General features: G+C 36.3%; 9 protein-coding genes and 1 pseudogene across 9 annotated transcripts; 3 read left to right on the top strand and 7 right to left on the bottom strand.

Annotated features, from left to right (window-relative positions):
• Positions 1-1,704: 1,704 nt before the first annotated feature.
• On the bottom strand, positions 1,705-3,314 carry LOC133332037 (cytochrome P450 6a9-like). Its single transcript, XM_061540418.1, has 2 exons — positions 2,189-3,314; positions 1,705-2,132 (listed from the first exon to the last, which is right to left on the bottom strand). Exons 1-2 carry the CDS (start codon positions 3,312-3,314, stop codon positions 1,705-1,707), a joined length of 1,554 nt encoding a protein of 517 aa, XP_061396402.1.
• Positions 3,315-7,172: 3,858 nt separating this feature from the next.
• Positions 7,173-8,756, bottom strand: LOC133332039 (probable cytochrome P450 6a13). Its single transcript, XM_061540421.1, has 2 exons — positions 7,643-8,756; positions 7,173-7,588 (listed from the first exon to the last, which is right to left on the bottom strand). The coding sequence occupies exons 1-2, from the start codon at positions 8,754-8,756 to the stop codon at positions 7,173-7,175; spliced, it is 1,530 nt and encodes a 509-aa protein (XP_061396405.1).
• Positions 8,757-11,315: 2,559 nt separating this feature from the next.
• Positions 11,316-15,992, bottom strand: LOC133332034 (probable cytochrome P450 6a14; annotated as a pseudogene).
• A 1,443-nt stretch (positions 15,993-17,435) lies between these two features.
• LOC133332036 (probable cytochrome P450 6a14) lies at positions 17,436-19,019 on the top strand. Its single transcript, XM_061540417.1, has 2 exons — positions 17,436-18,543; positions 18,604-19,019. Exons 1-2 carry the CDS (start codon positions 17,436-17,438, stop codon positions 19,017-19,019), a joined length of 1,524 nt encoding a protein of 507 aa, XP_061396401.1.
• Positions 19,020-19,805: 786 nt separating this feature from the next.
• Positions 19,806-21,385, bottom strand: LOC133332041 (probable cytochrome P450 6a14). Its single transcript, XM_061540423.1, has 2 exons — positions 20,287-21,385; positions 19,806-20,221 (listed from the first exon to the last, which is right to left on the bottom strand). The coding sequence occupies exons 1-2, from the start codon at positions 21,383-21,385 to the stop codon at positions 19,806-19,808; spliced, it is 1,515 nt and encodes a 504-aa protein (XP_061396407.1).
• Positions 21,386-22,859: 1,474 nt separating this feature from the next.
• LOC133332033 (probable cytochrome P450 6a14) lies at positions 22,860-24,429 on the bottom strand. The gene is made up of 2 exons (XM_061540416.1): positions 23,355-24,429; positions 22,860-23,299 (listed from the first exon to the last, which is right to left on the bottom strand). Exons 1-2 carry the CDS (start codon positions 24,427-24,429, stop codon positions 22,860-22,862), a joined length of 1,515 nt encoding a protein of 504 aa, XP_061396400.1.
• A 1,123-nt stretch (positions 24,430-25,552) lies between these two features.
• Positions 25,553-27,102, top strand: LOC133332042 (cytochrome P450 6a8-like). Its single transcript, XM_061540424.1, has 2 exons — positions 25,553-26,618; positions 26,681-27,102. The coding sequence occupies exons 1-2, from the start codon at positions 25,553-25,555 to the stop codon at positions 27,100-27,102; spliced, it is 1,488 nt and encodes a 495-aa protein (XP_061396408.1).
• A 2,613-nt stretch (positions 27,103-29,715) lies between these two features.
• Positions 29,716-31,268, bottom strand: LOC133332040 (cytochrome P450 6a8-like). Its single transcript, XM_061540422.1, has 2 exons — positions 30,200-31,268; positions 29,716-30,131 (listed from the first exon to the last, which is right to left on the bottom strand). The coding sequence occupies exons 1-2, from the start codon at positions 31,266-31,268 to the stop codon at positions 29,716-29,718; spliced, it is 1,485 nt and encodes a 494-aa protein (XP_061396406.1).
• Positions 31,269-40,723: 9,455 nt separating this feature from the next.
• LOC133332038 (probable cytochrome P450 317a1) lies at positions 40,724-43,865 on the top strand. The gene is made up of 2 exons (XM_061540419.1): positions 40,724-41,885; positions 43,395-43,865. The coding sequence occupies exons 1-2, from the start codon at positions 40,724-40,726 to the stop codon at positions 43,835-43,837; spliced, it is 1,605 nt and encodes a 534-aa protein (XP_061396403.1). The 3' UTR covers positions 43,838-43,865.
• Positions 43,866-48,584: 4,719 nt separating this feature from the next.
• On the bottom strand, positions 48,585-61,062 carry LOC133332043 (KN motif and ankyrin repeat domain-containing protein 2; the record flags this gene model as incomplete). The annotated part of the gene is made up of 10 exons (XM_061540425.1): positions 48,585-48,767; positions 49,039-49,239; positions 49,305-49,517; positions 50,341-50,587; positions 50,649-50,842; positions 50,891-51,266; positions 52,413-53,887; positions 54,203-54,723; positions 59,534-59,763; positions 60,466-61,062. Coding segments are annotated over 10 exons (4,237 nt in total), but the record flags the coding sequence as incomplete, so codon positions are not given.
• Positions 61,063-61,861: the final 799 nt, after the last annotated feature.

Here is a 61,861-nt window from a genome sequence, read left to right as displayed (position 1 = left end):
TCTATGGTCTTAAAAAATATTCTTTAAAAAATCCACGCCTTGTATGGTTTTGAATAGTCTTTAATAGAATCCCAAGCCTTCTCAAGACTTGCAAAATTTTTTTTTAACAGCCATGACTTGTGTTTGAGCATAAAAATATATATTTTTTTAAATCCCGAAACATATTTGGAAAACAATTAAATTTTTTAATACACAACTTTCAAAAAAATATTCTTTAAAAAATCCACGCCTATGGTAGGCCTTGAAAAAATATTCTTTAAAAAATCCACGCCTATGGTAGGCCTTGAAAAAATTTTCTTTAAAAAATCCACGCCTATGGTAGGCCTTGAAAAAATATTCTTTAAAAAATCCACGCCTATGGTAGGCCTTGAAAAAATATTCTTTAAAAAATCCACGCCTATGGTAGGCCTTGAAAAAATATTCTTTAAAAAATCCACGCCTATAGTAGGCCGCCTATAAATCCCGAAACATATTTGGAAAACAATTAAATTTTTTAATACACAACTTTCAAAAAAATATTCTTTAAAAAATCCACGCCTATGGTAGGCCTTGAAAAAATATTCTTTAAAAAATCCACGCCTATGGTAGGCCTTGAAAAAATATTCTTTAAAAAATCCACGCCTATGGTAGGCCTTGAAAAAATATTCTTTAAAAAATCCACGCCTATGGTAGGCCTTGAAAAAATATTCTTTAAAAAATCCACGCCTATGGTAGGCCTTGAAAAAATATTCTTTAAAAAATCCACGCCTATGGTAGGCCTTGAAAAAATATTCTTTAAAAAATCCACGCCTATGGTAGGCCTTGAAAAAATATTCTTTAAAAAATCCACGCCTATGGTAGGCCTTGAAAAAATATTCTTTAAAAAATCCACGCCTATGGTAGGCCTTGAAAAAATATTCTTTAAAAAATCCACGCCTATGGTAGGCCTTGAAAAAATATTCTTTAAAAAATCCACGCCTATGGTAGGCCTTGAAAAAATATTCTTTAAAAAATCCACGCCTATGGTAGGCCTTGAAAAATATTCTTTCAAAAATCCACGCCTATGGTAGGCCTTGAAAAAATATTCTTTAAAAAATCCGCGCCTATGGTAGGCCTTGACAAAATATTCTTTAAAAAATCCACGCCTATGGTAGGCCTTGACAAAATATTCTTTAAAAAATCCACGCCTATGGTAGGCCTTGAAAAAATATTCTTTAAAAAATCCACGCCTATGGTAGGCCTTGACAAAATATTCTTTAAAAAATCCACGCCTATGGTAGGCCTTGAAAAAATATTCTTTAAAAAATCCACGCCTATGGTAGGCCTTGAAAAAATATTCTTTAAAAAATCCACGCCTATGGTAGGCCTTGAAAAAATATTCTTTAAAAAATCCACGCCTATGGTAGGCCTTGAAAAAATATTCTTTAAAAAATCCACGCCTATGGTAGGCCTTGAAAAAATATTCTTTAAAAAATCCACGCCTATGGTAGGCCTTGAAAAAAAAACTTGAAAAATAAGATCTTTAAAAAATCCACGCCCTGTGTTAGTTTTTGAAAAATATTTTCAATTTTTTTTTTTTGATTCACAAAAAATTCAAAATCTTTCAAATATGATCTCATGGCACACAAATTTATTTTACATTGAACAGATGTACATTTCGACATACAAAAAAATTAATAAATAAATAAATTAATTAACAACACCAAAAATATGTATCCAATTTTTTCAAATTCTCTCCACCCTCAAGTAGATGCCATGTGCCGCACCCAAGAAATAAGTTTCCTTATTGAATACAATTGGTATTTGAGTTTGTGGACAAGTGGAGAATTTGAAATTTTTCACAAGGGTTGCCAGCACCAAAGCAGTTTGCATTTCACCAAATCGTTTGCCAATGCAGTTACGTGGTCCCTCTCCAAATGGCATATAGACTACAGATTCTCGGCCCTTACAGTTACTGGGTGAAAAATTCTCCGGATTAAAGTCATCCGGTTGGGGGAAAAATTCTTCATCACGTTGTATGGCCAATACGGGGATCAGGACATTCATTCCTTTTTTAATGAGATATTTTTCATCGTGTCCGGGCACAGGATCTTCCAAATCTTCCAAACATTTGCGATTCAAAACAGGAACGGGTATGTACAGACGTAGGGTTTCTAGAAAGACAAACTTTTTTAAATTTGAATTTTTTAGAACTGTAGTTTCTACCCACCCTGTATAACCTGCTGCAGATACGACATTTCCTTGATGCTCTCATATGTGAAATCCTTTTCATATTTCTCCCACACCTCCATAATTTCCTGCCGTAATCGATTTTGTATCTCCTGATGTCTGGCCAGTTCGTAGAGGGCAAATCCTACTGTGGTCGAAAAGGTCTCATAACCCGCCAAGAAAAATAAAACAATTTGGGCGGCAATTTCCTCCAGGGTCAGGGATTTCGATTCTTCTCCATCTTCGGTTTTAATTTGATTCCCCTCCCGTAACTCCATCAGCATAGCCAAAAAGTCTTCCCTTTCCGTGGGATTTTCTTCGCGCGTCTTGATGGTCGTCTTAACCAAATCCATAAAGAATTCACTTATTTCATCGGGTATAATTTTCATGTGGAACTTTTTCACCAAATCGGGGAAATTAAATGCCAAGGCATTGCCCAGCTGGCCATTGCGCGGTTCACTAAGCAATCGCTTGCCCATTATGTGGAATTTGGCCTCGGGATTCGAAAGGCTGTTACAGTCAATGCCAAAGGCACAGCAGCCAATGACATCGGTACCAAATCGGGCCAATAGGTCTTTAAGTTCCAAAACATTTCTCCACTCCTCCTTGCCACTTTCCTGGGACTCCTTCAACTTCTTCTCCATTGTGTCCACCAAACGTCCCGTCAAATCCTTTACCATGGGAAACATTTTGGCAATTTTACCCGAACTGAAAGTGGGTGTCAGCTTCTGCCTCAACGATTTCCATTTCAGCCCATCCAAGAAAAACAAATGTCCCGTCAACGGGTCATCTTCTTCATTGTGAAAGAAACCACGATCCATAAATTTCGCAAAATCCTTGGTGAGAATATTTTTGATTAATTCCAAATCCAAAACAAACACCGCCGGATGGGAGAACCAAAAGAATCCGGCAAACGGACCGGAGCCTTTGAATTTTTTATAATAATTCATCCATATTTCGGGGAAGGAATATTTCGTTCGCATCCCTCTGAAATTGCCCAAAAGCAAGTGTGGGGGTTCACATGCCACCTGCCGCGAATGCCAATAGTTAAGGCGTCGTCTCATCAACAACAACAAATAGCTGATGAGGGTGACGAGAACGCCGACTAGAATGCCGAACACCAGCATCTTATCGCGTTTTTGAGGCGAATGGTACGCCGAAGATATCGCAAAGAGTTTTCGTTAGATACTGAGGAGTATTGTTTGTTTTTGGATAGAAACAAAAAAAATCAATTGCAGAAAAGTGAAAGCTTTTTTAGAGAGAGAGGGAGAGGAGAGAGAAATGTTGTTGGGATAGTAAATGTTAAATAATAATTGGGCAGAGGGTGTTCAATAATCTATACTAGGGGTGTACAAAGAGAAAATGCTCGGAGAGTAAATGAGAAACGCCATATGAAATGGCTTACTAAAAGAGAACGTAAAGAACGAGCTTGCTGAGGCATGTAAACAAGGGCACCAGTTCATATGCTTGCCCAGCACTAATCTCAAAACGTTCGGGACAGAATTTCTCAGGTTCGGGATAAATTTCCGGATCATGTTATATGTAGACGAGGGTCCCCTTCTTTATAACATAACCCGGTTTATCATGGAGAGCAAAGGACAGGGTCGTTGAGGATCTTTGACATTGCCCACCAGGAATTGTGGCTCTTCACAGGGTATGCCGAGGCGCCGCCAATACAGCATGCGGGATTTGTGCACAGGCCGATTACGGCATATATAGCAAATGTCACCTCCATAATTCCGATCCGTACTAAGCTTCAATTAAAACTGAACCATAACTATCTGCTTCAACTAACCTATTAAATACTCTAGCAAAAACAACAACAAAAATATTGCCAAAAGCTCTGAGCTTTTGTTTGTTTTTTTTTTACCAAAATATCATGACAATTGAAAAAAGCGAACAGGCAACAACAACAAAATTAATTTGGGGGTTCCGAATATTCTACTTGTCGATAACATCTGGTCATCAGTTTGTGAGTAATTCATGCAGTGACTTGCTGTGTAACTCCGGGGCATTTGTGCTATGGAATTACACGTGAATCTTATCAAAATATTTATTTTGTGGTCTAGGGGTCTTGTTATCTTACTGCAAGACTAGTCACGCTTTAGTCTGCGTCTGGACACTCAAAACCAAAAGTCACAGTTTATTATGTGAGCCAAATTTCGACACAGAGGCAATTATTAATAATTTAAAAAATCCATGCCTAGTTCTAGGCCTTGAAAAAATAACATAAAAACCGCCAAGCCTATGGGCAGGGCTTGAAAAACTAATTTAAACCAGTAAGGAATGTAGTAAAGTCGGACGGGGCCGACTATATGATACCCTTCACCACTTTGAGTATATTCAACAGATGAATCCTAACAGACGTCGCATTTTTAAAGGACCAGTAAAATTAAATTGTAACCATAAACACGTCATTCTGCAACCGATACTAAATTGTTCAGTTGGTCAGATATAGAAGCTATATCTAAATCTGAACCGATTTCAGGAAACTTAACACACATCTAGACCTAATTCATTACGCTGTGACAAATCTAGTGCAAACCGAAAGATATTAAGGGACTTTGGTGAACCATTTACATTAAATCGGACGAAAATTAATATGGGAGCTATATCTAAATCCGAACCGATTTTCTGGAAACTTAACATACATCATTCTAGACCCAATTCAGTACGCTGTGCCAAATTTCGTGCAAATCGAAAGATTTATAGGGACCTTGGTACACCATTTACATTAAATCAGACGAAGCTATATATGGGAGCTATATCTAAATCCGAACCGATTTTCTGGAAACTTAACATACATCATTCTAGACCCAATTCAGTACGCTTTGCCAAATTTCGTGCAAATCGAAAGATTTATAGGGACCTTGGTACACCATTTACATGAAATCGGACGAAACTATATATGGGAGCTATATCTAAATCTGAACCAATTTTCCCGAAACTTAACACACATAATTCTAAACCTAATTCATTACGTTGTACCAAATTTCATGCAAATCGAATGATATATAGGGACTTTGGTGCACCATTTACGTTAAATCGGACGAAACTATATATGGGAGCTATATCTAAATCTGAACCGATTTTCTCGAAAATTGATACACATTATTCTGGAGCTAATTCAGTACTCTATGCCAAATTTCGTGCAAAATCTAAAGATATATAGGGACTTTTGTGCCCCATTTACCTTAAATAGGACGAAAATATATATGGGAGCTATATCTAAATCTGGACCGATTTTCAGGAAACTTAACACACATCATTCTAGACCTAATTCATTACGCTGTGCCAAATTTCGTGCAAATCGAAGGATATATATGGACTTTGTTGCACCATTTATATGAAATCGGACGAAACTATATATGGGAGCTAGATCTAAATCAGGACCGATTTTCACGAAACTTGGCAGACATCTTTCTAGGCTCAATTCAGTACCTTATGCCAAATTTCGTGCAAATCGAAAGATATATGGGGACTTTGATACACCATTTTCATTAAATCGGACGAAAATATATATGGGAGCTATATCTAAATCTGGACCGATTTTCCGGAAACTTAACACACATCATTCTAGACCTAATTCATTACGCTGTGCCAAATTTCGTGCAAATAGAAGGATATATAGGGACTTTGTTGCACCATTTATATGAAATCGGACGAAACTATATATGGGAGCTAGATCTAAATCAGGACCGATTTTCACGAAACTTGGCAGACATCATTCTAGGCTCTACTCAGTACGTTATGCCAAATTTCGTGCAAATCGAAAGATATATAGGGACTTTGGTGCACCATTTACATGAAATCGCACGAAACTATATATGGGAGCCATATCTAAATCTGGACCGATTTTCACGAAACTTGGCAGACATCTTTCTAGACCTAAATGATTAGGCTGTACCAAATTTCGTGCAAATCGAAAGATATATAGGGACCGTTTACATGAAATCGGTTAAATATATATATGGGAGCTATATCTAAATCTGAACCGATTTTTCCCAATTTCAATAGGGTTCGTCCTTGGACCGAATAAGTGACTTGTGCCAAATTTCATCCAAATCGGATCATAAATGCGACCTGTACTTTGTTTACAATTTAACATGGACAGACGGACAGACGGACAGACGGACGGACGGACATGCATAAATCGACTCAGAAAGTGATTCTATGCATATTCTCAAAAGGAACCATGTGTCTATCTCGTTTCCTTTTGCCTGTTACAAACATATGCACAAAGACATAATACCCTGTACCACAGTGTGGTGAAGGGTATAAACACACGCCTAGTTCTAGGTCTGGAAAAATAATTTTTGAAAAATCCACGACAAGTTCCAGGCCTTGAAGAAGTAATTTTAGGACTTGGAAAAAATATTTCAAAAAATCCACGCCTTGAAAAAAATATTTTTTAATATTTTCACACCAAAAAGATGTTTGGGAAAAATATTTTTCAAAAAACTCTTCGCCTAAAATTAGGCTTTCACAAATATTTGTAAAATCCATTTCCGATCATTTTCTTCTAAAAAAGTAAAAAGAGGCAACCCTGAATAGCTGTGATAATTGTGTTCATATGTATCTGTTAATTATCAATTACAAAACGATAAACAAATATTTTTTTCTTTGTTATTGAAAAATAATCTCTATCGAAGAGATATCAATACTTAAAATATATAAAGAAAACAACAACAAAAATATGCCACAAATTTTAATAGATAAAGGCAAAATGTACTGCATAAGCCCCACACGGTCGAGCCCTGATTGATATTGGGGATTGGGGACATTTTTAGAAAAAAAAAATCGAGTGAACCATGCCAATAATTATGCATTTTGGAAAAAAAATTATATAAGTTCCAAATTTGGTTAATTTAATTTTTTTTCTAATTTTTTTTTATTAACAAAAAATTAAAAATTTTAAAATTTTTATTTTTTATATCTTTACCTCCATTTTGAATCTTCAATTTGTCCCTTTTGCTTTAGTCCCATCACACTTTGGTCACCTTCAAATAGACCCCACCCTCGGAACCCAACAGAAAACTCAGTTTAGTATAACGCATTGGAATCTGAGTTTGGGGACAGCGATCAAAACGAAATTTCCTCAGAAGACAGATGAGACCAATTTGGGCTTGCATTTTACCAAAACGCATACCAATACAGTTACGAGGGCCATCACCAAATGGCAAATACGAGAAAGGATGGCGTTTCTCTACCTCTTCGGGCAAGAAACGATCTGGTTGGAATTTTTCCGGTTCTGGGAAATAGTCGCCATCACGATGTATCGAATCCAAAGGTATGATGACACGTAAACCCTTTTCCAAAACGATATCTGTGTTCGGCACCTGATAGTCCTTGACACACAAACGCACCAAGTGAGGGGTTACCGAATATTTTCGTAGAGTTTCTAAACGAAAAAAATTAATTTAAAAATATTTGTTTTTTTTTCTAAAATTCTCACCTGAAATAACCATATCCAAATATTTCATTTCCTTCAGTACCTCATAACTCAGTTCATTATTATTCTTCTCCAAAACCTCCCCGATTTCCTGACGCAATTTCTCTTGGACCTCCGGATTCAAAGCCAATTCATAGAGGCAAAATGAAATTGTGGTGGAGGAAGTATCAAATCCCGCCAAAAAAAATACCATTGCCTGGGCAGCCAATTGTTCCAAGGTCAGGCCTCCGCTCATATCATCCTCATCCACCTGCTTGCCTTCAGCAATTAAATTATCCCTTTGCTGTTTCATCTCAATTAACATATCCATGAAATCATTACGCTTAATGTTATTTTTCAAACGATATTCGACCGTTTCCTTTACGGCCTTCATAAAGAAATCCGCCACATCATCACTAAAGGTTTTCATTCTCAGTTTTCGTGCCAATTTAGGATTGGTGAACATAAATCCCTGCACCGGACCCGAATGGCGCGGCCTCTCAAATATCGATCTACCCATTTTACGAAATTCTGCCTGGGGATCTATTAAACTATTGCACTCAATACCAAAAGCACACGTTCCAATTACGTCGGTGGTATAGCGGGCACACAAATCCTTGGCCTCTATTATGCCACATCCCGCCTCCTCATTTATGAACTTCAAACAGGCTGGTTCCAATTTCTCACCCACCTGGACCACAGTGGGAAACATAAATTTCATTTTACCCGTCGTAAATACCGGTGAAACTTTATGTCTCAATGCCCTCCATTTGTCACCATCCAAAAATAGAAGATTTCCCGTCAAAGGATCATCACGCACATTATGAAATAAACCGCGATCACTAAAACTTTGAAATTGTTTAATCATAATATCTTTGATAATATCCAAATCCATGACAAAGGCAGCTCGTGTGGTGAAGGTATAAAATCCAGCAACAGGTGTGGTGTTTTTAAATTTCTTATAAATCCTTTCGTTAATATCCTTCCAGTGATATTTACGACCCAATCCCTGCATGTTGCCAATAAAAGGCCATGGTTTCTCGTGGGGGACATTGCGTTTCTCCCAATATGAATAATGTTCTTTTAGCCAGACGAATAAGGCTATCACGGAGAGCACCAATAAGGATAAAAATATCATAATTGATCACGTTCGAACCGCTGGACCTCTAATGTCTTCGAATAAACTGAAACTGAATGAAAATACCATTAATTTTGAAACACTTCAATTCAATGACTAATGGGAAAGAGAGCAGGTACTCTCTTTCCACTCGGACTCTTCTTCATTTTCAACCAAGTTGTTTGTTTATTTTCAACCAAGTTGTTTGTTTACATTTTTTCATATAACCCCCACATTCCCCACACAACAACAACAAATCAACTCAATTTTAAATTGAAAGCTCCCAAAAAATACACTCTCGTTTACCGGTTTTTACGAGGGCTCTCAGAACAAGCAGTACAACGCCAACAATATAACCAAGAGGAATATACAAAGCTCACACACTCACTCTCTTCCTCATACACACTTTGCGTTGGAGCCTCATTCATAGAGGCAAATCAATGCAAACAATATCCCCCATTTATTTTGACTAGCCAAACGAACGCAGTTATGCTCCCAGTTCATTTGGTTCTCTCTCATTACCATTCTCACACAATTTATATTCTGTCCCCCACTCGTGAGGCTCACCAAACAAGCAAAACAAACAAACATTCCCCATTAATGTAAACAAGACACAGACTCTCCCGCCCTTTTTTAAAGGGGAGACAAAGAAATGCATGCCGGTTTTTACGGGGGCGCTCAGAACAAGCAAAGCTCACACACTCACTCTCTTCCTCATACACACTTTGTGTTAGAGCCTCACTCATAGAGGCAAATCAATGCAAACAATATCCCCCATTTCTTTCGGCTTGCCAAACGAACGCAGTTATGCTCTCAGTTCATTTAGTTCTCTCTCATTACCATTCTCACACAATTTATATTCTGTCCCCCCACACATAAGGCTTACCAAACAAGCAAAACAATGTAAAAAAAACATTCGCGATTAATGTAAACAAGACACCGACTGTCCCACTCTTTTTAAAAGGGGAGACAAACAAATGCATGCATTTTCGTCCATTCGTTTGCGGTAGTTACACGAATTAGTTAATGCTCAGCCGAGCAGTCATTTCGTATGCCATTTGTGTGTTTGAAGCTCACACACATAAAGACAAACACCGGCAAACGCAATGCCATTCAATGCTAACAATAACAACTACGAAACGAAATATATTCTCTCTCATTATCATTCTCTCACACTTCGTGTTATGGCTCCCACACTGGGGGCTCTACAAACAAGTAATACACATTGATATAAACAAGACACTGCTGGGTCTCCCTCACTTTCGTATGGCATTTCTGTGTTGGAGGGCTCACACACATAGAGACAAACAAATGCTAAATACAATGCCGGTCATTCGTTTGTGCGGTAGCCATATGCAAACACCAACAACAATGAAACAAACAATATTCTTTGCCTAATCTTGCTCAAAACAATTCGTGTGTTGTGGCTCCCACATACTCATAGAGGTAAACAAATAACTAATGCTCTCCCCAATGCTATGGGTAGGCCAAATGAAAACGGTTAAGCTCCAATCTCACAAAACAAGTGTAGGAGTTCTCTTTGAAATAATTCTTATTAGAATCTAGATTGTAATGGTTAGTTAAAATCGTATTTAAAATAGCATTTAATTAGAGAAATTTAGTCGTGGATTTTTTAAAAACATTTTTGAAGGCCTACATTTAGGCGGGCCCTTATGGCCCTTAACCAGGAGTGATTTTTTAAAATTATTTTTCAATTTATTTTTTTGTTAAGTGGAACGATAGTCGGGGATTTTTTTAATTTTTTTTTTTCAAAGTGGAACAATTTTAGGTGTGGATTTTTTAAAAGAAACTTTCCAAGGACAAGGTTTAGGCCTGGATTTTTTTAAAAGAAAATTTCCAAGGCCTAGGTTTAGGCGTGGATTTTTTAAAATAAATTTTCCAATGCCTAGTTTTAGGCCTTGACAAGGCCTGGATTTTATAAAAGTATTTGGCCCTTAACAAGGCGTAGATTTTATAAAAGTATATTTCAAGGTCCTTAACCAGGCGTGGATTTTATACAAGTATCTTTCAGACCCTTAACAGGGCGTAAATTTTATAAAAGTATCTTCCAAGGCCCTTAACAGGGCGTAAATTTTATAAAAGTATTTTTCAAGGCCCTTAACAAGGCGTAGATTTTATAAAAGCATTTTTCATGGCCCCTAACAAGGCGTAGTATTTTTCAAGGCCCTTAACAAGGCGTGAATTTTATAAAAGTATTTTTCAAGGCCCTTAACCAGGCGTGGATTTTATAAAAAGTATTTTTCAAGGCCCTTATCAGGCGTGGATTTTATGAAAGTATCTTTCAAGGCCCTTATCCAGGCGTGGATTTTATAAAAGTATTTTTCAAGGCCATTAACCAGGCGTGGATTTTATAAAAGTATTTTTCAAGGCCCTTAACAAGGCGTAGATTTTATAAAAGTATTTTTCAAGGCCCTTAACAAGGCGTAGATTTTATAAAAGTATTTTTCACATCCTACAATCAGGCGGTGATTTTTTAAATTAGTTTTTAAAGGCCTTTTACCAGGCTTGAATTTTTTTTTTTTTTTTTTGTATTTTAAAAAATATTTTTAATTTTTTATTTTACAATTTTTCAACATTGAGAACAACATCATCATCCGGTGTAATCAGGGGCAATATAACATTAATTGGCAATGGACTGGGCGTCTGTTTAGCCAAAGTAAAACGATAATCCTTCAAGAGCGTTATTAGCAAAACACAAATTTGCATTTTACCAAACCTCATGCCAATGCAGTTCCTTGGACCATCACCAAATGGCAGCCAAGCCATGGAATGGCGTGTTTGCATTTCCTCCGGATCAAAACGTTCAGGGCAGAATTTCTCAGGTTCGGGATAAATATCCGGATCATGGTGTATGGCATCTACGGGTATATAGACAATGGTATCCTTGCGTATTACATAGCCGGGTATATCAGTGGGATAATCCACTTCGGCTTTACGTTGTAACTGGGGTAGTATGGAATATTTTCGTAGGGTTTCTAAATAAGAACAGAAAATAAAAATACATATTTTTTTTTGTCAGATCCTTTATATCTTCATACCCATTATAACTTGTTCCAAATACTTCATTTCCTGGGTACCTACATAGGTAACTTTACCCCCTGGACCGTTTGATTCTTTGCCAATTCATAGAGAGCAAATGCCAGGGTAGTTGAGGATGTCTCAAAGCCAGCCACGAAAAATAGAAAAGCATTTGCCGTAATTTCCCGCATATTCAAACGTTCCGATTCATTTTGGGAATTTTTCATATCAATCATCATATTCATAAAATCATTACGTTTCACGCTGTTCTTCTGACGATATTCCACCGTTTCACGGACAATACGAAAATAAAATTCGTTTGTTTCATCTAAAATTTCATACATGCGCAAGCGTTTGGCTAGGCTGGGGAAAACTTGTATAAAGGCATGCACCAATTGATGATGACGTGATTTGGTAAAAACTTGTTTATTCATAATCCGAAATTCCGCCTCGGGGTCTTTAAGGCTATTGCAATCCACGCCAAAGGCACACGTCCCAATAACATCGGTGATATAACGAGCCGTCAATTCCTTCACATCCACATCCCCGGATGTTCTCAGCATATCGTCCAATACCTCATGGCAGTCCCTGGCTACCTTGACCACCAAGGGGAACATTTGTTTCATTTTGCCCGATGTAAAGGTGGGTGAGAGCCGTGTTCGTAAACTCTTCCACGCGGAACCTTCCAAATTGAACATATGGCCAGCCAGTGGATCATCTTGGGGATTGTGATATACTCCACGATTTTCAAAATATTGAAAATCTTTAATTAAAATATTTTTCACCAAATCCAAATCCAAAATCAAGGCCACTGGCCGTACCAGCATATAGAAACCACAAAATGCACCGGTGCCTTTAAATTTGGCATACACCTCACGTAAGGGTTCATAGAAATGTCTTTTCACGCCCACATCTTTCATATTGCCCATCAGCAGCTGAGGTTCTTCACACGGTATTCCGAGACGTCGCCAATAAACCATTTGAGATTTCAGCCAGCCATACGCCAAGGTACACAAGCCTATTATGGCATAAATACTAATTGTAACTTCCAGTTCTCCCATTCTTCCGGATGCAAATGCGCTCTACAAACGTTCAATTAAAACTGAATTCAAAATATTTTTCTCATTTTAATCCAAAAACAATAACTCAAAACCTGAGACAAAAAGCTCAAAGCTTTTTTTCAAATTATTTACAAATGCACCAGAACGGAACAACGTTGACTTAAACCCTGATAAAAAAATCGTGACGACTAGAAAAGTAAACAAGTAAATGTTGGAGTTCAAAAAAAGAAATATTTCAGATAACAAATTGTCTTCGCTTTAGGTATTGAAAGAATATAAAAAACACGCCTATGGTTCCATCGTGAACCATGGGCGTTCACGATGGAAGCTGTTTACAGCTTGAAAAAATTATTTTAAAATTTATTTCACCCTCTTGACCGTCTAGAGATCAACTAATATTTTTAATATTCAATACAGCCCTTCTAATTACTTGTCCAGATTCCCTTCACCATGAGTTGTGTTGTGATGTTCGGCTTATAATTGTGTCCTACAGATCGACTCGAAAAAAACATAAAAAATTAAGTTTTCGGACCACTTAATCCCAAAATTGTTATCTGATCATTGCCGAAAATTATAGGCGTTGTCCTTGACCATACCTGGAACCTCATGGAAAATTTCAAAGCGATCAGCGCTATATTTCCGCCCTGTAGTGTGGTTATGGGTTACTAAATAATATACAAATATGTAAGCACCTGTAAATATTTAAGTTTAACTCCCACATCCAAGTACATACGACAATAGAATTGGCATCTATTTAAAGGTCAACCACTCCTCTTAGATATATCAACTTCTCAGGTCTATGTCCTGCAGGGGCAAATATATACGCCATAGAATACAATTTTTGTAATTTTTCGCACAAAAGTCAGGGTCCATTTGACCAGACATGCTTATTATTTGGCCCGATCCCGACGGACACACATGTCTAGATCGACTCAGCTAGTCGAGATATGACGATCGGTATACTTAAAGGTGGGGCTGCACAACGCTATAATATCCTGACAACATAGTTGTGTAGGGTATAAAAATCTACGACCATTGTTCCACCTTGAAAAAATAATTATAAAAAATATACGCCTATGGCTAGGGCTTGAAAAAAATTTTTAAAAAAATCCTATTCTAGTTATAGGCCTTGAAAACATTTTTTTAAAAATTCTACGCCTTAAACCAGACTTTGAAAAATATTTTTGAAATCCATTTCCGACCATCTTCTTCTTAATAAGTAAAAGTAGGCAACCCCATATATAGGGGTAATAAACAAATATTTTTTGTTATGGAAAAATAATCTCTACGAAATAGAAAACAACACTTAAAATATAAAAAGCAACAACAAAAACATAAACAATTTTTAAAAGATAGAGGCAAAAATGTACTGCATAAGCCCCACACGACCAAGATCTGATTGATATTTTGCGGACTTTTTTACGAACAAAAAGAATTCGAGTGAATCATGTCAAAAATTATGCATTTGGAAAAAAATTATATAATTTCCAGATTTGGTTAATTAATTTATTTTCTAAATTTATATTTTTTTATTACATCCTCCATTTTTAATTCTCTGATTTTTTTTTTTTTTTTTTTTTTTTTTAATCCCACCATATTACTGCCACGCTCAAATATACACCACCTTCGGAACCCAATGGTATCTGAGTCTGGGGGCAGCGATCAAAACGAAATTTCCTCAGAAGACAGATGAGACCAATTTGAGCTAGCATTTTACCAAAACGCATGCCAATACAATTACGGGGGCCATCACCAAATGGCAAATATGAGAAAGGATGACGCTTCTCAACCTCTTCGGGCAAGAAACGATCTGGATTGAATTTTTCCGGTTCCGGGAAATAATCACCATCACGATGTATCGAATCCAAAGGAATGATTACACGTAAACCCTTTTCTAAAACGATATCTGTGTTCGGCACCTGATAATCCTTTACACACAAACGCACCAAGCAAGGGGTTACCGAATATTTTCGTAGAGTTTCTAAAAGTAAAAATAAAATTAATTTAGAAATAATTTTTCTTTTATGTATCGAAAATTCTCACCTGAAATAACCATATCCAAATATTTCATTTCCTTTAGTACCTCATAAGTTAACTCATTATTATTCTTCTCCAAAACCTCTCGAATTTCCTGACGCAATTTCTCTTGGACCTCTGGATTCAAGGCCAATTCATAGAGGCAAAATGAAATAGTGGTGGAGGAAGTATCAAATCCTGCCAAAAAGAATACCATAGCCTGGGCAGCCAATTGTTCCAAGGTCAGGCCACCACTCATATCATCCTCATCCACCTGTTTTCCTTCGGCAATTAAATTATCCCGCTGATGTTTTATTTCAATTAACATATCCATAAAATCGTTAAATTTTATGTTAAGCTTCAAACGATATTCAACCGTTTCTTTTACGGCCTTCATAAAGAATTCCGCCACATCATCACTAAAGGTTTTCATTCTCAGTTTTCGTGCCAATTCAGGATTGGTGAACATAAATCCTTGTACGGGGTCCGAATGTCGCGGCCTTTCAAATATCGATCTACCCATTTGATGAAATTCCGCTTGGGAATCTATTAAACTATTGCACTCAATACCAAAGGCACAAGTCCCAATGACATCGGCGATATAACGGGCACACAAATCCTTGGCCTCTATTACGTCACATGCCGTTTGGTCATTTTTGAACTCAAAAATGGCTGGCTCCAATTTTTCACCCACCTGCACCACAGTGGGAAACATAAATTTCATTTTACCCGTTGTAAATACCGGTGAAAGTTTATGTCTCAATGCCCTCCATTTTTCACCATCCAAAAATAATAGATTTCCAGTCAAAGGATCATCACGCACATTGTGAAATAAACCACGATCACTAAAACTTTGAAATTGTTTAATCATAATATCTTTGATGATATCCAAATCCATGACAAAGGCAGCTGGTGTGGTGAAGGTATAAAATCCTGCAACAGGTGTGGTGTTTTTGAATTTCTTATAAATCCTCTCGTTAATATCCTTCCAGTGGTATTTGCGACCCAGCCCCTGCATATTACCAATAAATGGCCATGGTTTTTCGTGTGGAACGTTGCGTTTCTCCCAATACGAATACTGTTCTTTTAGCCAGACAGATAAGGCTATCACGGAAAGCACCAGCAAGGATAAAAATATCATACTTGATCACTTGCGAACCGTCGGAGTTCTAATGTCTTCGAATAAACTGAAACTGAATGAAAATACCATTATTTTGAAACGCTTCAATTCAATGACTAATGGGAAAGAGAACAAGTACTCTCTTTCCACTCGGACTCTTCTTCATTTTCAACCAAGTTGTTTGTTTACATTTTTTCATATAAACCCCACATTCCCCACACAACAACAACAAATCACCTAAATTTTCAATTGAAAGCTCCAAATAAATACACTCTCATTCACCGGTTTTTACGAGGGCTCTCAGAACAAGCAGTACAACACCAACAATATAACCCAGAGGAGTATACAAAGCACACACACTCACTCTCTTCCTCACGTATTCTTGCTCATACACACTTTGTGTTGGAGCCTCACTCATAGAGGCAAATCAATGCAAACAGTATCCCCCATTTCATTCGGCTAGCCAAACGAACGCAGTTATGCTCCCATTTCAATAAGTTCTTTCTCTCATTACCTTTCTCTCACTATTTATATTCTGTCCCCCACTCGTGAGGCTCCCCAACAAACAAAACAATGTTAACAAACATTCCCCACTGATGTAAACAAGACACTGACTCTCCCACTCTTTTTAAAAGGGGAGACAAACAAATGCATGCATTCTCGTTCATTCGTTTGCGGTAGTTACACGAATAAGTTAATGAATGCTCAACCGAGCAGTCATTTCGTATGCCATTTGTGTGTTGGAGGCTCACACACATAAAGACAAACACCGGCAAACGCAATGCCATTCAATGCTAACAATAACAACTATGACAAAATACTCTCTCTCTCTCTCATTATCATTCTCACACACTTCGTGTTATGGCTCCCACACTTGGGGCTCTCCAAACAAGTAATACCGATTGATATAAACAAGACACTGCTGGCTCTCCCTCACTTTCGTATGGCATTTGTGTGTTGGAGGCGCACACACATAGAGACAAACAAATGCTAAATACAATGCCGGTCATTCGTTTGTGCGGTAGCCATAGTTCTCCATGCAAACACCAACAACAATGAAACAAACAATATTCTTTGCCTAATCTTGTTCATACAATTCGTGTATTCGTGTGGGTCCCACTAATACTCTCTCCACTGGTATGGGCAAGTCACAAGATTACGGTAACGCTCCAATCTCACAAAACAAGTTCAGTAGCTCTCTTTTTATTGTTGCTGGTATAATTCTTATTAGAATCTAGTTTATAGGTTTAAATAGCCCAAATATAGGCGTAGATTTAAAAAAAATTAAAACCCTCAAATAGAATTTGTAGTTATCTTCTCATTAATTTTGAATGATATAAATATGAGAGTCATCATGTTTATACTTGCTTTAATAATAGTCTATTGTTGGAAATTGACGAGTGTGTTTAGTTCAATTTAAGCTGTCAAGTGTTGTGCGAGTGCTTGGTGCAAAATTTCGGCGAGATGATTTCGCTAGTCGAAACTCTACTGCTTGCCTCCGTTGGCCTACTGATCGGATATTTGTATAATCTCTATACGTATTGGAAGCGGCGTGGGGTGGTGTATGAGACCCCTTGGCCTTTGTTTGGCAATTTTTTGGGTATTGGCAGTAAATATCACATTCGAGATGTAAATCAACGTTTGTATAGGAAATTCAAGGGTCAAGCCCCCTTTGTGGGTACCTATATGTTTGTGAGGCGGGCATCGTTAATTATCGATTTGGATTTAATTAAAAATATTCTCATCAAAGATTTTTCGAATTTTCATGATCGTGGAGTGTTCAATAATGTCGAAGATGATCCCTTGACGGGGCATTTGGTGGCCTTGGAGGGTGAACAATGGCGGGCCATGAGAACGAAGCTGACACCGGTGTTTACCTCAGCTCGCATGAAATATATGTTCTCCACCGTGGTAAAGGTGGGCGGAAATTTATCCGCGGTCATGCAAGAAATGTTAAAGGGGAGCTCGGATCAGATATTGGAAATCAAAGATGTCTGTGCCCGTTTCACCACTGATGTCATTGGTACCTGTGCCTTTGGCATTGAATGCAATAGCCTGAAAAATCCTGATGCCGAATTTCGTCAAAAAGGCAGAGCAATTTTCTCTAAGCCACGCCATAGTCCCCTGGTGCAAATTTTCACCATTACCAATAGTAATTTGGCCAAGAAGCTGCACATGAAGCTCTTTCCCGATGATATTTCCGAATTTTTCATGAGTGTCATAAGGCAAACGGTGGAATATCGGGTGCGGAATAATGTCAAATGTAATGACTTTATGGATTTGTTAATTGAAATGAAGGCGAAGGATGAAGAAATGGCCCGGGAAACGAAGGGCATCGATTTGTCACATGGCCTGACGTTGGAACAAATGGCTGCTCAGACATTTGTTTTCTTTTTGGCCGGCTTCGAGACCTCATCGACCACAATGTCATTTGCCCTCTATGAATTGGCCAGGAATCCCGAAGTTCAGGAGGAACTGAGACGAGAAATTATGGAAAGTTTGAAGAAGACTGAGGGAGAACTGACCTATGAGTCGCTGCATGAAATGCAATATTTGGAGCAGGTTGTGGCAGGTAAGTCAACAATGAAATAAATGGTTTATATTAAAAAAATGAAATTTTAATTCCTCTCAGAAACCCTTCGCATCTATCCGGTCCTTCCGAACCTGATACGTTTAACTAAAAACGACTATCAAGTACCAAATACCCAACATGTTTTGGAAAAGGGCATTATGACCGTTATACCCGTGCATGCCATCCACCATGATCCTGAGTATTATCCTGATCCTGAAGAATTTCGACCATCTCGCTTTACACCCGACGAATGTTTGAAACGTCATCCCTCCGCCTATTTGCCATTTGGTGATGGTCCTCGCAACTGTATTGGCCTACGTTTTGGTAAAATGCAGACCAAAGTGGGTTTGGTGTCACTCTTGAGAAATTATCGTTTTGAATGTTCTCCCCTGACGGAAATCCCCTTGGAATTGGATAAGAAGAATTTTTTGGCATCACCCAAAAATGGATTATATTTGAAAGTTGTACCACTGTAATGTGAAGTGAAATAATTGGGATAATAAATAATATTTTGAAAAATTTATAAAAAAAATCTTGAGGCCCTAAGGTCGATATTTTTTGTCTCGAGAAAAAATTCTCGAGACCCTAAGGTCGATATTTTTTTTATAGAAAATATTCTCTATATCGCAGACTCGATAATTTTTCTACAGAAAAAACTCTCCAGACCCCAGTTTCGATATTTTTTTAAGAACAAATTATCGAGACTCTAGAAAAATTTCTCGAGACCCTAGGGTCGATAATTTTTCTATAGAAACATTTCTCGAGATACTAGGGTCGATAATTTTTCTATAGAAAAATTTCTCGAGATTCTAGGGTCGATAATTTTTGCTATAGAAAAATTTCTCGAGACCCTAGGGTCGATAATTTTTCTATAGAAAAATTTCTCGAGACCCTAGGGTCGATAATTTTTCTATAGAAAAATTTCTCGAGACCTTAGGGTCGATAATTTTTCTATAGAAAAATTTCTCGAGACCCAAGGGTCGATAATTTTTCTATAGAAAAAATTCTCGAGACCCTTGGGTCGATAATTTTTTTATGGAAAAAATTCTCGACCCTTTTTTCTATAGAACAAATTATCAAGACCCCAGGTCGATATTTTTCTTTAGAAACATTTTTCAAGACCCTAGAGGCGTAGTTTTCTGTATAAGAAATTGTTTTGACACCAGGGTCGAGGTTTGTTAAATAGATATTTTATTTATTGTATTTTTTAAAATAAGTTTCGAAAATATAATGCACACAGCCTCCTCTCTCCCTCCCTCCCTCTACAATGCTGAAACCTTCAGATATACCCCATTTTTGGGTGCCGTCGACATATGATGATTATTAAACTGCAAAGGCTGTTCCGTGAGGGGACAGAATTCGAAACGATAACTTCTCAAGAGGGAGACCAATCCAATTTTAATTTGCATTTTACCAAAACGCTGACCAATACAGTTACGGGGACCATCTCCGAACGGTAAATAAGCCATGGGATGACGTTTCTCACATTCTTCGGCGGTAAAACGATCGGGATTAAATTCGGCTGGCCGTTCATAATACTGAGGATCGTGATGTATCGAATGTATGGGTATTATGGTCATAATATCTTTTCTGATAACATACTGGGTATGAGGTACTTGATAATCATTTTGGCAGACTCGGGCCACCGTGGGTGAGGGGGGATAATAGCGAAGAGTCTCTGAAATGAAAAAATGAGATTATGAGATTTTTTTGTTCGTTTACTTTTATATAATTTCCACTTACCTGCCACCACATGATCCAAATATGTCATGTTATGTATCGTTTCATAACTTAGCTCCCCCTTGTTGTCCCTCAAAGAATCCGCAATTTCCTTCCGCAGTTTATCTTGAATTTCCTGATTTCTGGCCAATTCGTAAAGGGCAAAAGTCATCGAAACCGAAGAATTTTCAAACCCAGCAAAAAAGAATACAAATGCCTGGGCAGCCATTTGCTCCAGGGTCAGGCCATGTGACAAATCAATACCCTTCGAGGCCTTGGCCAATTCCTCATCTTTGGCTTTCATTTCAATCAACAAATCCATAAAGTCATTACATTTGATATTATTTCGGACACGATATTCCACTGTTTGGCGTACCAGACCCATGAAAAATTCCGTGATGTCATCGTGCAGTAACTTCAAATGGAATTTATTTGCCAATTTACTATTGGTCAGGGCGAAGAGGTGCAGCAATGGGCCATTACGTGGCCTTGAAAATATTTCAACACCTTTTCGGCGGAATTCCGAATTGGGATCTTTTAAACTGTTGCATTCCACACCAAAGGCACAGTTGGCAATGACATCGGTGGTGAACCTCGCACACAAATCTCTTACCTCCAAAATTCCATCCCTCTTCTCCTTTAAAATTTCAGCCAAAGTTTCATTGAAATTCTCTCCAACCTTCAACACGGTGGGGAACATATATTTAATCCGTGCCGAGGTAAACACAGGTGTCAGCTTCGTTCTCATGGCCCGCCATTGTTCACCCTCCAAGGCCGCCAAATGACCCGTCAATGGATCATCTTCAACATTACTGATACCACCGCGATCGGCGAAATTCGAAAAATCCTTTACCATGATGTTTTTGATTAAATTCAAATCCGTAATCAAGGCTGCCCGGCGTACGAACATGTACAGGCCCACAAATGGCGCCCGACCTTTAAATCTCCTATAGAGACGTTGATTTATATCGCGGACATGATATTTAGAACCAATTCCTTTAAAATTGCCCAGAAATGGTAGGGGTGTTTCATGTGGCACCCCTTGCCTCTCCCAATAGGTATGGTGGTTGAGTAAATAGCCAACCACCAAACAGATGCCGAATAATATAAATAAAGCGAACATTCCGCGGTTGACGTGTGTGTTACCGTGCCAAGAGTCCGGAAAATACTGGTGGTTGTGTGCGCAGAGAGAATTTATTCAACTGACTAAATTGTTGTTTATTTTTTTTTCTTGAAAATAAATGAGAGAAAAATAACGTGGAAGAGAAGAAGAGAGAAATATTTGCCGGTTGTGTTCGGCTAGAAAATGGTCGGAAAATAAATGTAATATTACAATAAAACTCGAACATCGGGTCGATATTTTATCTATAGAAAAAATTCTCGAGGACCTCGGTCGATATTTTATCTATAGAAAAAATCTCAGGACCCTAGGGTCGATATTTTTTCTATAGAAAAAAATTCTCTAGACCCTAGGGTCGATATTTTTTCTATAGAAAAAATTCTCTAGACCCCGATGTCGATATTTTTTCTATAGAAAAAATTCTCTAGACCCCGATGTCGATATTTTTTCTATAGAAAAAATTCTCTAGACCCTGTGGTCGATATTTTTTCTATAGAAAAAATTCTCTAGACCCTGGGGTTGATATTTTTTCTATAGAAAAAATTCTCTAGACCCTGGGGTCGATATTTTTTCTATAGAAAAAATTCTCTAGACCCTGGGTCGATATTTTTTCTATAGAAAAAATTCTCTAGACCCTGGGGTCGATATTTTTTCTATAGAAAAAAACTCAGGACCCTAGGGTAGATATTTTTTCTATAAAAAAATTTCTCTGGACCCTGGGATCGATATTTTTTTATAGAAAAAATTCTCTAGACCCTGGGGTCAATATTTTTTCTATAGAAAAAATTCTCTAGACCCTGGGGTCGATATTTTTTCTATATAGAAAAAATTCTCTAGACCCTGGGGTCGATATTTTTTCTATATAGAAAAAATTCTCTAGACCCTGGGGTCGATATTTTTTCTATATAGAAAAAATTCTCTAGACCCTGGGGTCGATATTTTTTCTATATAGAAAAAATTCTCTAGACCCTGGGGTCGATATTTTTTCTATATAAAAAATAATCTATAATCTATATAAAACATTCTCGATATTTTTTCTACAGAAAAAAAATTCAAGACTCTTTTTCTTCTATAGAGAAAATATCAGGACCCTAGGGTAGATATTTGTTTTAATTCTCGATATTTTTTCTAAAGAAAAAATTCTCTAGACCCTAGGCTCGATATTTTTCCTATAGAAAAAATCTCAGGACCCTAGGGTAGATATTTTTCCTATATAAAAAATTCTCGACATATTTTATACAGAAAAAAATTTCAGGGTTCTATTTTCAGGACCCTAGGCAGATATAATTTTTTAAAAATTCTCGATATTTTTCTACAGAAAAAAATCTCAAGACCCTGGGGTCGATATTTTTCCTATAGAAAAAATTCTCAAGACATCAGAGTCGATGTTTTTTTCTGTATGAACACTTCTGGGGACCCTAGGGTCCCAAATTGTTTACCTCAAAACCTATGTGTAATAAAACGCTTTTATATTATATCAGTGAATTCTCCACACCCTTCTCTTTATTCCAACAACTTTTAAATATATTCCATTTTTCGAAGTTACGAAAAATCCCCTCTTATCCAATTCCATTGGAACTTGCGTTAGGGGGCAACACTCAAAACGATATTTGCTCAATAGAAATATTAAACCTATTTTCGTTTGCATTTTACCAAAACGCATACCAATGCAACTTCGTGGACCCTCACCAAATGGTAAATATGCTGAGGGGTGACGTCTCTCAGATGCCTCCGCGCCAAAGCGATTTGGATTGAACTCCTCGGGATTTTCATAATAATCGGAATCATGGTGAATGGCATGGATAGGTATGATTATTTGAATATCCTTTTCAATGGTGTGCCCTGTGTGGGGGACGTGGTAATCGTGTGTGGCAACACGTATTAGGCCAGCGAGGACGGGATATAGGCGCAAAGTTTCTGTTGGGATGGAAAATATTTATTAATAAAAAAATCCGGATTTTGGTATTCTCACCTGAAATCGTCTGCTCTAAGTAGGTCATTTTTTGTATATCTTCATAGCGGAGTTCCGTATCGTCCTCCCCTAAAATTCCCAAAATTTCTTCTCTTAGATGTTCCTGAATTTCTGGATTCCTTGCCAATTCGTATAAAGTAAACGCCATTGTGGTCGATGAGGTTTCAAACCCGGCCAAAAAGAAATCGAACGTAAAGGCAGCCATCTGCTCAAAACTTATCCCCTCTCCCTCTCTGGCCTTCATTTCAATCATGAGATCTATAAAATCATTGGATTTTATATTATTTTCCAAACGATATTCCACAGTTTGGCGTATAACGCTCATGAAAAATTCCGTCAGGTCATCGGGAAATAATTTCATTCTTAGACGTTGGCAAATATTCGGATTCATTACCATGAACAATAGCAGCAAGGGGTGATGCCGCGGTTTGGTAAAAATCTCAATGCCTTTTTGACGAAATTCCGTCTTGGGGTCCTTTAGGCTACTGCACTCAATGCCGAAGGCACAATTGGCAATGACATCGGTGGTAAAACGTGAACACAGGTCCTTGATTTCTAACACTGGATCCTTACGTTTCTCCTCCAAGACCTCATCGATGGTTTGCAATAAAATTTTACCCACTTTAACAACTGTCGGAAACATATATTTCATACGTGCCGTGGTAAAGACCGGTGTTAGCATAGCTCTCATTTTACGCCACTGCTCTCCTTTTAAGTTGCTCAAATGCCCCGTCAGAGGATCATCTTCGACGTTATGAAAACCACCACGATTTTGAAAATATTGAAAATCTTTAACCAACACCTTTTTTATTAAATCCAAATCTAATAGTAATGCCGACCTCTGCATAAACATATAACATCCCGCAAAAGGTGCCTGGCCTTTAAATTCATTATATAAACGTTGATAGATGTCCCGCAAGTGATGTGTGGTTCCCAGGCCTTTGAAATTTCCAATCAAAGGCAATGGAGTTTCTTGTAGAATTCCACGTCGTAGCCAGTAGCTGTAGTGGCGATATAAATATACCAAAGAAAATATCGTGCAGCCGATTACTAGTGTTCCCAGCAGACCGAACATTGTAACGGAGAATTTTACAAAAGACCTCCTTCACCTTGAAAAGCTTTAGTTGAACTAAATCAGTTAAACTCAATGTCTGCTATAGAAAGCTTTCTCTTCTCTCTAAGTTATGTCATTTGAAAGGGAGAGAAAGAGCATTCCAGTCTGATCACTCAGAGAATTTCATGGAGAGAAAATGCGTGTTGTGTTGGACCCTAAAAAATATTTTTAAAAAATCGACGCCTTGTTTGAGACCCTAAAAAATATTTTTAAAAAATCCACGCCTTGTTTGAGACCCTAAAAAATATTTTTAAAAAATCCACGCCTTGTTTGAGACCCTAAAAAATATTTTTAAAAAATCCACGCCTTGTTTGAGACCCTAAAAAATAATTTTTAAAAAATCCACGCCTTGTTTGAGACCCTAAAAAATATTTTTAAAAAATCCACGCCTTGTTTGAGACCCTAAAAAATATTTTTAAAAAATCCACGCCTTGTTTGAGACCCTAAAAAATATTTTTAAAAAATCCACGCCTTGTTTGAGACCCTAAAAAATATTTTTAAAAAATCCACGCCTTGTTTGAGACCCTAAAAAATATTGTTTGAGACCCTAAAAAATATTTTTAAAAAATCCACGCCTTGTTTGAGACCCTAAAAAATATTTTTAAAAAATCCACGCCTTGTTTGAGACCCTAAAAAATATTTTTAAAAAATCCACGCCTTGTTTGAGACCCTAAAAAATATTTTTAAAAAATCCACGCCTTGTTTGAGACCCTAAAAAATATTTTTAAAAAATCCACGCCTTGTTTGAGACCCTAAAAAATATTTTTAAAAAATCCACGCCTTGTTTGAGACCCTAAAAAATATTTTTTAAAAAATCCACGCCTTGTTTGAGACCCTAAAAAATATTTTTTAAAAAATCCACGTCTTGTTTAGGGATCCTAGGGTCATGAGAATTTTTTCTATAGTCCCTTATAGAACACAGACCTCTGGGGTGGTGAGAATATTTTCTAATGCAGAAAGCTCTCTCTTAAGACCTCTGCAATTCATTACCCCCATAAAATCGTTTAGATAATAATTGTGCAGGAGAATTTTGCCAATGCTATTGAAAAGTGATTAGTCCCATTCAATCGTTCGGATAACAACAATGGTCTCTCTAACGTTGCAGATTTTTATATTATTACTAATTATATTAATAATTTGGTTACGCTTCCAATTGAGTTATTGGCAAAGGCGTAAGGCACCCACGGTCCCCACTACAGGTCTATATAAACTCACAAATCGTGAACATATTGCCTATTCGTATCAAAGGGCCTATCAACGGATGCGACGAGAAAATAAAGGATATGCTGGAATTTATACCCTAATAGTCCCCACCCTCCTTATTGCCGATTTGGATATGTTGAAATTGATATTGGTCACAGAATTTGAAAGATTTCCTGATCGTGGATTTTTTGTGAATTATAAATCGGATCCTTTATCGAAAAATATGGCAAGGTTACATGGAGAGTTGTGGCGCAAGATTCGGACGAAGATAACACCAACCTTTACTGCGGCAAGAATGCGTCAAATGTTCGATAATGTGGAGATGATTGGTAGGCATTTCATCCGGGTCATGGAGAAGGAAATTGGGAGGCATAATCAGGAGTTGGATGTTCGCGACCTGTGTGCCCGTTTCACAACCGATGTTATTGGGAATGTGGCCTTTGGCCTGGACTGTAATAGCCTGGAAGATCCCCACACGGAATTTCGAACTATGGGGGATAAGACATTTTCTGATGTCAACCCTCTTTGGGATATGCTGGCATCACATTTCCCCAAATTATTTACCTGGTTGGATTACAAAGTCTCTACACCGGAATTGATTTCATTTTATTCGAGAATTGTTCGGAATACAGTGGCATATCGTGAACTGAATGGGGTGCGTCGTAATGATTTTTTACAATTGTTAATTGATTTGAAAAATCAACCCCACCAAGAGGGCGAATATCAATTGGGGATGGATGATTTAATAGCCCAGTCATTTGCATTCTTTTCGGCGGGTTTTGAAACCTCTTCGAGTACGATGGCATATGCTCTCTTCGAATTGGCCAAAAATCCTCAAGTGCAGGAGAAGGCAAGACAAAATGTCGTGGAAGTTTTGGAGAGATATCAAGGGGAATTGAGCTATGATAGCCTCAATGAGATGAGCTATATTCGGCAGGTCGTACAAGGTAAACACTTTTTTTATTTCAAATTTATTTTCCTTCTCATATTCATCCCATCCTTCTTCCAGAAACCTTACGCAAACATCCTCCCGTACCCTCTACCAAACGTGTCTGTCGCCATCCCTATACTTTTCCCGATAAACAGAGTTTAAGTGTGGAACCCGATGTTCAAATAATTATACCCATCTATGCCATACATCATGATCCGGAATATTATTCACAACCGGAATGCTTTCGTCCCGAACATTTCTCCTCCGAAGAACGGAATCAACGGCATCCCATGGCATATTTACCATTTGGAGCTGGACCAAGGATCTGTATTGCTGAGCGCTTCGGTATGATGCAGACAATGATGGGTCTGGCCTTACTTTTAAAGAATTTCAAGTTCTTGCCTTGTACCAGAACTGCCGAACGTTTGAATTTCGATCCCATGAATGTTTTTGTATTCAGCAGCAAAGCTGGTATTTATTTGAGAGTGGTGAAAATATAAAATGAAAATAATTCATTTGACAAAAAAAAATAATCTTCGGTCAGGCCTAATTTTTTTTATTTAAAAAAAAAGAGAAATTCAATAGATAAGATTATAGACCAATTTTTTTACTTCGAGGAGAGCGATTAACACAATAATAGGTTATTTGTTTTGGAACATGCATTGATAAGGTATATCTTCTAATCTTCCACTTGTATTACTTTTAGAAAAAAAAAATCCCACGAAAATTATTATACCCTACACAACTATGTTGTCGGGGTATTTTAGCTTTGTGCCTCTAAGTATACCGATCGACATATCTCGACTTGCTGAGTCGATCTGGACATGTGTATCCGCCCGTCCGTCCATTATAATTTGTAAACACGATACAGGTCACAGTTATGGACCAATTTTGCATGTAGGATGGGTTCAGCCCAATGAAGACCCCGTTTGGTTTTTGGTAAAGATCGGTTAATATTTAGGGGATGAAATGGACCAAATACTTAATTTTTGTCGGTTTTCTGGTCGCTCTATAGGCCACAATTATGGCCCATGATTTTTTTTACATGATGCACGGGATCGGGCTAAAGAATAAACATGTCTGTTTTTATAAAGATCAGTCAATATTTAGCGGGTCAAATTGACCCTGACTTTTGTGTGAAAAATGTTAAAATTTGTATTCTATGGCATATACATTTACCTCTGAGGGACATAGACCCGCGAAAATGATAGTATATCCAAGAGGAGTGGTTGGACTTTAAATTGATACCAATTATACGGTCATATGTACTCCGATGTGGGAGTTACACTTAAATATTTACAGGTGCTTAGGTTCTGAGATATTATTTTGTAACCCATTACCACACTATAGGGCGGAAATATAGCGCTGATAGCTGTGAAATTTCCCATGAGGTTCTAGTTATGGTCAAGGTAATAATTTTGGGACGAAGTGCACCGAAAACTTTTGTGTATTTTTCGAATCGATCTATAGGCCACAGTTTTAAGCCGAACATCAACCCACGGTGAAGGCAATCTGGACAAGTATCTAGAAGAGCTGTACTGAATATTAGAAATATTCGGAATATATTTCAGTGTATGGAAGAGGTGCAAGAGGGTGCAAATGTCACGAAATATTGTCCTGGCTCGGAATAAAAATCCGCAGAAAGTTATAGTGCCGTGGTAGTTGTGTAGGGTATCGTATGGTCGGCCACATCAGACAATACTGCTTCCCTCACTAGTTTAAAAATATTTTTTTCAGGTCCATCTTTAGACGTTCGGGGTTCTACAATAGGCGTAGATTTTTTAAAACTATATTTTCAGGGTCTACCTTTAGGCGTCCGGGGTTCTACAATAGGCGAGGATTTTTTAAAAATATATTTTCGGGGTCTATCTATAGGCGTTCAGGGTTCTGCAATAGGCGTGGATTTTTTAAAAATATTTTTTCATGGTCTAGCCCTAGGCGTGGATTTTTAAAAAATATTTTTTCATGGTCTAGCCCTAGGCGAGGATTTTTTAAAAATATTTTTTCAGGGTCTAGCCCTAGGCGTGGATTTTTTAAAAATATTTTTCATGGTCTAGCCCTAGACGTGGATTTTTTAAAAATATTCTTTCATGGTCTAGCCCTAGGCGTGGATTTTTTAAAAATATTTTTTCATGGTCTAGCCCTAGGCGTGGATTTTTTAAAATTATCTTTTCATGGTCTAGCCCTAGGCGTGGATTTTTTAAAAATATTCTTTCATGGTCTAGCCCTAGGCGTGGATTTTTTCATGGTCTAGCCCTAGGCGTGGATTTTTTAAAAATATTTTTTCATGGTCTAGCCCTAGGCGTGGATATTTTAAAAATATTTTTTCATGGTCTAGCCCTAGGCGTGGATTTTTTAAAAATATTTTTTCATGGTCTAACCCTAGGCGTGGATTTTTTAAAAATATTTTTCATGGTCTAGCCCTAGGCGTGGATTTTTTAAAAATATTTTTTCATGGTCTAGCCCTAGGCGTGGATTTTTTAAAAATATTTTTTCAGGGTCTATCCTTAGGCGTGGATTTTTAAAAATATATTTTCAAGGTCTACCTTTAGGCGTGAATATTTTAAAAATATCATTTCAGGGTCTGGAAATTCTAAAAATATCTTTTCAGGGTCTGGATATTTTAAAAATATCATTTCAGGGTCTGGATATTTTAAAAATATCTTTTCAGGGTCTTGATATTTTAAAAATATCTTTTCACGGTCTACCTTTAGGCGTGTATATTTTAAAAATATCTTTTCAGGGTCTGGATATTTTAAAAATATCTTTTCAGGGTCTGGATATTTTAAAAATATCTTTTCAGGGTCTGGATATTTTAAAAATATATTTTCATGGTGTGGATTTTTTAAATTTTTTTGAATATTTTTTCATGGTATATCCTTAGGCGTGGTTTTTTTAAAAATATTTATCAATGTCTAACAATTGTTCCAACCCTAGGCCCCTATTAGTTTTAAAGAATATATCTTTGTTCTTTAAAAGTACGCAAATTTATAGGTCATTGCCTGCCATACCGCTTATCACGTCATCTAAGATGCACTTAATTTAATCGCATTGATATTCAAAGGCCTTTTTCCACGAATCTTATCTTCTGATAAGACGAAATTTTATTTTATTTACACCTGTTCAATATTCAAATATATACCATCTTTACTATTGAAGACACGAACATTGAATGGGTCAAAATTTAAACGTTTCGGTGTCCTTTCGCATACCGAAAATTTGAAATTCTTCAGTAGCAATGCCAGGCCCATCATTGTTTGCATCATACCGAAACGTTCAGCAATACAGGTTCGTGGCCCAGCACCAAATGGCAAATATGCCATAGGATGACGTCGGCTGCGCTCTTCGGGGGAGAATCTTTCCGGCCGAAAGATTTCCGGCTGGGGATACAACTCGGGATCATGATGTATACCATAGACTGGGATCATAATGTGTACATCGGGTTCAATGGTGAGGCCATCGGGAAAGGTAAAGTGACGACGGCAAACACGTCTACCCGAAGGAGCCACTGGGTGTTTGCGCAGGGTCTCTGAAAATGGGAAATTAAGAATATTAGGGAGAGGTGTAGAAAAAATATTCGGAGTGTGTTAGCCTTACCCTGCACCACCTGCCTTATATAGCCCATTTCATTGAGACTTTCATAGTTAAAAACCCCTTGATATTTTTGCAAAACATCCATCACATCCTGTCGTGCCTTTTCCTGCACCTGAGGATTCTTAGCCAATTCGTATAAAGCAAAGGACATGGTACTCGATGAGGTCTCAAAGCCACCAATAAAGAACACAAATGCCTGGGCTATCAAATCGCCCATATCCAATTGATATTCCCCCTGCTCCTCCTGGGGACTATTTTTCAACTCAATCAAGATATCCAAAAAATCATTACGTTTCACTTGATTGCGTTCACGATATTCCACTGTCTCACGGACAATGCGAGAATAAAAATCTATCAATTCGTTTGTGAAGACCTTATAACCCAATCGGTGGAAAAATCTGGGATATGTGGAAGCTATCATTTCCATAAAGGGGTGTATAGTATAGAAGGCCTTATCCCCTTTCAAACGAAATTCCGTTTGGGGCTCCTTCAGACTGTTACACTCCAGGCCAAAGGCCACATTACCAATTACATCAGTGGTGAAACGGGCACACAAATCCCTGATTTCAACCTCATGGTTCTGCTGCTCCACCTGCTCACCCATGACCTTGATGAAATTCTTACCAATGGCCTCCACATTGCCAAACATTTGACGCATGCGCCCCGAACTAAAGGTGGGGGTCAGCTTCGTTCTCACCTTACGCCACAGATCACCATGCAATCTCACCATATTCTTGGACAATGGATCGGCATCATAATTCGTATAGAGACCACGATCGGGAAAGGAATCAAATTCACTGATGTATATCAATTTCAGTAAATCCAAATCCGCCACCAGCAGAGAGGGTGTGAACAGAGTTAGGAATCCGGCATAGGGTTTATTTTCCTCCCTCAATCGTTTATAGATTCGTTGATAAACGAAGGCAACATGTTCACGATCTTTGAGTTTATGCAGATCCGAACCATCTACGCTGAGAATCTGATATTTCTTCCAATAATTTCGCTTCTTGTGGTACCACACAAAGATTAGGGCAAGGGGTAGAGTAATTAGTAGCAACGGAACAAAGATCATTGTAGTTGCTCGAACAAAGTTTAGAATGCGACTAAATGTTGTTGAACCCGCTCTCGCAGAACTCCCATTAAAGCTGTGCTGTTTCTAAAAGCTTTTTTATTGTTTTTATTATTTTTTGTTTTTGTTTAAATGCAAAAAGATTAGAGCGACTGCATAGTAAAACTAAAGGAGAGATATAATAACAAGAGGTTGCCTCCAGAGCATAACAAGTAATTTAGTCAGGGTGAGTTCAAAATTAATTTTATACCCTACACAACTATGTTGTCAGGGTGTTATAGCTTTGTGCAGCCCCAAGAGTTTGTAACGCCGCGAAATATTGGTCCCAGACCTACCTTTAAGTATACCGATCATATCATATCTCGACTAGCTGATTCGATCACGAAAATTTTGCTTGTAGTATGGATTCTGCTCAATGAACCCCTATTATTTTTGGTAATGATCGGGTAATATTTAGGGCATGAAATGGACCAAATACTTAATTTTTGCCCGTTTTTCTGGTCGCTCCAGAGGTCGCAATTATGGCCCGAATATCGCGAAATTTTGCCTGTTTTGAAAAAGATCGGTTAATATTTGGCTGGTCAAATAGACCCTGACTTTTGTGTGAAAAATTACAAAATTTGTATTTTATGGCGTCTATATTTAACCCTGAAGGACATAGACCCGAGAAGTTGATAGTATATCCAAGAGGAGTGGCTGGCTTTTAAATTACCAATTATATTGTCGTATGTACTCAGATGTGGGAGTTACACTTAAATATTTGCAGGTACTTACGTATTCATATAGTATATAGTAACCCATTATCACACTAGAGGGCGGCAATATAGTTCTGATCGCTTTGAAATTTTCCATGATGATCCAGTTATGGTCATGGACAACGTCTATAATTTTCGGTGATGATCCGATAATAATTTTGGGGTGAATTAGACCGAAAACTTAATTTTTTGTTTTTTTTTTCGAATTGATCTATAGCCAACAATTGAAAGTCGAACATCACAATACAACCCACGGTGAAGGGAATCTAGACAAGTCATTAGAAGGACTGTACCGAATATTAGTAATTTGGCCGACTAGAGAGCCAACAGGATGCAAATATCGCGAAATATTGCCTAAGCTCTAAATATAGAACCCAACAAAATTAGGTCTTCTTCGAAGTTTTGTAGGGTATCATATGGTATCATGTCCGACTATACTGCTCCGCTCACTGGTTTAAAAATATTTTTTAGGGTTTGGATTTTAAAAAAAATATTTTTAGGGCTTGGATTTTTTTAAATATTTTTTTCTGTGCCTACTTATAGGCGTGGATTTTTACAAAAATATTTTTAGGTCCTGGATTTTTATACCCTTCACCACACTGTGGTACAGGGTATTATGTCTTTGTGCATGTGTTTGTAACAGGCAAAAGGAAAGGAGATAGGCACATGGTTCCTTTAGAGAATAAGCATAGAATCACTTTCTGAGTCAATTTATGCATGTCCGTCCGTCCGTCTGTCCATCCGTCCGTCTGTAGAAGTTAAATTGTAAGCAAAGTACAGGTCGCATTTATCATCCGAATTGGATGAAATTTGGCATAGGTCACTTATTTGGTCCAACGACGAACCCTATTGAACCTATTGGTGAAAATCGGTTCAGATTTAGATATAGCTCCCGAATATAGTTTCGTCCGATTTAGGGTAAATGGGGCACAAAAGTCAATATATATCTTTCGATTTGCATGAAATATAGCATAGTGTTCTGAATTAGGTGCAGAATGATGTTTGCTAAGTTTCGTGAAAATCGGTTCAGATTTGGTCCGATTTAAGGTAAATGGTGTACTATATATCTTTCGATTTGCACGAAATTTGGCATGACGTACTAAATTAAGTCTAGAATGATATCTGTTAAGTTTCGAGAAAATCGGTTCAGATCTAGATATAGCTCACATATATTTTTTCTTTCGATTTAAGGTAAAAGGGGCACCAAAGTCACCATATATCTTTCGATTTGCATGAAATTTGGCATATGGTACTGAATCAGGTCCAGAATTATGTGTGCTAAGTTTCGTGAAAATCAGTTCAGATATAGATATAGCTCCCATATATATTTTCGTCCGATTTTAGGTAAATGTTGTACCAAAGTCCCTATACATCTTTCGATTTGCACGAAATTTGGCATAGTTTTCTGAATTGGGTCCAGAATATTGTGTGCTAATTTTCGTGCAAATCGGTTCAGATATAAATATAGCGCCCACATATATATTCGTCCGATTTAATATAAATGGTGCATCAAAATCCCTATATTTCTTTCGATTTGCTCGAAATTTGGCATAGCGTTATGAATTAGGCCTAGAATGATGTGTGCTAAGTTTAGTGAAAATCGGTTCAGATATAGATATAGCTCCCATATATATTTTCATCCGATTTTATATAAATGGGGTACCAAAGTCCCTATACATCTTTCGATTTCCATGAAATTTGGCACAGGATACAAAATTAGGTCCAGAATGATGTGTGTTAAGTTTCATGAAAATCGGTTCAGATTTAGATATAGCTCCCATATATATTATCGTCCGATTTAAGGTAAATGGTGCACCAAAGTCCATAAATATCTTTCGATTTGGACGAAATTTGGCACAGCGAACTTAATTAAGCCTAGAGTGATGTGTGTTAAGTTTCGTGAAATCGTTTCAGATTTAGATATAGCTCCCATATAGATTTTCATCCGATTTAATGGAAATGGTGCACCAAAGTCTCTATTTATTTTTCGATTTACACGAAATTTTGCATAGTGTACTGAAATAGGTCTAGAATAATGTGTGTTTAGTTTCGTGAGAATCGGTTCAGATTTAGATATAGCTCTCATATATATTTCCGTCCGATTTGATGTAAATGGTGCACCAAAGTCTCTATTTATTTTTCGATTTACACGAAATTTTGCATAGTGTACTGAAATAGGTCTAGAATAATGTGTCTTAAGTTTCGTGAAAATCGATTGAGATTTAGATATAGCTCCCACATATATATTTCCGTCCGATTTAAAGTAAATGGTGTACCAAAGTTCCTACATAGCTTTCGATTTGCACGAAATTTGGCACAGGATACTGAATTAGGTCCAGAATGATGTGTGCTAAGTTTCGTGAAAATCGTCCGATTTAAAGTAAATGGGGCAGCAAAGTCCCCATATATCATTCGATTTGCACGAAATTTGGCACAGCGTAATGAATTAGGCCTAGAATGATGTGTGCTAAGTTTCGTGAAAATCGGTTCAGATTTAGATATAGCTCTCATAGATATTTTCGTCCGATATAAGGTAAATGGTGCACCAAAATCTCTATTTATCTTTCGATTTAAACGAAGTTTTGCATAGTGTACTGAAATAAGTCTAGAATAATGTGTGTTAAGTTTCCTGAAAATCGGTTCAGTTTTAGATATAGCTCCCACATATAGTTTCGTCCGATTTTATATAAATGGTGCACCAAAGTCCCTATATATCTTTGCATATTTTCGTTCGATTTCATGTAACTCTTGCACTAAAGACCCAGAGTTTTTCCGATTGGCGCACAATTTTCTACAATTTACTGAAATTAATATAAATTAATCTCTGACCAATGTCGTTGAAATCGGTTCAGATTTAGATATAGCTACACATATATATTTTAGTCCGATTTAAGGTAGATGGTGCACCAAAGTCCCTACATATCTTTCGATTTGCACGAAATTTTGCATAGCGTACTGAAGTAAGGCTAGAATGATGAAAATCGAAATGATGTGTCCTAAATTTCGTGAAAATCGGCTCAGATTTAGATAAAGCTCTCATATATATTTTTTTGCGATTTGATGTAAATGGGGCACCTCAGACCCAAAGTTAAGCCGATTGGAACAAAATTTGCATAACGTAATGAAGCTACTATAACCTACAGTGTGTCAAGTATTGTTGGAATCAGTTCGGATTTTGATATGGCTCCCATATATAGTTTCGTCCGATTTTAGGTATATTTTGCACCAAAAACCCAAAGTAACGCACAACGTACCGAATTTAGAGTAGTCTAACGTGTGCCAAGTTTTGTTTAATTTTGTTCAGATTTGAATATCTGTTTAATTTACCCATAGTGGTGAAGGGTATCATATAGTCGGACCCGTCTTACTTTACTACTTTCCTTACTGGTTTAATATTATTTTTCCGCTCAGGAAATTCAGCTGCAAATTTTCCAACAGAAACCCTAATCAGCTAAGCTGAATTGCAGATTTTATTTTAAAGACCTAATTCAGCTAGGCAGAATAAAAGATTTTTGGACTGAAACCAAATGCAGCTTGGTGAAATTGCAAGATTTTTACCAGAAACCGAATAAATAAAAGTAATAAAATTGTAATTCAGCTGGGCTCAGTTTCACATTTTATCTTCAGCTAAACTGAATATCTAATTTAGATTGACAAAATTAAAGACTTCCCATTTGAAACCTAATTCAGCTGGGCTGAGTTGGATAAATCCCACCGAAACTGGATTCAACAAGACTTAGTTGAAGATTTCCGAACCGAAACCGAGTTCAGCTATGCTGAATTATAGGTTACCTATAGGAAACCACATTCAACTACAAATCACCCATTCACCCTTCAGCAGTTCTGAATGAATATTTCCTCACCCTTTATAGATAATCCACTTTGACATTTACCTGTCAAGTACTATGTAAATTTAATTTCATACTTTATCTGTTATCTTGCCAAAAAAAAAAAACACTTACACACACACGCACACATACAAATTGACAGCATATTCTAGACGTCAAGATATGCGATAGATATTAAAACGTACACACACACACACACACACACTTTAACACATCACTTAGATATCAGCATAACCCAAACCTCTGAATGACGAGCACAGATTAACGACCGTTGGTTTAAAATTCCGACACTTAATTTTCGTACGTAAGTACAGCTTTTTGTTGTTGTTGTTCTCTTTTTTTCTTTAGTAAAATTTTCATTTTAGTTAGATTAATTAACTTCACATTAATGCTAATCTTTAAAATAAGCAGAGAGCGAATAGCATGAGAGCTCGAGAGAGAGAGAGAGAGTTAACGTTGTTGAGAGCACTCATTCGCGTTAGATCCAAATAAAGTCAATTCCGCTTGTTTTGTTTGCAATGTTTCGTGTTTTTTTTTTCTTCTCGTGTTATATTCGTATTTGTTTGTGTCATTAACACTCATTCAAAATCGGTTCGATGACGAATTGATCAATAAAAAAATACACCTCCAAAATTCTACTCCCCACAACTGACAATCTTGAGGGGAGGAGATATTGCGAGGGGGGCTCTCAAATTCTATTGTATTCTCTAGTGCAGAATAAATGCAACCTCTTGTTCTCTCTTGGTGTCCCCTCAAACTCCAACTTGTTGTTGTTCTTGTGTTTGCTGCTTACGATTTGTCAAATCAATTGTCAAAAATGAACAAGTGAATTCAACAACAATAACAACTGAGAATTGGAATGTTTCTTTTTTTTTTGTTATATGGATTGATAAGAGAGCTTTGCACTGCCACCATAACTGAAGCGTTTCAAAAATAATTTTTGGTGGGAAAACCGCACAGGCATGGGGGACATTGGAAATGAGCTACAATTACTCTAACTTCGTTTTTTTCGAGCGGTTGAATTAAAAATAAAATTGATTTTACCCAGCTGAATTGGGTTTCCGTGGAGAAATGTACAATTCAGCCCAGCCGAATTAGTTTTCCGAGCGGAAATTTGCTATTCAGCCAAGCTGAATTAGGGTTTAGTAGGCTGAATTAAATTTTTGAATAAAACTCAGTAATTCAGGCCGTCTGAATTAGATTATGCTTAAGAAATCTGCAATTCAGCCAGCTGAATTAGGGTTCCTTTTGAAATTTTAGTACAATTAAATTTCTGAGGTCAGCTAGCTGAATTAGATTTTGTGAAGAAATTAAGCTGCATAAATTCAGCCCAGCTGAATTAGGTTTCATATTATAAAAGGTTTCACCAAAGAAATGCAATTCAGCTTAGCCAGCTGAATTAGGGTTTTTCTAATGGAAAATCTAAAATGTGAAATTTGTAGGTCAGCTGAATTAAATTTCTGATGCAAATTCTGTAATTCAGCGAAGCTGAATTTCATTCTCGTGGCGAAATCTGTAATTCAGCCCAGCTGAATTAAGCTTCCGTCTGCAAATTTACAATCTAGGCCCGATGAATTTGGATTTTGTTAGGAATTATGCATTTCAGCCCAGCTGAATAAGGTTTCACCAAAGAGATCTTCAATTCAGCTCAGCTGAATTTGATTTTCCTTACGAAACCTGAATTTTAAGTCGGAAGATTCACATTTCTAATGGAAAAAACTGAAATTCAGCCCAGCTGAATTAGGGGTTTCTTTCGAAATCTGAAATTTAGGTCAGCTGAATTAAATTTCTGATGAAAAATCTGGTATTTTAGCCCAGCTGAATTTGATTTTCGTGGCGAAATCTCTATTTCAGTCAGGCTGATTTAAACTTTCGTCTGTAAATCTACAATTTAAACTTGATGAATTAAGTTTCTGATGATAAAACTGCAATTCAGCCCAGCTGAATTAGGCTGAATCTGAAATTTAGCCCAGCTGAATTAGGGTTCCTTTTAAAATTCTACAATCTAGGTCAGATGAATTACATTTTAGTAAAGAATTTTGCAATCCGGCTCAGCTAAATTAGGTTCCTCTTAAGAAATCTGCAATTCAGCACAGCTGAATTAGGTTTTTCTTTTGAAATCTGAAATTTAAGTTAGCTAAATTAAAATTCTGATAAAAACTCTGCAATTCAGCGCAGCTGAATTAGGTCTCCGTGGGGAAATCTGCAATTCAGCCAAGCAGAATTAGGTTTCATTTGAAAATCTATAATCTAAGGCAAGTGAAATCTTTTTGTTGAATTTTGGTCAGCTGAATTAAATTCCTGACGAAAAATCTGCTATGTTAGCCGAGCTGAATTTGATTTTCGTGGAAATCGAAATCTAGCTATTTCAGTTTTGTTAGGCTGATTTAAACTTTCGTTTCTGTAAAAAATCTACAATTTAACTAGGACTTTACGATGAATTAAGTTTCATTCCTGATGAAAAAATTCAGCAGAGCTGAATCAGTCCAGCTGAATTAGGTTTTCATTAACAAATCCACAATTCCACCTAGCTGAACTTGGTTTCGATTTGAAAATCTACAATCTAGGCCAGATGAATTAGATTTTTTGTAAAGAATTTCCTTTTGAAATTTTCCTACAATTAGGTTTAAATTTCTGATGAAAAATCTGCAATTCAGCACAGCTGAATTAGGTTTTTCTTTCGAAATCTGAATTTTAAGTCAGCTAAATTAAAATTCTGATAAAAACTCTGCAATTCAGCACAGCTGAATATGATTGCCGTGGGGAAATCTGTAATTCAGCCCAGCTGAATTAGGTTTTCATTACAAATCCACAATTCCACCCAGCTGAATTAAGTTTCCGTTTGAGAATCTACAATCTAGGCCAGATGAATTCGATTTTTGTAACGAATTCTGCACTTCAGGACTGCTAAATTAGATGTTTCTTTCAAAATCTGCAAGTTATGTCAGCTGAATTAAATTTCTGATGAAAAATCTGCAATTCAGCCAAGCTGAATTTGATTTCTGATGAAAAATCTGCAATTCCTTAGGTTTCCTTGAAAATCTGCAATGTAAACGAAATGAATTGGATTTTTTTAGAAATTATATATTTAAGCCTAGCTGAATTAAGTTTCCCTTAAAAAAATCTGCAATTCAGCCCAGCTGAATTAGGGTTTCTTTACGAAATCTGAAAATTAGGTCAGCTGAATTAAATTCCTGATGAGAAATCTGCAATTCAGCACAGCTGAATATGGTTGCCGTGGGGTAATCTGTAATTCAGGGCAGCTGAATTAGGTTTTCATTAACAAATCCACAATTCCACCCAGCTGAATTACGTTTCCGTTTGAATATCTACAATCTAGCCCAGATGACTTAGATTTTTGTACAAAATTCTGCACTTCAGTCCAGCTGAATTAGATTTTCCTTTCAAAATCTGCAATTTAGGTCAGCTGAATTAGGTTTTCATTTCAAAATCTGAAATTTGGGTTAGCTGAATTAGGGTTTCCTTTCGAAATCTGCAATTTAGGTTAGGTGAATTAAATTTCTGATAAAAAATCTGCAATTCAGCCCAGCTGAATTTGATTTCATTGGGGAAATCTAGAATCTAGGACAAATAAATTAAACGTAGGTTAGGTTTTCCTTAAGAAATATGCAATTCAGCCCAGCTGAATTAGTTTTCCAGCAAAAAGTCTATAATTTCATCCAGCTGAATTAGTTTTCCATTAGGAAATTTGCAATTCAGCTCAGCTGAATTAATTAATTTGAGTTGCTTTATGCAAAAAAAGTCACCTTAACATTGACATCTCAACATCCAACACATAATCTAAGCTATTGTTTTGATCTCATATCAATTGTGCACTTTGCTGGCATCGAATTGTCAATACTGAACATCTTAATTGCTTGTAAACTTTGTGCTTTAATTAATTGTTGCAACAATAATTGTTATAACTTGGTCAATATTTGTTTACATTGAGGGGAGGGTGAGTTCGGAGACGAGTCACCACCCCCTGCCCTCACTGACATCACAAACAATAGAATAGAGATGGTAGATCATTTAATCTCGTAAAGAACCTGTATTGATGATGCAATTAAAAGCTGTTGCGGTCAGATAGAGAGAGAGAGAAAGAAAGAGAGGGAGAAGAGAGAGTACATGCAATAGATGTATGCTACAGATGAAATAAAGAAATATTATTCAGTTGAAAAAAATATTTTAAAAAAATCCTCGCCTAAGGAGTGATCTGTTTTAGACCCTGAAAGGGTTTTAAAAAATCCACACCTTGTGTTGGGTGTTGAAAAAATATTTGAAAAAAATCCTCAGCCTTGAAAAATAAATTTTTAATTAAATTACATTTTTTATCTTACCTTGTGCTGAACCCATCACACCTATTGTAGCGTACCCTACCCGCCAAATAATAATAATATTTGCTGATAAACCCTTAGACAGCAGCACCATTGCTGTGAAAAGTTTCAGCTGAATGTACATAGAATGGTGAGTATCAGAAAATAGAAAACAACAACAATAACGCCAACAACAACGACAACAAAAAAAGGTAACATCGCTCGCTTCCCCAACTCATTCACTCGCTCCCAAAAAGTTCATTAATCAGTTAACAAATAAGCGTTTAATACAACTAGTCACAGGCGTAACTCTTGAAAAAAGTTCTGATAAATAAAAACGCGATTAAATTCGAAACAAAAAAATAAAAAAAAAAAAAACACGAATGTGAAAACGAAAAGAAAATGAAAATCACGAAATGAAGCAGAAAATCAGATCTCCAAAAATTAATTGCCAAAAAAAGTTTTGAAAATTAAAAAGAAAAAAAATATTTAAATTATTTATTTATGCTGTTGTTGTTGTTCTGTGCATGTAAATCGTCATGTGGGTTATATTTTTGTTGTTGGGTTTAGCGATATTTCTTATCTTAACCCTGATAGTTGTGGCCATCGTTTATATACGCGACTATTGGCACTTTGTGGGGGTACCGCACGATCAGCCGCGTTCTCTGCGCGAAGTGATTAAGACCTTCAGTAAATATGGCACCACCACTCAGGTCAAGGATCAAAATGAATATTTCAAAAAGCTCTACAAGAAATTCAAGGGGTCGGGGCCCTTTGTCGGTTTCTATCATCTGTTCGAGCCACGTGTCATGGTCCTCAGCCCGGAGCTAATGCAGCAAATTCTCGTTAAGAATTTCTCCAATTTCAATGATCGTGGCCATTATCACAATCGCAAATCGGATCCCCTCTCAGCGGATTTATATTCCACCAGTGGAGATCAATGGAAAGAAATGCGCTTGAAACTCGAACCAGTTTTCCAGAAAGCCTACATGTTCCACTTTTTCGAAAGTATACGTGAAGAGTGTGAGAAGACCTTTCTCCTCTTCGAATTGGCTCGCCAAGAGTACCAGAAAATCTCTCCCCAAAGTGATGTGGCCTTCGATGTGAAACCCTTTATGCATCGCTACGTCCTAGGCAACATTGCCAAGTGTGTCTTCGGCCTCAACAAATCAATGCAGCAAAAATATCCCCTCGAAGAATTCGATGCCATGACCCAATTTGGTTTACACACCCACCGCCATGGCGGTTTCCTCAACTCAATTATGGATCGGAATCCGACGCTGTTTCGTTCCTTCAATTTCGCCACCACAAAAGTTAAGGTACATACCTATTTTATGACTCTCTTGAATGATGTCATTCTGCATCGAAGTAAGGCGGAGAATCGCACCGATGACTATCTACAATTGCTTATCGATCTAATGAATCAGGAATTTAATACCCATGAAACGGAAGTACATAATGAGGGTATCGGCCTCAAGGAACATTTGGTAAATGAATTGGCGGCCCATGCTTTTACGTTTTTGAGAGCGGGCCTCGAACCCACAGAGGATACCCTGTCGTATGTGTTATATGAATTGGCTAGAGATCCGGTTATGCAGCAGCGGGTTCGTGAAGAGGTTGCCAAGGCCTATGAACAGAATGGAGAAAATTTCACATATGAAGGGATACAATCACTGAAATTTATGGGACAATTTATATCGGGTAAGTGAAGGATGTGAAAACATCAATTCAGCAAAGAAATATTTCAATTGAGCTCAGTTGAATTAGGTTTACTTTAGTTTCCCACTAATAAATCTGCAATTCAGCTCAGCTGAATTGGGTTTCCAATACAAAATCTGCACTTCAGACCAGCTGAATAAAAAATCCTATAGCAAATCTGCAATTCAGCTCCGCTAAATTATGTTTTTGACAGGAAATATTCCATTCTAGCAAGGGTCAATTAATTTTACTATAATAAATCTGCAATTAAGCACATCTGAATTGGGTTTCTGATACAAAATCTGTAATTCAGCCTATCTGAATACAAATTCCAATAGCAAATCATCAATTCAGCTCAGCTGAATTAGGTTTTCGATAGAAAATCTGAAAATCGAATCGAAATTATAATTATAATTTGGTTTACAAAGGGAAATTTTAGATTTCCTATAGAAAGTTTGCAATTAAGCCCAGCTGAATTAGGTTTTAAGTAGGAAATCTTCAATTCAGCCCAGCTGAATTATGTTACCAATAGGAAATCTTAAATTCAGACCAGCTGAATTAGGGTTTCAGTAGGAAATCTTCAATTCAGCCCAGCTTAATTAAGTTTCCAATAGGAAATCTTCCATTCAGCTCAGCTGAATTAGATTTTCAGCAGGAAATCTTCAATATAATCCTAGCTGAATTAGGTTTTTAATAGAAATCTTCAATTAAGGCCAGCTTTATAACGTTCACCATAGGAAATCTTCAATTCAGCTCAGCTGAATAATAATTGCAATAGCAAATCTGCAATTTAGGCCATTGGAAATGGGTTTTTGATAGGTAGTATTAGCATTTCAGCGTAGCTGAATTAGGTTTGAGAAAGAAAGTCTTCGATTTATCTAAGCTAAATTGGATTTCCAATGGGAGATCCACAATTCAGCCAAGCTAAATTAGCTTTCAAAGGATAGATCAACTCCGCAATTTAGCCCAATCCTGGGGTTGAATAAGATTATAATAGAAAATCTAAAATGCAGCCTAGCTGAATTGTGTAATTCGCAACTCCGGCCAGCTGAATTGGGTTCCTGATAGAAAATCCGCAAATCAGCCCAGCTGAATTGGGTTCCTGATGAAAATCTGTAATTCAGCTCAGCTGAATTGGGTTGCTGATGGAAAATCTGCAATTCAGCCCAGCTGAATTGGGTTCCTGATAGAAAATCTACAATTCAACCAAGCTGAATTAGGTTTCTGATAGAAATTCTGCAATTCAGCCCAGCTGAATTGGGTTCCCAATGCAAATTCTGTAATTCAGCTCAGCTGAATTGGGTTTAAGAAAGAAAATCTGAAATTATATCCAGCTGAATTATATTCCTGAAAGAAAATCTCCACTTCAGCACAGCTGATTTGGATTCCTGATAGAAGTTATGTAATTCAGCTCAGCTGAATTTTGTTTTATTATAGATTACCTACAATTTAGCACAGAAAATATTTTGATTTCCTTAATGAAAATTATATTTATTATTTCTTTGCTTTCAGAAACCATACGCCTCCATCCAGTGGTGCCCTACATTATGCGCCGCACCCTCAACGATTACCTTGTGCAAAAGGATTCCAATTTCCTGATACGTAAGGACATCAATATCGTGATCCCCCTGAATGCTATGCACAATGACCCCGAGTATTATCCACAACCCCATATATTTAATCCAGATCGTTTTGCTGGGGAAACAAATCGCCAGCGACAATCCTGTGTTTGGTTGGGATTCGGTGAAGGACCCCGCAACTGCCTTGGCTTACATTTTGCCCAATTACAAATGCGTACCCTGCTGGCGATACTCCTAATGCGCTATGAATTCTTTTTGGATACACAAAATCTTATTGTATGCTGCCTCGAGGGAGTGGCACTGCGAATACGCCCCCTAAATGAACGTTCCGAATATGTGGAGAGTGAGGGGCGAGAATCGGCAGTTGTGATATGAAAAGTAGAAAAAATTAGTTTAATTTGATTTTAGATTTGAAAAAAAAAACAAAGTATTATTTGTTTGTTATTTATTTGATTGTTTTGTTTTTGTTTTAATTTGTTTAGTCAATATTTGTTGTAAGGAGACAATTGTTCATTTTGTGTTTGATAATGTTAAAATAAATGTTCAATAACATAGCCATGTAAGTTTTGCAGAATGACTGCTTTTTAATAATAGAAAAAATATTAAACTGAAGTGCCTAAAAATATGCAATATTTTTGTTTAATAATTAAAAAAGAGAATAAAGAAATAAATACCTTATTGTGGGTATATCTTAAAAAAATATTTTTAAAAAATCCACGCCTATTGTCGGAGCTTAGAAAAATATTCAGTAGTGTTGGCGGGTTATTTGGAATACCATTTGTATTTTGTTTTTGCAGAATAGTCAGGCTGAATCCCAGTTTGTTGTTTTTATAAAAAAAACTACTATTTATTAGAGAGGAATGTATGGCATTGTCGCCGAGGGGTAAGGCAGGGAAGACTAAAGTTTCAGATCTCGCCCTTAGTTTTTTGTTGGGATATTCCCCTGCTATGTGTCGCCACTTTGCTTTGCTGGTAAGAACTAAGTATGACAATATGTCTTAACCAATCTTAGACTAATGTGTAAAAGAAATACGGAGAGAGTGCGTGAATACTTTATCTCATATGTGACAAGCAAACACGCTACACAAAGAGTCCTCGGTTACTCTTTGGCTGCGATTCTTGACATTGAAGGAACCTTCAATAATGTGAAGCTTAAGGCTTTCATTCTGCTTTCGACAGCTCAGGTATCACCTCCCTCCTAACGGACTGGATTAATAGAATGCTGGGAAGCAGAATTATCAACTCGTTCTTGGGAGAGAGTTCCGTGTGGAACTCTGTCAACGCAGGCCACCACAAGGAGGAGTATTATCTTCTCTTTCATGGCTTCTGGTGATAAATGAGATACTGCTGAAAGTTGACCATCTTAAAACACAGGTTGTAGCCTATACTGATTTTGTAGTCTTGTTACTAGGTGGGAAGTTTTTGCCCACTATTTCAGATATTATGGAGGGTGCCCTTTCAACACTGTCCAACTGGGCACCTGCCAATGATCTTGGCGTAAATCCCACTATGACTAGGTGACGTAGATTCCAAATTTCCGCTTGGCATCTTTGGGTGGAGTTACCTTATCTTTGGGTGGAGTTACCATATACCATGGTACAATCCTTGGTCACAAATTAACGTGGAATTGGAATGTTGAAAAAATCACTAAGAAAGGACAGAAACTCTATAGGTAAGAGCTGGGGACTAAAACCATAGATCATCACTGGCTGTATGTGACGGTTGTACTGCCCATTCTTACATATGGATGCCTTGTATGGTGGCGCAAGGGGTTAACAAAAAGAAACTGCTAGCTAAAATGAATACAGTAAAACGATCGCCTTCGATCGTGATAACCGGAGCGCTAAAAAGCACACCACAAGCGGCCTTGAATGTAATCTTGAACCTACAACCATTGGACTCTCTGGTTAAATTCCAGGCTGCTAGATGTGCTATGAGGCTTCGTGAAACGTATGGCTGGAAGTCGCTGAACGTTGGTCACGCTGGTATTCTTGTGACTTCTTGAAGAAGAGTACTCATATCAGTGACTATTTTCCCTCTCAGAGAGACTTTAATGACATCAGAGTAGAGTTTCCTAGTAGGGAATTTTGGACTGGTGGCTCCTTGCCTCTGCCCGGCCTGTCGATTTCTACAGACAGGTCAAAGATGGAGGAAGGCACTGGTGCAGGCATTTACTGCAGGGAACTAGAAATCTATAACTCATATAAACTTAACGATCTTTGCAGGGTTTTTCAAGCAGAAATCCTTGCAATCACGAAAGCGGCTGAAATAGTCAAAACACTTACTGCCGATAATAAAGGACCGATGACTATATATGTCGATAGTCAGGTGGCCCTCAAGGCGTTAAAGTCGTGCACTATTAACTCACAAGCGGTTCGTAACTGTAAAGGCTGCTTTTCATGATATATAACGGATAGTGGGGAAAGGAATGAAATTGCCGATGAGCTTGGAATCATAACAGGTCACTGCAGGATTAGATCTCTCACTTCAAAAAGTGACATCAACGTACTCTATGAAAATATCCTCTGTAGGTGTCCATTGCTGAGTGGCAGTTTGGCAAATATGAAATTCATAAACTAGCATTCTTTTCCGGAATAGACCCCAAGCGGATCCTAAACTTTGTGAAGACTTTGACATGGCTAAAATAACCACTTTTTATAAACTCTCCAACTCCGACTATCTTTCTTCTCTTCGACTTACATCCCTAACCTAACACATGCTGATCAGCCTGTATTGCAGATTACTTCCCATAATCTCACCCAAACATACAACATCCTCAAATTTCTTCCTCATTCTTGGTGCCTTAAATAAATTCATTTTCTTTTTAATAATTTTAAAAATTTCGTAAAGAAATTGTTTCACTTTATTTTCTTATATTTGTTTTTAAAAACTACTATAAATATAATAATAATTCAAATATAATTATAGCAATAATAAGTAAATATATATTTATATATGTAAGTGTACATTATTGAAAATGTTATTTAAAATTTAACAATTAGTTCAAAACTACTATATTTTGATATATGTATCTATATAATTTGTGTTTCAATATAATATAAATTGTTTGTTTTCTACTACTACTATTGAAAAAAAATCTTTCGGGGTTTGAGAGAAAACTTAAAAGAATATTTTGAACTACATTAAAGAACCGCTTCTTCTAAGGGGTCATTCCATATTAAAACTCTCTTACCAGATTTCTTTTCAACTTTCCCACACGATACTTGTCTCATGGTTATATTCTGTTTCAGATGTTAATATTTTACTTCGAACTTAATTTGATATGAATATTTTTAATATATTTTTCTAAATTACGCAGTGACCCATATATGTCTTCTCTATATAATACCGCATAAAAATCCAAAATAACCCAACGCGCATTTCGATAAAAAAATCTGGAAATCGGATTTAAATTTAGATTATAATTTCACTGTATTTTTCGTCAACGAAAATCTAGCAGATTCAAAACACACAAAAATTTTGACTATTTTTGTTTTTACTTTTCCAGAACTGATCGAATTGCAAGTTAGGTTATTTTTTTCTTTTTGACTTTTAATATTTTACTTCGAACTTAATTTGATATGAATATATTTAATATCCTTTTCTAAATAAGGGGATATGATTTGTTCTTTAGGTGGTCGGTGGAAGGCCGAATATCAAATAAGTATTATTCAAAATGTGATTGGTATATTGGCTTACCTTTCAATTAAAATAACTGGCCTCGAAATTGATGATGAAACCAATATCAATATTTTGCCCTCAGGGAATACAGAAGGTATGTCACATACGCCTTCCACCTAATTTTTGAAAATGTATTTTTATTTGGTTTTAATATATATATTTTTTTTAATTTTGAGTAAACATTTTTCTAAATAATTTTTTGTTTAAATTTTTATTATTTATTTTTTTGTTTTTAATTTTTGTTTTGAAAAAAAATTGTTTTCCAAAATTTTTATTTTGTGATTATCAATTTTACTGAGAGTTGTAGAAAATTTGTTTCTCTCTGGAGGGACTGGATTTGATTGTTTTTAAGTTTGTTGTTTATTTTTCAAAATTTTTCTGTTGTGCTATTTTTGTAGAAATTTTATTTGTACTAACAACTATCCAGAATTTAAGAAAAATCCATGTGCTTTTTATAAAATATTTTTTTTATTAAAAATTTATGGTGTCTTTTATTGGTTCTATGTGTTAAATATTTTTGTTGGTTAGTTTATATAAGTTTTGATATGCCACAGTGGGATAAATGCAAGAGAAACTAAATAACACTTTAGAAAAAATCGAAATTACTATACGACGTGACACATTTAGAGAAAATAATTTATAATTCATTTTTGTTCTCAATAAAAATTAGATACTTAAAAAATTCGCAATTACTGAGGGCTTGAGGACATTTTTTCAACAGAACAAAATTCTGAAAGAATACAATGCTGGGGAAATTTTCATAAAAATTCAAGATTATCAAAAGAATTCTGAAGACCCCTTCAATCTATAGATAAATCAATCTTTAGTTACTGAGGACTTCTTTTTGTCTAAGAAAAAAATGCCTCCAAGGAGCACTTTTTCCAATAGAAAAATTCTTATCTATTTTAGTTCAAGTATCTGTTTTTCTAGGGAAAATGCCTCATTTTTTGTGCCGTTAATTTTCCAAATTGTAACTTAGTCTCTTTTGCATTTACACCCATAAATCTAATTTACTTAATTTTTACAAAATTGTAAGTAATGTCTTCGTTGATTGCTTATTTTCATACATATATTTTAATTGACTTATTTGAGGGGGGTTTTGTGTGTGTAGTATATGTGCGCTTTAACTTTAGTGTATTTACCACATGGAATGTTCTTAACTTATTTTCAAATTTTTCTTTTAATTTTAACATTTAAACTTAACAATTAAAATAAGTAACTGTTTTCTAAACAAATACATACATACAGATAGATATAGAATATTTAATTAAAAAAATGCCAGTTTCATTTCGTTTAAGTTGTAACAAAAATTAAAAATATATTTTGCATTTTAAATGCCCATCGGCTTTGTGTGTATGTAAAATAAATATTCAATTTGTTCGCTTTAGCCTAAGAAACTGCAAGGGTTACATAAATCATCTTAAATAATTTTTTTATTATTTTATTTCGAGGGTTGCCTTTTATGGCTAAAACGTGGTGATGTCGGTGGCGGACTATGTTTAACTGGGGCGGTATCAGGACGGCCGGGCATTTTACTGCGCAACATTTGCTCGTGGACATAAAGGAAAACACCAATGTCTCGATGGCCGGCCTGCCAGGCGATTTTAAAGGCTGTGCTGCCGTCCTGGAGGAAATTAAAAAATAATAATTAAAAATATAAAAAATAAACATTTAAATACGTATAAAACACAATCGTAGCACTGTAGCATCCCGATTAATCAATCAAAGGTTCGATTTCGATTAATTTTATCGAGCTTATACTGCAAATCTATTGAATGTAGTCCTACAGTCTTTTTTTATATAAATAAAATTCTCAGTGTTTTAGAACTCATTTTTCTATATAAAATCAGTGCATCAGGCAACTAAAAAATTAAGAAAAATCCTTCTTTTCTTACCGCATCCTGTATCAATGAATCACAATCGGGATGTGTCAACAAATGCTTAACAATATCACTGCGTCCATGTTCGGCAGCACACATCAATGCCGTGCTGCCATCTTCATCTTGTATATTAATATCGGCACCATTGGCCAATAGAAGTTGTACCATTTCCAGGTTACCATGCGATACAGCCAGCATTAAGGCTGTCTGGCAATGCTGTAAAACATAAGAATGAATATATTTTTATAATTTATTTAAATAATAATTCTCATGTTACTTACCTTTTTTGCTCGTATATTGACATCGGCCATTTGAAACAGCCGTTCAACGACCGTACGATGTTCGGGATTTTTCAATTTAGCCAACGAGACGAGCATAACACTAGTATATCCGGCATTATTCATTTGATTTACATTGCAAACCTTTGAATCGAGCAGAATGGAGACAACATCGAAATTACAATGCGATACGGCATAGTGCATGGCTGTGTTGCCCTGGAAAGATTAAAGAAAAAACAATTTTAATTAATTTTTGTTCTCAATAAAAATGTTAAACTTAAAAAACTGAGGATTCAAAAACATTTCGTCAACAGAATAAAGTAGACTGAGGAGTCACAAATACACCATCATACCAAGACGACATTGTCCTTATACATTTAAAGTTTGATAATAGATTAAGAAAGTTCCGATCCCAAGGCCTCTAATTATTCACTTTACAAGATAAGATTATTTCACATGGTTGGATTGGCCTTTCGTTCCTATACTCAATTCTCACAATCGATTTGCTCGTCAGAGCTCTTTGGATCTTCCATGAGAGTTTCCCTTGACTTCAACCCGATTATGCTGGGGAATCTTTCGGGCACAGTATAGAGGCTCAAGGCACGTCTGAGGTATAAATAATATATATTATATAATAACTGATAGAATGCCGCTGGATTGAATCAATACGGTATAATCGATTTAAAATAATCGCATAAAAGTTAACATCACTATTAGTTTAATATTTCTAATAACATGTTAGACTCATTGGTTCGTCCTTACAGACAGGTTTAAATTTTTCGCATTGTAAATCATAGGTGCATATAATACTATCAAGCAACACGGCTCTTTGGAACTATTCTCTAGTAATCATTATTGTTATACACCCCTGGCTCCCTAAATCGAACACTCCCTACATCTCACATTTGCTGTAGAAACAAAAATGACTTAGTTCTGAACTCTTCCTATTCCACGGAAATTTCATTTCATTACATCCCTTATTTTAAAACCAATCTATTTTTGTTCTCAATAAAAATTTCATTAACATATTTTCACTTACATTCGAGTCCACCATATTGACGCAGTATTCCAATAATGGCACCGACAACTCTTCAAAACAATCCAAATAATCTTCTACCTCGTGGGGATTGGCGTTTTCCGAACTGGAAATACGAAACCATTCTTGTTGGATAATTTGCTTGGAGGTTTTCAAGCTCAACGATGAAATGGGTTTGGCACCCATTTTCTTTAACAAGGAGTTATTGATGGACTTGCAAGCAACCAACATGTTTGTTGGCGGTGTGTACCTAAAACACAAAAATTAATTGATAAAATATAAAATGGCAGGAATACTTTGTGTAAACTTACTTCTTCCTCGGCTCTGCTTCACGTGTGGCAATTTTTTGCAGCAATGCCTTGGATGGAGCTTTAGGTTCTTCCTTAGGTGATTCCTCTTCAATTTTCTGGCTGGTTGTTTTCGCCTGACTAGATTTAATGGGTGAGGGCAAGAGTGACGTTTTCTTGCGTGCTCCCTGAGATATTTCTTGTTTGGATGGTTGTGGCTGCTGCACTGCTGTTACTTCCTGTACCTCCTTGGGCTTTTCTTCAACCTGCTCCGGCTCCTCTTCCGTTGTAATGGGTTCAATTTCTGGTAATTGTCTTTCATTACCATTTCCCTCCGTGGACATAGTTACTGTTGGAGCTGGTGAATTATCACGTGACCAACTAATGCTCACACGCTTCTCTTCGCGTACAATGAGCTCATTATCATCGAAATGACTGAGGTCATATAATGATTTACGTTTTGGTGATGTCTCAGGGGATTCTGTGGCATTACCATTGTTATCGGTTTCCTCCTCTTCCAGTGTGGCATTTTCATTGGGTTTCTGTGGTGAACCACCACTGGCCACAGGTTCTGTTATGAAACTTTGAGATTCGCCAGCATTTTCCAATTGATGAAAGACGGAGGGTTTCTCCTGCAGGGAACTATAAATGGAAAACAAAAATATTATTGTTGTGATAGAAAAAAGTTCCGGAAAAACTCATTTACGTCAATAGCAATGCTGAACAGCCACTTACTATCAAAGGATAGCAAGTGAAACTGCCAAGACTCCAAAACATGTGGAATGCAATTGTTTTTCCTCGCAATGCAAATCAGGAATAAAACTTTATAAAATTTATTAAATGTTTTGTTTTTCTCAAAAATTTTGCAAATAAAAACAGGCACTAACACACACACAACAAAAACACAAGCAGCTACAAAGCTTTCCGAACTTAACTAAATATTTACTGCGAAGGTCATTGCTATTGTTTGCATCTTCTTCTTCCTCCTGTTTTGTGTGTGTGTTGAAAATAGCTAGTTCTGGGCCCAAGTTATGATGTTGAATTACAGTTCGAGCATGCGTAGGATGTAAGGGTTGTCGTGGAAAGAATTTAATTGTATTAGATGGGGAAATGAAGCATTTCGTTGTAAATTTCGTTTGGACAAGGAAACAAAGGAATGTTCTAGCACTGAAACAGTCCAATGAATCGAATTTTGTGAATGTTTCATAACGAGTTCGGATCAAGCCACCGGTCTTGTTTAATAACACTGTAATAAAATTATTTTAATCCAAAATAAAATAGTTCAATATCCTTTTGTCAATAAGAAAACCTTGCTTTCAAGCAAATGGTGATTGAATCTACCCCAATATCCCAAGCATCTTGACACTACGGAAACATATTTTGCAAATAGAAAGGACGAAATTCAGATATGAAATTTTAAATGCTTCTCACAAATTGAATTTCTTAAAAATTAAGAAAAACATCTACTAAGTAACGAACTAATTAATTTTTGTTCTCAATAAATTTTCTCAATATTACAAATTCCATTAAAAGCCCGTTTTATATATATATATATATGGTCCTGGCAACTCTATCTCTACCACTCTATACAAAAATTTCATTATTATTGTTTTGCTAATCTCTCCCACCATTTTCAAAACAAACCGCTGTTACACCACGCTCACTTTGCATTGTATTAGGTCAGTGAGTTATTGGGTTACCTTTTACATCACACAACTTTCCCACATATTAATTCAGCAACCTTCAGGTTTGTGTCTTAACTAAACAAACTCATCTACAAATACCTACCTTGCCACATTTTTACGCTCTGCCACGGGTGTGGATGGTGGAGATGGTGTTACTGTATACGTATTTTGCCTTTGAAAAACTCGACGTTGTGGTGTTGGACTTGGCAGTGCCTTGGGACGAGGTATTTTCGATTCTGCTGCCCTACTGGGTACAGGGCTGGCCAAGACCTTCGAGAAATCCTTAGCTAAATTTTTAATGGCATCCTTACAAGAATCACAATAATTATCGGCACATGCAATTGAAATGTGAGGTTTCACAACATCACCACAACCAATATCACGTTTGTGTATGGCTTCAGTATTGGAGGAGGAGTTACTGGTTGTAGCCAAGGGGGCAGTATTTACACCATTGTCCTTGAAATTCTTCACTTCGGTATTGCAACCTTTAGTGAAGACTACAGGTTTAGGGGCTGGCAGGCGTGTTTCCTTCGTGGGAGTTGGTGGGGCAATTTCCTCGGTATTGGTGTGGGAGGTATTCAGGCGTATCAAATCTCGGGTATCGGTTTGTTTGGCACTAACATCAATCGCGGATTGGGTTCCACTACTTTGCATTTCGGGGGAATATTGTAACCCCACAGAATGTACTGTGGCCAAGGAAGTTTGACATCCCGACGAGTGTACCGCCACTGGGGTATATTGAGTCCATTGTGTTTTCTTTTGTATGTTGAGTTTTTCATTATCTCCCAAGGTGAACGTGTTACTACGACCCGGCATTTCTAAGAGTTTCAGGGAGACGGATTTATTAGTTTCTACTGCAGGTTCTTCAGTGCCACAGGCCACATTATGTTTGGTAACCAGACATTTGGGACAAAGGACATCATTAACACTGTGATTAGAACAACCCACTGTTCTGACATCTGGTTTACAGTTGGTATAACTTTCCCTTGTGGCAGGTTGGGCCATAATGCCTACATTATATTTTGTCACTTGTTTTTCTGCCTTTGTTTGGACACCATAATCCCGTAAATCTTTTTTCGGAGTATACATTTGAGTACCCACCGATATAAGATCTTTCAGACGTTCCAATTTCTTTTGTTCCTCATGTTGCCGTATGCATAATTCAATACGTTTCTCCACCTCAATTTTGGTATATAAATTTTCATTGATGTTGGAGGTGACGGCAGCGTTGCAGGCCACATCTCGTGTCGTCTTAAGTATGGGTTGGGGACTTCCAACTGCAATATCTCGTGTTGTTTGTTTGCTACACATAGTACTAACATCTCGTTTTAGAGTTGCTGGAGATTTTGTCAATTTCTCTGATGAGGTTGATGATGTCCTTAGGCGAGCTCCAAGACTTTCCAGCGAAATTGGACTAACACGTTGTGGTTGAAATTGTACTGGTGAGGTTATTTTCGGACTTGGACTGGGTGAAGAGGAGAAACGATTTGCTTCCTTCGCCTTTTGCAGCTCCTCTTCCTTGCGTTGGACAGTTTGTTGCAGACGTTGCTTCTCATCCCGAAGCTGGTTTAATTCGCTCTGAAATGGATAGAAAGGGAAGAGAAAAAAATATTATTTCAATAAAATAGTTTCATATGAAAAATCAATCAACTATTGTTCGCAATAAAACTTTCGTAAGCCTTGAAAAATATCTTTAAATAGTCCACGCCTCAGAATATGTCCCCAGAAAAAAACTTAAAAATTCACTCTTAAATAAATAAATTTTCCCGGATATGAATCTAGTAAAAACTCCCTAAAACCGTCGGTTGAAGATTTTTTGTTTGTACCAAGATCTAGTAAAGATATTCTCTATATAGAGTGTAAGATTTGTACTTTGTTGTCTCTGCGACTTACCTGTAAATCCGGTATAGTTTTAACCTGTTCCTCTAAGTCTTTCATGCGTTTCAAACTCAAAGCCATTTGCTGCCGTATATTGAACAGAGTCTGAGCATCAGCAGCTGGTGTTGTGGGTGTAGTTGTTGAGGTGGCAGTTTGAGTACTAGGTCCCACATTGTGATCGACCGATGTCAGGGTCAATGTACTAAATTTCTCCGTGGTTATTGATTCTTGGCTAGTTTCATGAACATTTGATGACGACGGCAACGGAGATATGGGACTAGTTAATGAGGATTTTACCAACGATTGTTTACGTGGTGGTGGTGCAGGTGGCGTAGCCGTGGGCTGCCCTGTGGAGCTAGGGCTACTGGCATTGCTAACCAATAATTCCTCAACGGGTGATTTGGCATTGGCCGCAACTGTGGCCTTAACATACGACTCATATTGTTGTTCGGCCGGTGAGAGTTTTTGCTGGAAGGGCAGTGGTTTGGAGTAGATGCGCGATGATCTCGGTGATTTGTTGCCGGCAATACAGGAATCTGAAAGGAAAAATTATTTGATTAAAATTTACTGAATATAAAGGGCATTTTTCTTTACAACTTTTTAAATTTTCTTTAACATCGGTACGCTGTATCAAAACAATTCGTATATTAAGTCTTTCCATGGACACAGCTGGCGGCAAACTATTCCAGTTACTTCATCAAACGGTAACAAGCCGCGTTTCTCTCTCTCACTTTTTGGCATTTTGAAAGTAGCAGCTTATTTCCGATTAAATTTTGTACCCATACATATAAAAATGTGGAGATATACATATTTACTTGTTTGTGTTGCTTCCGAATCAAAATGACTACATTAATGCAAAATTTATTCAAATTTTGCCATTCAAATGCTCAAAAAGTTGAACTTGTCTAAATCTGAATTCTCTGGATTTTTGTTTTGTGTAAAAGTTTATAGGGCGGAAATGTGTGTCACCACCACACCACACAAAATTCAAATGCCTTTTTGCCGTAGTATTTCCAACAAACGCTGTTGATAAAACAATTCAACAAATTGTTGTGGTCTTAGCCGAAAAAAAAACACAAAAATAATCGAGTTGGAGTTTGTTTATTTTTCGGTTTCCAAGTTGTTACACTTGACAACTTCTCAGAATTGTTGTTGGTTGGTTGGCGTTTTTTTATTTTTGTTATAAAGAGATTTTTAACCTCTCAATAATGTATAACATTAGATGAGATGATGATTTAAACCCACATGGCAAGACTCTACCATAATTTGGAGAGGAAATAAATTAGATAATTTTATAAGACCAGCTTTTTTATTACATATGATGAGGGCAGTGTAATAATTGTGGTAAAAAAATATATACAAAACCTGCGAGATTTTATTTCAGTATGTAGACGATTTTGAAAGACTGAATTCTACGGATACAATTTTGATATATGTTTTGTTGAACTAATTAATTTTTGATTTCAATAAATTTTATGTTATAATAATGAGTATGGATCTGATAGTTCTTCAATCATAATAGTCCACTTCCCTATTGCCTTTGACAAAAAAATCGATAAATGCAAGGTTGATGATCTACTTCTAAAATACCTTCATACTTATAAGTAATCAATTTTTGTTCTCAATAAACTTTCCGCGGGTATAGAACATGAAAAACCCCCTTCGAGTCCTATTTAAAACATTGTTCTGTTTATGAAATAAAGTTCTTCCTTGAATTGATTACAAACCGTAGAAGATCTTTGGAAAATATTTCTGCTAAAGACCTTCTGAGAGTTATATTCTATTTTTAGAAGATATTTTCTAAGTTAGGTTCCCTATAAAAGAATGTTCTTCAGTTGTTCTGCCTGCTTTAGAAGATATTCTATAAATTTATAACATCTAATTTTCGGTCCTTAGTTTATCTAATGAATGTTTTATTGTATAGGGAATTAATGTGTATTTATTTGAGGGTCTTTGAAATACTTTAAAACTTTTCCTCGAGTAAAATACATTCCATATGGCACGTAAAAAGAATAAATTTTTTGTATGGATAGAGATTTCCGACAAATATATTCAACCGGAGAAAACCATTTTACTGTAAAAAACTTCCTGACCTTCAATGTTACAACCGCTGGTAGGGTATTTTCTCATTATTTTGAACTTTATTTTATTATTTATTTGTTGCCATGATTTGTTAATATGTTCCGCTACTGTCGTCATATGTCGGGTGCTAGTACACAATTTTTTTGGAAGGGGTTTTTTTGAGTTAAATTGACTTTGAGAATTGATATCACTCGAGCAGAAAAATTTGCCTTCAGCAAAAGCTAGCAAACAAGAATTGCAAAGTGTCATGAATTTATTGGAGTATGCTTTTGATAATTGTGCGAAATAAATGCGGTAAATAACAGACAGGTAACCAAGCCCCCAAAAAGAATAAATAAAATATACCCAAATAAATGATAAGAATTGCCGTTACTAATTAGGTGAGAATTTTATCAATTATTATTGAAATTAGTTTTGATTGTGACAGAAGCATATCTATTTTGGTTGGATAACGTAATTTTGTATGAGAAATTTATTAGAGTCAAATTTATTTAGAAATAAAATAGCAATATAAGTATAGGAGGGAAATATTTTAAAAGGATATGTTGCAACTGGGTTATAATAAAGTGGTTACTCAATCCTCTAATTGGAGTTTCGAAAAATTACGAATCAATTTTTGTTCTCAATAAATATTATATAGGTTCTCCAGTCAAGAATATCATTTCCCCGATGAACTGTAACAATTACTAATGTATTTAGTTTATTTTAATCCTCACAGGTAACCAGATTTGGTATAATTCCCTTCTAAATCTACGTATTATTTTATTTTCAAAATGAAGAAATAAAAATAAATCGTTTTAAAACTACTAAAATCATATTTATATGATTTTCATATAGAGTCATCAAAATTTCATAAACATATTCTCCAGTTAATCTTTTGCTCATTAAAAAACTTGAATCCAACAAAACAAACCATATGGTCATTATCAACCAATCATTCGACAACAGAACATAATCTTCTTAAATACCCACAAACATAAATTACCATGAATCATAAATATTAAACAAATATTTATGGATTTTGCAAAAATTAACATTAAATCTTCTTTAGTTCGATGACAGATGAAATAAAGCGGAAAATAGGCTTTTAAAGTAACATATAAATGGATATAGGAATATTAATTGGCTATGTTTTTATTCTTAACGTGAGTTAGACGTCATTTATGGTTAAGTAAATATTTCGACTTTCGATTATTTTATAAACATTTTCAATCAATGTTATAGAGTTAAAGTTCATTTTATTGAACAAAATGTGTATATTAGGCCATTTAATACTTATAAATGGGATTATATGATTTATAAGAGTTATGCCATTTCAGTTTATAAAAAATGTATTTTAGACGGTCAACGTAATTCTCCTAATGAAGCCAATGAATTGTGAATTATTCTGGATAAAACAATCAAATTTTGTTCTCAATAAATTGTTCATTGATTCTTCTGGAAGATCCATTTTGTTCACAATAAATTTTACCCAGGGAATAAACAGGAAATCGGTTCATGAAAGACCTTGATCCTTCAGATGATATAATCGATTTTTGCCTAAAATGCTTTCAAATGAAAAACAATGAATTCTTATTCTGTCGACAGAAAAAAATAATAAATTTTTGTTTTCAATTAAGATATACCCAGAAATATTACTTTGAAAGAAACTATATTAAGGAAAATTGTTGAGATTTTTACTTGCAAATTTCTAGGGACTTTCTTGAATTAGTGTAGATTCGAATTCGAAAATACAAAATTAATAATTTTTTTATGCAGACAGATATACTGATTATTGCTTTATATTATTCCCGTATGAAAAATCTATCAATTAGTGTTCTCAATAAATTTCATCCAGACATGGAAAAGGTTATTTAAGCTCTTTGACCCTTCAAATGATACATAAATTGTTAGTGAGTTTTATTAGCTTCAAGCTTAAAGATATCTTCGTATCCTGAATTATGATAATTAATATGAAATCAATTTTTGTTCTCAATAAATATACTCCAGTTATGAAACTGACTAAATTAAAAGTACAAAATAACACATACGGCATTTTAAAAGGGTTTTTTATGTATCATATCTTACAAAATAGGCACCGAAAGCTCAATATAACGGGAGACCACAGTTTTCTAAGAGAGAAAACATCCACAAAGAATTATCCTGTATATAAAACAGACTTCTTCAAAGATATTCCAAATGTCTTCTAAAGGAATTTATCATTTTTTAAATGTGTTCTCAAAATTTTATAAAATTTCCATAAAAGAGGTCTATAACCATAATAAATTGTGAATAAGTCAAGAAGTTTTCCAAGCGTTTTAAATACAATTTTCAACACCTACAGTTTTTTGTTATGGCTATACGTGGAAAGCGTTCCCAATTATTTACCCACTAGAATTTTCAAAATTTAATACATAAAATCCAAACACTTACATTCTTGCCACCAAGATTTATGCCAGGGTATTTTTGATTTCCTTCGTAATGTGACCCCTTCAACTGAAGATTCATCAACCCGAAGGCGTTGGGGTGAACGTTTCTTTTGACGTTTCTTAATTTTATTCGCCGACGAAAACATGCTCAACTCTTATCAGTTTTGCGTTCAATTCGAAAATATATATTTATTTTTACATTGTGGAATTATAAAAATTTCATAAAAAGTGTTGGATTGTTTTAAATATTAGCTCAGTATTGTTTGCAAATTTCAAAATTTCTTCAACAATTTTTTTCTCTTTTTAGTTTTGTATATTTTTTCGGTAGAAAACTTATTAATTCAATATATTGGATTATAAATTTTGTATTTTGTTTTATTATAATAAATTTCTATTTTTTTTTAATTTGGTTAGATACTTTGAGTATTATTTTTGTCACCAATTTCCGTTAGAATTTGTTTCGAAATTCTTTTATTTTTCCAATTCGCGCCATTTAATAATTTTCTATATAATTTATTTCAAAATTATTTTGCTCAGAATTACACGCTCGTTTCGAAAGTTTTCTGCAAACTAAATCACTTGAAGCGAACAGATCTGTAAAAAAATCTCGACTTCAGACACAAAAAAATCTCAAAACCCCACAGCACCACAACAGTAGCACAATTATTGATGAGATGGAGATGGTAGACTAAATAAGTATAGGAAAATTTACTTGAATCTTCTTCGTTTTTTGTGTTGATTATTATTTCCAGTTGTTTGAGGATTGCCTATTTTGACAACCCCGGAATTTGTCCAATATGCGATTAAACAAACTCCTAACTCAAGGGTTCGGCTTGAATATGTCAAATGTACTTACTCCGTGGTTCAGTGTGATTTGTTCCAAAGGGGCACTCAATATATGGTTTGTCCAAAGGGCAACCAAGTCTTCCTCTCGAGGCAGCAATAATTTCGTCCCAAGAATCAAAATCCTCCTCAGAGTAAGCTTTTCCTTCATATATATATTTGTCCAACAACAGGGCAAGTTGTTTGTCTGCAGCACTGATTTCCTCCGATCGTTGGACTTTTATCAATTCTTCCACAAATTGCCTTAATGAGTAAGGCAGTACAAATTTCGAATATAATTTTGTTTCAGGAACAATTTATTCTTTGCTCACGAGCAAGATATTTTAATTATTTTTCCTTTATTTAAATATAATTTATTAAAATGTTGCACTTTGAAATTATTTCACTCAACAAGTGTGTTGGGTAAAATTTCTTTATATTTTGCTTTCTTTCCCGTCACCAATGTTTTCAATAAAACAAACGTCTTTCGTCTTCAGCAGTTTCAAATATTAATGTTTTATTGTTCTATTTATTATTCTGGTATACCAACCAGGATAGCGGGACAATATTATTTACATTGCCCAGCGGCAGAACGATCGACAGAGGCAGAGAAAAAGAATAAGTAAATAAATGTATGTACGTATGTACATACATTCCTCTGTTTGATCGTTCGACTGTTGTTGCGTGTAAACAACAACAATAAGTGTTATTCTCTTTGTGCGGCGAATTCAAGTACATCACACAAAGAGGAATAACAAAAAGGGCATTAGGGCGGCTCTCGTTTGGTGCAAACATATTATTATAGCATTACAAACAATCGTGAAAATAAATTAATATAATTTACACTAATTTAAGTATTTTTTTAAATAAAAAATGTAACACAATTTTATGAATAAAATTAAATGACCCTTGAGCCAGAAAATATTAAATAAATTTAATAAGAATAATTAAAGGGATTTAACATGCCGGGCCCCATTGAAACCTCCGGTTTCAATCAAATTTTCATCTTGGAGTAAAACAGCTAATTTTGCGATTGGACGTCGAAATGTTGAATGTGGTGTTTTTATTTCGGCCACTCGAGCAAAGCCATCTGCCCCAGGGACAATGTGTGTGACACGACCAAGAACCCATTTCATCGGAGCGACATTGTCTTCATGAACAATCACCAAATCATTGACCTTCAAATTTTGTTGCGGTTTTTTCCAACGATAGCGATTTTGAAGTTGAGCAAGATATTCGATGTGCCACCTGCGCCAAAAATGAGACTTTATTGCTGAGATTCTCTGCCAGTGTTGCAAATGAGATATCTCCGAGTCAAAGTTTGTCTTCTCTGGAACACTTTGCAGAGGGCAACCTATTAATAAATGCCCAGGAGTAAGAGCTTCCAAATCGTTGGGATCCGTTGATAACGAGCCAATGGGACGTGAATTTAAAATTGCCTCAATTTCCACCAGGGCTGTTGATAACTCTTCAAAAGTCAGTCGAGCATTATGTAGCGTTCGGAACAAGTGACCCTTTGCTGATTTTACGGCCGCTTCCCATAATCCGCCAAAATGAGGGGCCCTGGGAGGAATGAAGGAAAATTCAATAAATTTTGTTGAAGCGAAATCTGCAATGGCTGCCTTATTTGCCTCCTGATGAAAATGGTGGTGAAATTCATTTAATTTCCTCTCAGCGCCAATGAAATTGGTGGCGTTGTCGCAACAAATTTTGGTAGGAACACCTCTGCGACCAATGAACCGCTTTAAGGCTGCTATAAAGGCTTCACTGGACAAGTCTGAGACCGCTTCAAGGTAGACAGCCTTTGTAGCAAAGCACACAAACACAGCTATATATGATTTATATGGACCCTTTCCGCGGATCTGAGGTATGTGGGTATAGGGCCAGCAAAATCGACTCCAACTACTTCAAATGGACGAGAGCCAGTTACTCGATCCTTGGGTAAGTTACCCATCACTTGGGTCAGCAATTTTGGTTTGTACCTCGAGCAATGTATGCAGTGATGAACCACTTGTTTTGCCAAAGACCGGCAATTAATTATCCAGAATTGTTGTTGTACCAAAGACACTAAGGCCCTAGGGCCAGCGTGGTAATTTGTACGATGGATATGAATTATCATATTTTTAACAAAGGGGTCAGTTTTTGGTAGGAGCAAGGGAAATTTGGCATCTGTAGTTAGATTTGAATTCAACAACCGACCACCTACACGGATTAACGTCACTCCAGCAACTTCTTCTATAAACGGAGCCAAAGATGACAGTTGACCAGAAACAGAGCCATGTTTTGAGAGTTCCATAAATTCCTTTGTAAAATAGTGCTGTTGAATTAGCCATACAATTCTGTGAAGAGAATGTTTCAATTC

Source organism: Musca vetustissima, unplaced genomic scaffold (assembly GCF_032173495.1).
Source record: "Musca vetustissima isolate MV318-11 ecotype Yass unplaced genomic scaffold, APGP_CSIRO_Mvet_v1 utg70801, whole genome shotgun sequence".
NCBI lineage: Eukaryota > Metazoa > Arthropoda > Insecta > Diptera > Muscidae > Musca > Musca vetustissima.
The sequence above is the reverse complement of the archived record's forward strand: the minus strand, read 5'-3'. Positions and strand labels throughout refer to the sequence as shown.

Excerpts from the sequence above, each read along its gene's own strand:
- LOC133332041 (XM_061540423.1), bottom strand. The coding sequence starts at position 21,385 with ATGTTCGCTTTATTTATATTATTCGGCATCTGTTTGGTGGTTGGCTAT. Across the intron at positions 20,222-20,286 it reads TTTGGATCATGTGGTGGCAG|AGACTCTTCGCTATTATCCC; the intron begins GTAAGTGGAAAT and ends TTTTCATTTCAG.
- LOC133332037 (XM_061540418.1), bottom strand. The coding sequence starts at position 3,314 with ATGCTGGTGTTCGGCATTCTAGTCGGCGTTCTCGTCACCCTCATCAGC. Across the intron at positions 2,133-2,188 it reads TCTGCAGCAGGTTATACAGG|AAACCCTACGTCTGTACATA; the intron begins GTGGGTAGAAAC and ends TTGTCTTTCTAG.
- LOC133332040 (XM_061540422.1), bottom strand. The coding sequence starts at position 31,268 with ATGATCTTTGTTCCGTTGCTACTAATTACTCTACCCCTTGCCCTAATC. Across the intron at positions 30,132-30,199 it reads TATAAGGCAGGTGGTGCAGG|AGACCCTGCGCAAACACCCA; the intron begins GTAAGGCTAACA and ends TCCCATTTTCAG.
- LOC133332039 (XM_061540421.1), bottom strand. The coding sequence starts at position 8,756 with ATGATATTTTTATCCTTATTGGTGCTCTCCGTGATAGCCTTATTCGTC. Across the intron at positions 7,589-7,642 it reads TTTGGATATGGTTATTTCAG|AAACTCTACGAAAATATTCG; the intron begins GTGAGAATTTTA and ends TTTTTCGTTTAG.
- LOC133332042 (XM_061540424.1), top strand. The coding sequence starts at position 25,553 with ATGGTCTCTCTAACGTTGCAGATTTTTATATTATTACTAATTATATTA. Across the intron at positions 26,619-26,680 it reads TATTCGGCAGGTCGTACAAG|AAACCTTACGCAAACATCCT; the intron begins GTAAACACTTTT and ends TCCTTCTTCCAG.
- LOC133332033 (XM_061540416.1), bottom strand. The coding sequence starts at position 24,429 with ATGTTCGGTCTGCTGGGAACACTAGTAATCGGCTGCACGATATTTTCT. Across the intron at positions 23,300-23,354 it reads CTTAGAGCAGACGATTTCAG|AAACTTTGCGCCTATATCCC; the intron begins GTGAGAATACCA and ends CCATCCCAACAG.
- LOC133332036 (XM_061540417.1), top strand. The coding sequence starts at position 17,436 with ATGATTTCGCTAGTCGAAACTCTACTGCTTGCCTCCGTTGGCCTACTG. Across the intron at positions 18,544-18,603 it reads TTTGGAGCAGGTTGTGGCAG|AAACCCTTCGCATCTATCCG; the intron begins GTAAGTCAACAA and ends AATTCCTCTCAG.
- LOC133332038 (XM_061540419.1), top strand. The coding sequence starts at position 40,724 with ATGTGGGTTATATTTTTGTTGTTGGGTTTAGCGATATTTCTTATCTTA. Across the intron at positions 41,886-43,394 it reads TATGGGACAATTTATATCGG|AAACCATACGCCTCCATCCA; the intron begins GTAAGTGAAGGA and ends CTTTGCTTTCAG.